Here is a 72,089-nt window from a genome sequence, read left to right as displayed (position 1 = left end):
GGGGCCCACAAAGATTTACTTGAATAATAAATTTCACGCTGCAAGTGCAAAGGTATACTAAATGATAGTCTACACTGTGGATAGCATTGGTCACAATTTGAACCTCACTTTTTCTTAATTGGAAACCTGAATTTCTTTTTTAGAGACAAAAATGGCAACACCACTGGAAGAATCATCTGATTCTGATAATTTTGTTGCTGAAGAATTCATAACTATCGATAGCACTTTTTTTCCCTCAAAGTACATATTGTCCAGTATGCAACAGTTAATTCTTTGAGTGCAGCCTGTTCAGACCACGCATCATCGCAGGGTGAGCACACGCTAAACACCAGACATACCACTAACTCAGTACACCATAAATATTCACTATGAGCCTTTATTAAGGCAAAATTCAGTAGTCAAAAGACATTATCCCCAGTGCGGCCTATCCGGATCACGCATTAACGCAGGTTACATATATGCTCAGTCCCAAAGTTACTACTAACTCAGTGCACCATAATTCATCACCACATAGCCATATTGCGGCAGAATTGAACTGATTCTTCATTCATTAAGTATATCACCCATCACACCCTACACAATATCCCTTTAGTATGCTTCCTTCAATTTTTTTTATATCACTTATAGATTTAGTTGAATAATAAAATGCACGCTGCATACATGTTCGATCTTCCACTTCCACTATAAATGCATATGGTGCACTCCACCCTAAGATTTACACTGCGGACAGCAGGGTTTAAAACTTGAATTCACCTTTGCATCTACACTATATACAGTAGGAAATTCAACCTTGATTTATTTAATGCAGAGACAATTATACTGTATGTATTCAGATTTTGTGAAACAAATTCAAAAAAAGCATTGTTCTATAACTGTACTGACTACTAGTTTCCATGTACACTGTGCACAGCAGGGTTCACAACTTGAATTTACCTTTTCATCTACACTACAGACAACATTAAACTCAGCCTCGATTTATTTAAAGCAGAGAAAAAATAGTGTAGTTGCGCTGCTAGTATGCGCAAGCACCTTCAATCGTTGCATTCTGTAAACTATGATAACAAAGAATGTAGAAAATTGCACCAAAATGTACTTCCACCACCGGCAATACTAAGCACCTCTGGGATATCACCTTCAACATCCCCACTGGACATACATCCCCATTTTGAGAAAGTTAGAATACACTACGTGAAATGCAATTGTTTAATTTGTTATGTGGGGCAATCAGTAGACCTAGTTTGCAGAGCAATAGATAACCATTGATGCTAGTTCCCCCCCTCAAAGTTTATATAGTCCAGTATGCAACAGTGAATGATTACAGTACAGCCCGTTCAGACCACGCATCATCGCAGGGTGAGCACACGATAAACACCAGACGTACCACTAACTCAGTACGCTGTAAATAATCACCATGTGCCCTTGTTAAGGCAAAATTCAATACTCAAAACACATTTTTACCAGAACGGTCTGCCTGGACCACTCATCATCGCAGGCTCCACACAAACGGCCCCTACCTCAGTGCACCACAACTCATGAACCCTTTACGATAGAATCTTCTGTGTATTATTTCACCTACAATGCTCCTACCTTTGTACAGTAGAAGTCATAAACATTTTATGATTGAATATCTGTATATGATATCATGATTACTATTATACTTGTTACCAACAACAGTGTAATAAAATGGAGTTGAGCACAAGTGCCCGTACCCACTTCAACTATCTATCTGTGTCTGTGTATTTATTGTTTGTAAAATGCTGCTCATCCACCCTACCACATTATATTGTGCTATAAATAGCATATGCAACCATCTTACCTGTGACAGTAAGTGTGGGCTATTCCTCCTTTTTTTTAAACATTTTTTAGCATATTTATATAGCGCAAAATCAACCAAAAACTATATCAGCAAATTACATGAGCACCGTATTTACAATAAATTTTCAGGCATGCGTACATTACATCATTACTCTACAATAGCACGATGTGGATGCAATTCCGAGCCTCGAACACTGATTTCCAGCACCAAGTTCTACAGTGTACCTGATTAACCACATAGTATATATATTAGCTGCCCTTCATGTACCAAAAACTACAACTGAAACCGTAACAGCCCTGTATTACTACAGCTACAACACTCCACTGAATGTACAACAAACATTCATAATCGCAGAAATGTGTCATGTCCACCATCTTTTATGTGTGCAACTATGAACGAATATAGAAGTCAGTGATACCCCGTACCTTCCATGTTGGCCAAGTTGTGGAACTTTACAGATATGATGACACATTTGCTTTTAAGACCCGGGTGACGTCAGCACTACAAAACGGACACCCGAATCACTTGATTTCTCATATAACTCACGACAGGACTAACCCTGGGCGAAGAACTACGCTCCGTTCGCGGAGCTTGCGGAGTTTCGGCAACTCCGCGTACTACGGAGAACGCGAAGCTGACGATTACTCCGCGATCCGGTGCGTAGCGTAGTTCTCGCGCGCTGAATAACATTATCGCGTGCGCGGCAATGGCTTACCTTGGTTCTGCGTTCGCTTTTACCTGGTCGCGTGTGCCACCATGTTTGGAAACACTCTCGCACAATCCCGTGCGACTGTGCGAACGCGATAACGTCATTTGGATGCGCGATAGCGTCATAAGGATGCGCGAGGATGCTTGTTGGTAAGATCGAGTTGCCGAACACGCAGAAACTGCATTCTTGCACAGAATAACTCGCGAGCATGTTAAAACTATAATAAATTACCATTTTGGTTAGCAAGAAAATGAAAAAAAAACTTAAAGTTGTACCTTTGGCTGTATTTTTTGGGGCGAAGGAGCCCTCTTTTTGTTTCTACTCTTGTTTTGAAGAGTAAGGAGGAAGGAGGAAGGGCCCTTGAGTTTACAACTTCCTGTTCCTGTCCACCAGGCTCCTCCCAGTGCTTTGTCCATGTGGTGCTCACTTTCCTTTGGATTTTGAGCTGGAAGGATCACTTTCTGTGTGTGTTGGCTGCGTTACTGTTTGTGTAATGTATGAGTGAGTATGATGTAGACTTGTGTTTGTTTGATTTGAGTTTTTTTAACTACAGTATTCAATCCTGGCATTAAATTATTGATGGAGGCCTGTACTTTTATGAGGTCCCAACTTGTATTTTTTTTTTATTTCATCCAGGCTACATAGAGAGGTACCCATGGGTCCAATCATGTTTCTGTAGTCTGTGTTTAAATTTTTATTCCACTTTGTAAACAAACATCATGGATGGCATTGGATAATGTTCATTATGCAATAGCAATGTCTGTTGTGGAATTTCTGTTTGTGGAATTTAAAATGTTTTTATTTTTTAAGCCAATAGCTGAGCCTAGTACTCCATGTAGTTAGTGTGTAGGCATGCTTGAGTTCATTGTATTAACTGTCTGTGGTTGGCCTGGCCATGTGTTGGCGGCCATTTTATGTTTCCAGCCACTTTGCTCTTGCCATAGGCCTCCAACCTTGTGGCCTACTCTGCCAGTAGGCCAGAGGTACTACTCATAGGGTCAGGAAAGTTAATCAACTGTTTTTGTGGTGTACCCTTAATTTGAAAATCATGGATGGCTTGGATTGATGTAGAAAATCTTATTTTTATGTGTGGGGTATTTCAGGTTTTGGGTGTGTTTAAATACTCTGTCAATTTCTGCCATTAGGTAACCCTAGGAATACAGCTTGGGTAGTTTTGGTAACTTCGCACAGTGTGAGAACGTGACCTTACATTTTTTGTCTTGTTCGCGCACTCAATGTACTTGCTCGGGAACGCGAAAACGACGTTTTATTCCATTCGCGCTGCCGAACACGCCGAAAATGTTTAATGTGTTTCTTGTGCTACAAAAAGTCCTCATTTATGTTGTCATTTGGTTGTAGTTTTCTCTTTTTGGAGCATGGACCACTTCCATTTTCTGTCCTCTATGTAATGATTTCTTGTTTATGGGTGGGGTGACCAATTTGGGCGGTGGTGGTGTGTCCATTTTGTGAAGCAAAGCATTGTCCCTTTGCCATAGGCATTATTGTCTGTCTTCTCTTTCTTTTCATGTTGTTGTTGGTGGCCAGGCCATGTGGTGGCGGCCATTTTGTGTATGCTTCCTTTGTGATTTTGCCATGTTGTTGTTGGTGGCCAGGCCATGTGGTGGAGGCCATTTTGTGTATACATTAAAATTTTCCATGTTGTTGTTGGTGGCCAGGCCCTATGGTGGCGGCCATTTTGTGTATGCTTCCTTTGTGATTTTGCCATGTTGTTGTTGGTGGCCAGGCCATGTGGTGGAGGCCATTTTGTGTATACATCCTTTGTGAATTTTCCATGTTGTTGTTGGTGGCCAGGCCCTATGGTGGCGGCCATTTTGTGTGTCCTTCCTTTGTGCTTTTGCCATAGGCATCCAAGGTTTTTGACTATTCTGGCAGTGGGGCAGAGTTACTACTACTCATAGCCATAGGTGCATTAAAGTTAATCAACTCTTGACACGCGACATTACATTTTTTGTCTTGTTCGCGCGCTCAATGTACTTGCTCGGGAACGCGATAACGACGTTTTATTCCATTCGCGCTGCTGAACACGCCGATTTTGCATTCTCGCGAACAATATGTCCCGAGTTGCATAAAAGTTTCTCGAAAATGTTGCATGTGTTTCTTGTGCACCCAAAAAAACTGAAGTTGTCATTTGGTTGTAGTTTTTGGAGCCTGGAACAATTCCTGTGTCTGTCTTCTGGTTTGTGGGTGGGCTGACCACGTGGGCAGCGGTGCAGCTACTTTGTGAAGCAAAACAAAGCATTGTTCCTTTCCCATAGGCATTTATTGTCTGTCTTCTCTTTTCTCTTTCTTTTCATGTTGCTGGGGGTGGCAAGGCCATGTGGTGGCGGCCATTTTGTAGGTACTTCCTTTGTGCATTTATCATGGGCCTCCCAGCTTTTGGTCTGATCTGACAGTAGGCCAGAGTCCCAGAGGTAGTAGTTAGCGGGGGTGCTGCCTTTATGTAGCTGTTTTCATTCGGTGTATGCAATTAACATCATTAGGGCATGTGTGTATGGCATTGCATTCCAAAATGTGTTGTCTGGGCAGGGGTTTTGTATGTGTTTTTGCGGTGTAGGTTTACAACCTCTGTCTTAGTCATGGGGTATTTTTATTCCTTGCATTAACCTGTCATGTGCAGCAGGCATCCTCCTTTTTCTGTCCATATTGGTATATATAGGCCTGCTTGACTTTATTGGTTCTTTCTGGACTTCATGTGGCTTGGAGCTGTGGTGCTGGACTGGTAGTATTAGTCTTCTGTTTTGTCTTTTATACATTGGCCTGTGTGTCTTTCAATTGTTCATGTTGCCTTACTGCTTGTTTGACTGATGTTGTTCTGCCTTCTTTGCTTGTAGGTGCACAAAAAAAGACTGAGGAGGTGCTGGTTGTTTTTTCATCCATCGCCCGTTCTACTGCCAGACGGACGTCCTTCAGTTGTACGCCACGTGTGGTGTGTGACTCATCTGACCAGACATCTCTGCAATTTGTGCTGCTGTGAGCTGACATCAGAAGAAGATGGGCCCTAAGAAAGCTACCAGGTCCTCCACCACCAAGAAAGTTGCTGAGAAGAAGGAACAGAAGAAGGAAGTGTCACTTAAGTCTGGTATGGACCCCAAAACCTTTTTTGGGACCCCAAAAGGTACGCCTGCAGCAGCGGTGTCTGGGGTGCAAGCTGGGACCAGCACATCCGCATTAGTGGGGGCAAGCCACCAACCCAGGGCCAAGCACATGATGAGGGTCAAAGAGGTAGCCAGCCTAATGTTTGCAAGCAGTGATACTGAGCCTGAACTAAACTTATCGCTGTCTCAAAGTAGTACACAATCCACGCAAGATGGAAATGCTCAACAACCACCGCCAGCAGTAGATGTTCAACAACCACAACCACCGCCCGCAATAGGAGTTGTTCACCCACAACCACTTCCTGCAACAGTTGTTGAACAACCACAACCACCGCCCGCACAGTTGTTGAACAACCACAACCACCGCCCGCAATTGGAGTTGTTCAACAACAACAACCAAATCCCACAATAGTAGTTGTTGAAGAACCACAGCCCGCAATAGTACTTCCTCAAGAACAACAACCACCATCTCCGCACGCAATAGTAGAAGTTGTTCCTCCCGAAGTTGGGGCAGTTCAGGAAGTAGAGCCTCATTCCGAGCAAGAAGAAGAGGAAGCCACTTCTGGAGGTGATCTATTGTCTTTCAATTCACCAAGGGAAAGGAGGGTTAGTGCATCGAGTTCTTCGCCAAGCATCCCTTCCGATGACCTTGATACGGATTGGCAGCCACAACTATCTGAGCATTCAAAGGAGAGACATCCCAAGAAGACCAGGCTAGGAAAAAGGAAGTTTCCAGCAAGGCTTGAACTTATGGAGGCCGATGTAGGTGAGCAGGATACTGCTGGTGATAAAGACGGGTCTGACACTGTCATCATCACGAGCGTTATTCCTGGTGCAGAGGATGTAGACCAACATTTTCACCCTATCCAGAAATGCTGCGATTAGTGATGAGCAGGTAGCACGCATAATTCCTACACACTCAACACCCAAAGTAACACCAGCCCCCATTTTTTCATCAGCGAAGGCCCGGCAGCATCCGACATCCAGCAGAAGCGCCACTTCAACAGAAGGAGGTAGTGGCAGTACTAGGACTGAGCTGTCACATAGTGAAATTCAGCAATCCTCCAGTCCATCCGGCATTGGAAGTGGGTCCTCCTCTTCCTATGGCAGGAGACAAAAGTTTACCTCCCCAGTGTGGGACTTCTTTACGGTTCACCCAGTTCAGGAGAACATTGCTGTATGCACCATTTGTCATGTCAATGTTAGTCGTGGTAAGATTGGTACAAACTATGGTACTGGAGGCCAAACAACCCATTTGAAAAAAACACACTTAATCAGGTGGGAGAACCACCTTGCAAGCTTAAAACATGTGAGCACTGGTGTTGGTGGGGATACAGTGCTACAAGGTCCACTCATGGTTGACCAGGATTTAGAAGAAGAGGGAGACGATGACCTTCTATCTAGGAGTGGTACACAAATGAGCCCTGTCGCCAGCACTGGAGTGGTAAAGTCCACATCCTCCGCATCAGCAACTTCTCAGTGGCACCAGAGTCAGCTGGAGACACCAAGGAGTGCAAAGTCTGCGATGCAAGGTGGTCCGTCTAGCATAACTGAAAGAAATACAAAGCAGCGTACCATTACTAGCATGTTTAGGCAGGAGGGAAAGTATGAGCGGAACCACCCAATAGCACGTTTGTACAATGCGAAACTTGCGAAAATGTTGGCACTGGACCTTCTCCCATTTTCATTTGTTGAGGCTGTTGGATTTCGGGAATTAGTGGCAACCCTCTGCCCAAAATGGAACGTTCCCAGTCGCTACTATTTTGCCCGAGTTGCTGTTCCAGCACTACACCACGACGTGCTGGAATTGATTGGGAAAGCCTTACAACAGAGTGTTGTCCATTGTATCCACCTGACAACAGACATGTGGAGCAGTTGCGATGCTACAGATTTCATGTGCATCACCACACACTGGATCTCTTTTGCAGGTGTTAAAGACAAGTTAACTTCAGGCCTCCTTGACGTTGCTGGGATTTTTCTATGATACGCGCAGACATGCAACTGTAGCCATGTTTGCTATGGAGAAAAGTCATACTGCTGAAAACATTTTGTCTGAGTTTAACACCAAGGTCTTTGAATGGCTGAAACCAAGGGGCCTTAAGATTGATTTTGTTGCCACCGACAATGGCAGTAATGTAGTGAAGGCAATGAGAGAAAGACATTATTTCAGGGTACCCTGTTTGGCACACTGCATTAACTTAGTCGTGCAAGACTTTCTGAAAACTGAAGCCAAAGTCAGCAACATACTGACCATCTGCAGAAGAATATGCACGCACTTTAACCATTCTTTTAAAGGACGGAAGCTGCTACGGGTCATTCAGCATGAGCATAAATTGCCAGTCAAAGCACTGATCCAGGAGGTCCCAACATGTTGGAACTCAACTTATTTCATGCTTGAGCGTCTCTTTGAGCAGTACATACCACTGAATGCTTATGTCATGTCAAGAAGATTAGGGGATCCTACTGTTGATCTTAAAGCCCTGACCATTGAGATGTGGCAGTGGGACCTCATTAAATGCATCACAGAGATGCTACTACCCTTTGAGGTCTTCACACGTGCAGTTAGCAGGGAGGACTGTACTATGGGCCAAGCCATCCCATTGTTGTACATGCTTGAGCAACAGGTGAAGGAGGTCTGTCAAACATACGAAGGTGACGAACAAAAAGTTGATGCATATACCTTGGCCAAGGGCATAGCCAACCGCTTATCTCTAAACGCAAGGCTTCAAATGATTGTGTCAGGTGAACATTACATAACTGCAACAATGTTGGATCCACGGTACAAATTATTTGTCAGCAGCAGCGCAGTAATTCCTTTTTCAGATGAGGATGTTGCCAAGTACAAAACTTCCATAGCTGCGGAAGCTAATGATTTAGAAACTGAACGGCTGTTACTTAAAGGCCTGCCAGTGCCAGCCCAGGCCAGTCCAAGTACTCCTGACGCAAGTTCTTCACAGCATGAGAGCAGTGCGTCTGCTTTCCAGCAGGCACCAACAGTACCAAAAGCAGCACCTACACGATCTGATTCAGCAGACCCAACCAAAAGCATAACTGCTTTTTTTCTACAGAAAGGGATGGGTAAGTCCGTTGATGTTGCAAAGGGGAAAGAGGACCAGCAAAGCCGAGCCCCAATGAACACTGAGCGGATGGTTCAGGCCTATCTGGATGACACAACAGAGGTGTTCATGGAGCAAAGCCCATTGGTCTATTGGTATGAAAGAAGGAGACAGTGGCCAGTGCTGAGCAGGCTGGCGATAAAGTATCTGGCTTGTCCTGTAGCCAGTGTCTCTTCTGAGCGGGTTTTCAGTGCTGCTGGTGCCATTGTGACATCGAAAAGGACTAGTCTCTCCCCCAAAAGCGTGGAGAGGCTGACAATGATAAAAATGAATCAACGCTTCATACCACCAGACTATAAAGTACGTGAATCAGAGCAGGATGAAGAAAGCGAGTCTGAAGACCTCCTCACTACTGGGTTACATGACCTACTTCTGTCCGAACGCACAGAGTTTGAGGACGAGCTCCTCTTCCCTGACAACTAGGCTTTTAAATTGTTACTTTCTCCCTTCCTTTATTTGTGTTATTTTCTTATTAACAATGGCTTTCTGGTGCTAAACTGCAAATAAAAACCACAACCAAATCCATCCCCACCACTGATTCTTTTTATGTACCTACTGGAGTTGCACGCCTGTGCATTTATTTTCACTGTATCTTTTTATTTACCTACTGGAGTTGCACGCCTGTGCATTTGTTGACTGCAGCACTCCTCAGAGTCTTGCTCCATCTTCTTGCCTCCCACTCAAGTCAATACAATTCCATCTTGCCAGCCATACATTGGATGTTGTATGTAGATGGAGTATAGTAAAATAATGTAGCCTCTAACAGTCCCTCCATAACAAGTGAACCGTACAGTCGTGACTACAGCCATCCTCTATATCATTTGAAATCTGCAACTCATCACTGTCTTACTCTTAAGGCTACCACCTCTGTCTGCAGGCATTCATAGACGACTCTTCAGTGTCAATACTTGAGCAGGCATCCACAACTGAAGTCAACTTGTTGTGACTCGTCATTATTTTTAAAAGGCTTGGCAGCATCTGTGATCAATCATCTGATAGTGAAAGACCAGAGCAAGACAGGTATATTAAATGAATGATGCAATGCATTGCATAGGATGTTTAGCTGACTCTGAGCAAATGTGCATGGAATTGAAGTATACTAGTAAGTTCAGACTCACGTGATGGGCAATTTTTCCATGTTATTTAATAATATAAATTATTTACGCACTTGTGATCCTACTACTACAGGTGCAGTCAGGACTTAATTTATCGTTCGTAGTCACTCACTACAGAGTAGACTGAGTTGCTGGTGCTGTTGGACTAGACGTGCCACACCTGATAATGATGGTGACACCACACATATCATTGCACGCTGTCAGGCAGTTGGATCTGAGCTGATTGATGTACGATGTTTCTTGGAGTGGAATACAAGGTAAATACAAATAAGAGGCACAGCACAGTAGACCCAGGCTACTTCATGTGTGTGCAATGTGCAGTGGTACAGTACAATAGTGGTATGATTGGTGACTGAGAATGACGCATTGATTTTGTTGATTAATTTTGAAAATGCTAGGTTGCTTTTTTAATTTTATGCCCCTTTCTCTGGCTCAGTCAAATTGTTAGGTAAATGCAGTTTGTGTTACTGGCGACCCTGTGTCGTGGGACTGTTCTGTGCTGGCTCCTATCTTTTCTTGTACTTCTAGATTAATAATGATGTGCAACTAGTAGACTTATACATAACATATTGTATCGAAGCCGCCTCAGTCTGAAAGTCCTCTCTTTACGACTACTCCGCTTGTATTATTTTTTTGATCTTCACTGTATTTCAAATACACTTTGTTTAGGTCATTCACATTCTTTTGTATTTGCCTTTTCTTTTTCAATCCACACAGGCTGGACGTTTTTTACCCACTGCTATTATACTATGAGCGTCTACTCACCATTACCACTAATCATCATCAACAAGCAATTGGATGGCGGGAAACAAAGAATGATATTCAGCGTATCCTGTTTCTACGTTTATTCCTTACATTCATTGGCTAGTGGATCAAATTCAACATCATAAATCATCGTCTTCATTGTTTTGCTTTTGTTGTCTACATGCGTACTGTTTTTATTTCTCAAACCTTTCCCAAAACCCCCGTACCCATCCATTCAACAAACCCTAACCCTCTTCCCCCGGGCTGCGTGGTTTCATTGAGGTGTGATGTTTGTTACATTAAATATACACCAACAATTTGATCACGCGCTTGCTGGGGCAGATGTGGTGAAAGCAACAATAGTGTCATTTCAACAAGGCATGGCCGGGATCTTCTTCTGCTTCCCAACTCAAGCTCTGTGTATAATGCCAATTAATTTACCATTACCATCAAACAACGAATACGTAATGAATTGGCGTCATTGTTTGTGTTTAAGTTTACAGCATTATGATTTAGAAAAGTTTGACGTTGACGTGAGTACTACAACTACAGTTGAACTTCTTATCTTCTCTTGCACTTACTTTCCAGTCCCCAAAACCATTGTTTTGTTTCAGTTTAGCAGTTGCTAAATTGTATTGGGTCAGTCGTGTAATGTACTGTACTTAATACTTAGACTACCCCCACATTGTCTATCACGAAAATGACTGCCTCTTTCTTTTTGTTTCAAAATGCTACTGGCAGGGTCTGTCTACTACTACTATCACAGAAGTTCAGAACAACAGATTCTTATCCATTGTCTTGGGAAACAAATGCAGCCCACTTCATCATCAGCAATCACAGGTAAGATAAGTTTGCTGTGAGTTATAACGCAAGAAAGACTGGTAGTTCTTCTAATACTACAAATATGACTCGGTGAGGGTTTACCGCATCTATCTGTCTGCATGTTAAAGATGTGGCCAATATATTTTTTTATTCGAAAGCACTGTCCCCTGACCTGCATGGCCAATTAAACGTTGTGATGTTGCACAACGTACATTATTTGGTGAAACAGTCCCCCCTCCACCCCCCCAACAAACACGAATGAACTTCAAATGTTTTCTTTTGAAAATAACTTTGTCTCATTTTTATTTTAACATAACATAAAGAAAGATGATAGAAAAATAAAATATATATCAAATCTTACCCCACAGCTGTCCCTACCCTCCCCTAACCCCAACCAAATTTCAAAGTTAAATGTAAACCCCAACACCCAAATCCGACCCACCAACAAAAGGATTTAAAAAGGGGCAAACAAACAGGGTCCATCTCAAAGCCGGCGGGCTTTCAGGTGTTTGTCCACAATGACCTTGACACGCTCCTCTATTCCATCCTCAAGCTTCTTCCGCTCCTCCTCAAGCCTCGCTACCCGGCGGAGAATCTTTTGTTGCAATTTCCGGCACCTACATTTGCACGCATGTTGTGGGGGGGCCGCCGATGATGTAACAATTTGGCGGCGGGCGGCTGCCTGACCACGGCGACGTACTCCTGCAGGCTTGGGGGCCGGGGCATTGGCCGCCTCCTCCTCCTCTTCCTCGGCCTGAGCCACCAGCCGGCAGTAGGCCTCTACGATGGCCTGCAGTTTCCGCTGCCGGGCCCGGACTGCCAACTCCTTCCTTGTTGGTTTTGAAGAAGTAACTATAAAGAAAGAAACAGAATTGTTGTAATCCAAAATCCCCGCAAATCAAGAACACAAAATTGATTCAACACATAGTGGCACAGTAGCACTAGCAAGCAAGCTGAGTACAAAAAATTGTGTTGCATCTATCTTGAACATTCTACGGCCTATATAATTAATTTGTTGGACTTTTTGGCACGGCATTATGCCTGCCCTAGTAGCATGGGTGTACTTCAACGGTCACACACATTAGAACGAACACCTGACTTTTTCATATCTCGTTTTATATTATATACTCTGATTCCGGGAAGGCGGGAACAGTCTCAAACTAACATTAATTATCAGGGGGCAGCTAGTAGTACATGTCTAGTAGAGACTATCATTCTTTATATCGCGCAACAAATCTTATTTGGTTTGTGTTTCACCAGCAACGACCCATGCATCCAGTCGTCCCCTCCTTCCCTTGCCTTTGGGTTTGACCAAAACACCGCTGCTGCTGAGACTATCCAATAACCACCGATATTGGGTGTGTCTCCCAACCACGCTGGCAGCTGTGTTTTCCCCTTTCCATGCTTCAACAACAACCCATGCATCCGACTGCTATCAGCCACCTGCATTACTGTAGTGGTAATGCTAAGCATGGTAATGACAAGTAAAGGTAACATCATATATTGTCCAGTACAGTACAGTGAGGAAGTTTTCCCCTCCCACCAAGTAATGCGGATCACTATTGAATGTAACTTACCTTCGCCCACCGCTGTTGGCTCCCCCCCACTGCTGCTGGTGCTGGTGTAGGTGCCTCTGGTCCTCCTGTCCCCGCCGGGATCGCTGACGCTGCGCCGCTGTCCCCGTCGGCACTGGTGGATGGTACGGGTTCTGCACCTATAAAAATAAGTAAACCTTTTTAGATGGATGCACAGCCCCCATCGTACTTGTTCACCAAGAATGGAGTTTTTCAAAACAGTTAAGTACAACGTACGTAATCAGTAGGAGTCCACATTGCATAGTACAGCAGAGTCACTACACATATTAGCATTCATTGTTATGGTATGGTACCCAAGCTCATCTCATCTGTACTGCTACTCTAGTCCTTGGAAATTTGAAGTGAACTATGTAACCTTTGTACATCAATGTATCCAGTTTTGCGCATGCTACCTCGCAGCTTGTTGCGCAGTACGAGAAGACGCCTTTGAGGCAACATGATTGTTCAATGCATACACCTGAAGAGGTTGGAAAATAAAAGGGCCCGTATTTAAGTTTTCTATGTGGATTGTGGAATAGAGTTTGCTTACAGGTTACAACTTCTTTTTAGCATGGCTGCATAAATTGGCCTAAATGTATTTCATACTGTCTAACGTGCACCACTTTTGTCATTAATTTTCGGCAGATGAGAAGATTTCCTTCTACGAAGCTGACATTTCCAGAGCTTACCAAAAAGAGGCATATGTAACCAGTATACGTTCAATGGTGAGGGGTCTCCGACATTTCCCACATTTCCCTATCGTGCACTAGTAGCTGTACAAATGTTGATTACTTTATTCTGCCTTTTTTAACGTATTTCACGGAACAACTTAAAAACATTGATGTTACTTACTTACTTCTAACAAAATAAAGCTTTTGAAGTACCACTTTGACTCTGAAGTTTATTTTCAGTGTCTGTTGTCTTGTAGACTCACACGAGTGAGTGAGCAAAAGGGGGTTTCTTAGGTCATGGTTTGTGTAATAAAAGCATTGGGCATCTTGGTATTGGGGTTCAGGAGTGTGATAATTGAATAATTGACCAATGACTGAGCCCATATAGGTTGTCGTTCAGTGAATTGTGGGTTCCTCAGAGTTCTGTGACTGAGGTGTAAGTAAGGTCCAACCTGCCTATCAGCTTCAACATCCAATTTTCTGGTGCATACATAGTCATGTAATATGTATATGACTCCATAGAAGATAGAATACCCACAAGACTAGTAGTGGTATACTAACGTTTACGGATCACTGACATAACCTCGACAGACCGAATATCGACTGGACAAAATATCGATGACTCATTATCGACAACAAAATTATCGATTGACTATACTTAAACAACAAACCTCAAAAATATCGAATCCACAATATCGACTACTAAAAACAACGACTACAACAATATCGACTAACAACATTATCGATTTCTAAAACATCGATTATTACATATTTATATAAAAACAGTCAAAATATCGAATACAAAAATATAGATAGCAAATTGATCGATTTAAAAAAAATATCGCCATTAATACATCCTAGAATAAATGACTTTATTATTTATAAATTGAGTCATACTAATCATAATTATTCAGATATTGTTAATATAAATAGATAACATATATTATATATTTTCCTAACATTTACAACACACAATAAATACAAACATACATTTTATAATACATAAACAATGTTTCGAACCACTACACATTTCTTACAGCTAATTATATATATTCCTCCACTTTACAAATATCAAGATAACATTACCTATACTAAATAAGGCCTTACACATTAAATAAACGTTAATTTGCGTCACCCATATAAGGAAAGCAATTAGCATAACAGATAAAAAAATTCAAATCCACAAATAAAAACAGACTATCAATTGAAACAACCAATCCTATTTCTGAAACAATTAAACTAATACTATATAAATGAGATCACAGCAAACTAAAATGCAGGATACATCTCCTAACTAAAGGAAGACGAAACTCTGCAGGATTTCAGAAAGAAAACTGATTGACTTCAACAGAAAGAGAGCTACACATATCTAAAGTAAGTACTACTACATTATTAGTCAGCGAACATGTAACTCTCAAACCTCACACCTATGTTTAAAAGCCAAATACCTCAAATATATGTATTTTTTTTTACCACTCATCCTACAGACAAAAAGAAAATACAGAAGACCTACACAACACCTGGACATCAAAAGTTACATATAAATAAGTAAGTATATATTAGAAATGTAAATTCGACATTTAATAGATAGGTTACTAAATAGAAAGTAGCTAAAAACGTCTATCAAAATATCATAAATAGTAATAAAATATTTGTACACATTTTCTCAACTTCCACAGGTACAAAAAGATATACACAGAAAATTAACAGTTTGAAGAACATCAACACATGGAAATAACGACTTGAAATCATCAAAAGATTTACAGGTAAAATAAAAATGTACTAAACTGTATAATGTGATTAGAACATTATTTTTTCTAAAAATGTAATGACATTCTCTTTTAATTACCTCCTAGCACTACAATACAATCATGACTGAAGGAGCTAAATTCATTTATTCACAAAAAGGGAAAATGCTTCTTTGTTACATGGGATATGTCTACACTCAAGAGAAACAAAAAGATTTGAAAGTGTTTTGGAAGTGTACGAAATATTATGCCAACAAATGTTATGGTAGAGCTATAACTCAGGAAACTACTGTTACTTATACTAAAGAACATAATCACCCACCCAATGTAACAGAAATAGAGATTAGACAAATGCTAGATTCCCTTAAAGAAGCTAGTACTAGAACTGATCAACCAACAACTGCTATTCTGAAACACCATTTAAGTGTACTTCCCCAACATGCTTCTAGCCAATTACCATCTATCGAATCCCTTAAAAGAACTGTAGCTAGACAAAAAAGAGCAACATGCACTACTCCTCCCACACCAAAAACTTTAGAAGAAGTCCAAATTCCCCCTGAACTCTCTGTAACTCACAATAAAGAAAATGTTATACTCTATGACAACAAATCTAAAGATAAAAGAATTATACTGTTTGCCACAGCAAACAACATGACTAAACTTACCCAATGCCAAACTTGGATGATGGACGGTACTTTTTCTGTATGCCCCAAACCTTTTTATCAATTATACACCATCCATGGTCATTTCCAAAATGCAAATATTCCATTCCTTTATGCCCTTCTACCAAACAAACAGCAAGCTACATATCAAGAAATACTAACTGAAGTCATTCAACATACTAACAACTATTTCCCACAAAAAATTATCATTGACTTTGAAAAAGCAATGATAAACAGCATCCTTAAAACATACCCACACACAGCAATACAAGGTTGCTATTACCACTTTAATCAATGTATCTGGCGACATCTACAAAAACCAACCTTGAGTATCCAATACGCCACTGATAGCACATTTGCTTATCAAATCAAAAAACTCATCGCCCTAGCCTATGTTCCACTAACAGATGTAACTGAGCACTATAACTTATTAATAGACAGCCCCTACTATAAAAGAAACGAAGATAAACTAAGCCCTATGCTTGACTACTTCGAAGACACATGGGTAGGAAGGCTACACAGATCAGGCCATAGAAGACAACCCAAATACCAAATAGCTTGGTGGAATGTCTACCTTAGCACACTAAATAAGGAAGCAAAAACAAACAATGCAGTTGAAGGATGGCACAATGCCTTCCAAGCAACTACAGGCCGAGGAACGCCTACCCTTCACAAATTAATACAATCCTTACAAAAAGAACAGAGTTACCAGGAGCTCCGAATGGAGCAATCAGTAACTTTGATCGGACCTAAACTCACCAAAGAAACTAAAAAAATGTATAACACACTCCAAAGTCAAGTTACCCTCTATCCAACTAGCAAAGGACTAGAATATCTATTAATGATAGCAAAAACAATTCTTTAAAACATTACATAACTATACACATTAAATTAAGCATTTGTTTCCTAAAATCCTTGATTATAACATGTAACAATTTGCAATTAAATTATCAAATACATAATATTAACATATATAAAATGTATTTAGATAATGTATTTACAAAATGTTACATACAACGTAAGTAAAGCAACATTTAAAACAGTTTCCCCACCCATTAAATGTTCAGAAAATACTTACATTTCTGTTGCAGCTTCAAACGTAATCCAATTCCAAGCAATCCATACGACACCATTGCAAAAACCCATACAATCCATGGAAGCCCAAAAAAAAATGCAAAAATACAAGCAAATCCATAGCGACTCCTTTCCACTTTAATAGACACGAGATACGTTAGAAAACCCGAAAAACAGTAATGCAGAAAAAAAAACGCTCCAGGAAAACTTGAAATCCCAAAAATGTTTGTGCAAAAAAAAGAGTATATAATACTCGTCACACAGCTCTGATCAAAAAAGAAGGAAGTCCTCCAAAACAGCGAAACGCGACGATAACCTAGAAAAAATAAAATACAAACCCACCCACACAAAAACACCCACACATATATAAATACACATATTTGTACACCAAACATATTATCTTAGTAACATTTAAACATATTACCTCACCTCACACGCCTACAACAAAAACGCGGTAAAAATCAAATATCGTACACTCTACCTAACACCGAACACACAATCTTCTCTTAATAACTCTATCTACATAAACCTAAACACAACACACATACACTAACAATAACTTCATTAACTTGTAAAAAACAATTAAAACAAACTTACCCTCTCTAACGCGAAGCAGCATCCAACCGCGATCTGTTGAAGCACCAAATAAGCCTAAGTAACATTACGCGGTTAAAAAGTAGTCCCTGTATACAGCAAAATCCTCTTTAATTTCTATATTCCAACATTTAAAAAAATACACAGAGTATTATATTAAGTGTAAATAATTATTTAAATTGTATAAAATTATTTCATAAATATTCATTACTTTGAAATAATTATTCAACTGTTATGTGATACTTATAATAATATTTGATAATTTATAAATACATTTAGAAAAGAATGTATATGTAAAAAAAATTGCATATATAACTTTGTTACAAATAAGTTGTTATTAAAAATTGGAAATATTATTTTAAACATTATGTATGTATATAAAAAAAAAATTGTGTTTATCTATGTAAAAATTATTATTATAAATATGTTCAATATTCATAATAATAATTTTAAAAAAATAACATGACTTGGTAAAAAACAAAAATGTTACTGTTACAAAAAAATGTACATATTTTTTTATGACAATATATTCAATGTGTATGTGAATAAAATTTGTGTTATTAAATAAAAAGTACATATTACCAATTTGTTTCTTTAACTATTTAAATTTGAATATATGTAAAAAAACATAAAATTATGTTAATATCATTTATGTGTTAAAAACATATATATGTACTTCATATATTTTTTGGGATAATAAAAACTGTGTATTAAAAATGTTCAATACAAATAAAAAAATTAATCTCTACTTACAATTAATTTTTTATATGTTAATAAACTGTTTTTCATTTATTGCATTTAACCCTGTGTATGTTTCCTTCTTTATTATTGTATATACATATTAATTGCATATGAAATATTCTATTTAAAAATGCCTTATAAATTTTAATATTTTTAAAAATGTATTAATATTTTAAGTACTACAATAACAATAATTATAATGAGAAAAGAAAAGTTCTATGTAATGTAAAAACGTTATTATATTATCCTACCAATAATAAGTATTTATTTAAAAATTGTTTTCTTATTTCCACTGCACCAATTATAAACTCACAAAACCATACTACACATTAAAACCATACAAATTACTATTCCCATTTCACCAATTGTAAAGTCATGGAAGGTGCTGGACACTGAACCCATACTAATTACTATTCCCACTCCAGTGGGTGCAAGAGTAGGGAAAGTAAATACTTCATATATTAATAAATTAATGAAAAAATCATATCTATATAATATTTTTTATAAATGATTAACAATTAAATATAACATAATAATTAATATTTTAAAATTACTAATTAACTATCATTATTTATCTTACTTTCCTATTAATAATAATTTACAACTAATTACCAATAATTTATGAGATAATTTAAAAATGAATTACATTTTTTTTTCTATTTAATACAATTAACTAAAACATGTATTAACTTTTAAGACATACTTTTACAACGCGTACCTTTACAACGAAACTTTAACAAAGCAAATACCATTACACCACATTAATTTACAACAAATATTTTTACAAAATAAATACCTTTACAACGCATAACATTACAACATAACTATTTATAATTATATAATATTGTGTTTAATGTATATTAATAGAAATTGTTTTTTTTAAATGTATTAAAAATTAACTAATGTAATAAAAATTTAAATTTACCTTATTTGTACCCTGTACCCCTCTAACCTAAAACCCCAAACTGACCCTGAACCCTAAAAACACCCCTTTACCCACAAACTGAAAACTGACCCAGAACCCAAAAAATACCCCTTTAGCCACAAACTCAAAACTGACCCTGAACGCTAAAAATACCCATTTAGCGACAAACTGAAAACTGACCCAGACCCCTAAAAATACCCCTTTACCCACAAACTGAAAACTGACCCTGACCCCTAAAAATACCCCTTTACCCAAAAACTGAAAACTGACCCTGACCCCTAAAAATACCCCTTTACCCACAAACAGAAAACTGACCCTGAAACCTAAAAATACCCCTTTACCCAAAAACTGAAAACTGACCCTGAACCCAAAAAATAACCCTTTATCCACAAACTGAAAACTGACCCTGAAACCAAAAAATACCCCTTTACCAAAATACTGAAAACTGACCCTGAACCCTAAAAATACCCCTTTACCCACAAACTGAAAACTGACCCTGACCCCAAAAAATACCCCTTTACCCACAAACAGACAACTGACCCTGATCCCTAAAAATACCCCTTTACCCACTAACTGAAAACTGACCCTGACCCCTAAAAATACCCCTTTACCCACAAACAGAAAACTGACCCTGAAACCTAAAAATACCCCTTTACCCAAAAACTGAAAACTGACCCTGAACCCAAAAAAATAACCCTTTATCCACAAACTGAAAACTGACCCTGAAACCAAAAAATACCCCTTTACCAAAATACTGAAAACTGACCCTGAACCCTAAAAATACCCCTTTACCCACAAACTGAAAACTGACCCTGACCCCAAAAAATACCCCTTTACCCACAAACAGAAAACTGACCCTGAAACCTAAAAATACCCCTTTACCCAAAAACTGAAAACTGACCCTGAACCATAAAAATACCCCTTTACCCACAAACTGAAAACTGACCCTGAACCCTAAAAATACCCCTTTACCAAAACACTGAAAACTGACCCTGCACACAACATATACCCCTTAATCCCCAAACTGAAAACTAACCCTGAACACTAAAACGACCCCTTTACCCAAATACTGAAAACTGACCAAGAACACTAACAATACCCCTTTACCCAAAAATCCAAAGCTATAACATTTTTTATATATTTATATACTTACCAACACTTCCGTTGTAATAGTATACAATGCAAAAATACCTGCCTAGTTAAAACATGTAATGTAAATACATGCCTTGCTATGCTTTTGGCGTTGTAAAAGTTTCATTGTAAAGGTAGTGCATTTTAAACATTGTGTGCTAAACGTTTTATACATTATTTAAATATTAACATTTCCTTATGTATTTATATATTACTTCCCAATCTATTCCCCTCTAAAAAAACAACCCACTCCAGAAAAGGAAAAATTTCATGTAACATAATTAAGAATTCAACAATTAGATTACATTATTTATCAAATATATTTTAAATAATGAACATTAATTTTTTAATGAGCAATTAATTAAATATTACTACCAATTAATAAAATTACATATTTAATTGATGATCATTTAATTACTAACCACCCTATTTCCCTATAAACTCACAACCCCCTACATAACATAAATTACTTTAAATAACATAAATAGCAATTACTCAATTAAATTACATTATTTACCAATTATAATTTATATAAATAAAATACTTTATTTAATTAACAATTATTATAATATGACGACCAATTACAATTGTTTACTTTTGTAAATAATAATAATAACATTACTTACCACCCGATTCCCCTATAAACCCACAACTCGCGACATGACATTAATTTAATAATATTACATAATTAGCTATTATTCAATAACATTAATTACCAATTAAATTTATTATAAGTAAAATATATGATTTACTGAACAATTATTTAATGTTAAATACCAATTAATTAATTAACATATTTAATTAATTATAATTAAATTACTTCCCACCCTATTCCCCTATAAACCCACAACCCGCTACATGACATAAAACATTACATTTTAAATTATGAACAATTATTCAATTTATTTAAATAAATTACCAATTAAATTATATATAATTAACATATTTTATTTAATTAACAATTATTTAATTATTAATACCAATTAATTAATTAACATATTTAATTAATTATAATTAAATTACTTCCCACCCTATTCCCCTATAAAGCCACAACCCGCTACATGACATAAAACATTACATTTTACATTATGAACAATTATTCCATTTATTTAAATAAATTACCAATTAAATTAGATATAATTAACATATTTTATTTAATTAACAATTCTTTAATTATTAATACCAATTAATTAATTAACATATTTAATTAATTATAATTAAATTACTTCCCGCCCTATTACCCTATAAACCCACAACCCGCTACATGACATAAATTATTTAAATAAGCATTATTATCAAATAATCGATTAAATTAAAATATTTACCAATTAAATATTATATATTTAATTAAATTGTAATTTAACAATTAATTAAATATTCATACCAATTAATATATTTACATATTTAATTAATTATATTTAAAATACTTCCCACCCTATTCCCCTAAAAACCCACTACCCGCTCCTAGAAATTATTATAGTAATTTAATACTTTTTAAAAATTATTATTTATTTTTTCAATTAATTCTATATAAATAAATAAATAATAATAATATATTTTAACAAAATATGTATTTATTAAACATTAAAACAGTGTACATTTAACTATTAGATATTATTTATATCCATATTAAGAGTCGATATCATGACAGTCGATATCATGACAGTCGATAACACAACTTTCGATATTTTTAAACTACTAAACAAATCGATATTTTTTACTAACGATATTACTTACTCGATATTTTATCTATCGATATTTTTTTACATACATAACAATCGATAAAAATTACATCGATATTACTTACCTCGATATTAATGCCATCTCGATATTCTGTAGTCGATATTATGTCCATTCGAAATAAATAACTCGATATTAAGACTGTACACCAACGTTTACAAAATACTAGACAAACATCTGGATGCATACTTGGTTGGTGTCAATTGCCAAAGCAGAGACATTACAGAGGAAAAAACCTAAGACAGGAGTGGACCCTGTGCCTACAGCTATTCTAATTTTTTGTTATCACATATTTATGGAAAAGATTAATACCTTTACTAAAGAGTCAAAATTTCTTTAGGAAGTAAATGTAATTAATCGGTTGAAAAAAAAAAAGCTCCGTTACAAAGTTAGGGAAATATCATTGTTCCAAAAGAAAGCAATGTTGGACTTACTGGGGACAGCAGCAGGATCCTCAGTAGAGGAGCTCTGTGCCTGTGGTGGTTCACCCGCCGACTCGGTCCCAGCATTCTGCTTGCCCCTGGGTTCTGTGGTTCATGTAAGAAATAATAAACAAAGAGAAAAACATTGAGTGCTGTGAAACATAGACATCATTGCAAAAACCACTGCTAGAACATTAAAAGAAACAAACATTGATCTACCAAATGACTACTGCCTTGCAGGATTCACTGACTGTATACTTCTAAAAAACAAATCAAATGTTCCATAAACATTCTGATTGCAGATTACTAAGTAACACAGAGGCAGTAACACATGAACAACACAACCGATTCAAGAGATTCAAGAATGGGGTAATCAATTATCTGTGAGTAGTCATTTCTTTTTCATTTTTGCCAGCAAAATGCATAGATCACAAGGAGGAGACATGCAGAAATTTTGTGCATACACGAAATTGTACGTTCGTTGCATCATATTTTAGTCTGCTACTGACTGAATGCTACTGCTGCCAAGCCTACCACTCATTAAACAAACTACATCAGTTCTATGGAGGGCTGAGGCAGGGGTGGCTCTAGGCTCATGGTGGTCCTCCTGGGCAGGGAGCGTAGGTAGGGGGCCCCGGAAGAGGAAGTCGGGGCGGAGGACGGAGGACAGTGAAGAGGGGGAGTCAGGGTGTTTGGAAGTGGAACAGAGCCGGAGGCAACAAATCCCTGCCAGGGGCCGCCACGCAAATATGTATCCATCCTCAGAGGATTATTAAATTAAGGATATATATTGGTGCGGTGGCCCCTGAAGTTTGGTGGCCCTGTACAGTTGCACAGCTTGCACATGCCTAAAGCCGGCCCTGGCTGAGGTAAGAAGAACAAAGTAACTTTAGCATTCATTGCCAGAGGAGGATTCATGCAGAAGAGAAGGCCGTGAAAAAAATGCTACATGCAAACTACGTACAATTATCCATCCACCGCTACTTCACTGACGGACAAAGGAAGGACAAGACTCTATTAATAGTATTAACTAACTTCAGTTCTCTACAATAAAGAAAATCTCACATCAATAAACAGCAACAGCTAGCGCCAAGTTGAAACAACACGCAAGAGTCAGTGAAGAAGAACAGTGTCATACAATTACAGTAGATATACCGGAATACATCGGAAATGTAACTAGGAGCAACAGTCATCGCGTTACTTATTCAGCCAATATTTACAAAGATACAATAACAATATTTATACTACTATATATATATATAAATATATATATATATATATATATATATATATATATATATATATTCACTGAAAAAACCATAGGTTATAGACCATATATAGTTAGGAATTAGCATTTAAAAAACCTTATTTTACTCACACAAAACCATTGAAATTCCATATATAGTTAGTAGTACTGACTATATATCGCGCACCCGCAATCAACTGCTGATCATGTCACATATTACATCATTCATGACATGGTCAGTGACATGACTGATGACATCACTGATGACATCTCAAATGACATCACTGATGACATCACTGATGACATCTCAAATGACATCACTGATGACATCACTGATGACATCTCAAATGACATCACTGATGACAACATCCAGTGACTGTGTATTTCTGTAAAGTTAAAATATGTCTTACATATTGAAGAATGAGTGGATGTAGAAGTGTCTGGATGAAGGATTTAGTAGGTGCATTCCTGACTGTATGAGTGAGTGGTTAAATGTGTCTCACTGAGTGCATGGGTTAGTGACGAACTGTCTTAATTTGTGCATCATTATGTTTGTTGTTCTGTAAACTGCTGCATGTGTTGATCAGTAGCTATATGAGTAAGTATATGGGTTATTGATTGGTTGCTCAAGTATTTGTATGGGAGACTGAGTGTGTGTGTGGGTGGCTGGGAGATGTATTACTCTGTGCATAGATGTGTGAGCAGTTGATTCACTAGATGTATGGGTTCAAAAGTGCATGTGGAAACAGCTGTATGGGTGGTTGACTGTGTGCATGAGTGCATTGGTGAGTGAATGGATATCTCAGTGCTACATGTCAAAGTAAGTATATATGTAAAACACAGTACATGTGAGAATTGGCATATATAAATAACTGTGCATAAGAGTCAGTGAATGTGTGAGTGGCTGTATGGATCAAAGTGAACTTGTATCAGGGATTGTAAAAGAGAGTAAACATGTGTTAGTATATGTTTGAATAAGTAAGGTGTGTATAACTGTATAGTTGAGGAAATTGAGGTGTGATTGATTCTTTGCATGACTGACTAGGTGTGTAAGTAACTCCATGGATGAGTGACAGTCTGTGAGTGTCTGTTTACACTGAGTGTATCTAAGGTTATATTAGAGTCTGAAGAGGTTCATCGTATTATCACATGAATGATGTCATCAGTGATGTGATCAGTAATGTCAAATGAGATGTCATCAGTGATGTCATTTGAGATGTCATCAATGATGTCATCAGTGATGTCATCAGTGATGTCATTTGAGATGTCATCAGTGATGTCATCAGTGATGTCATTTGAGATGTCATCAGTGATGTCATCAGTGATGTCATTTGAGATGTCATCAGTGATGTCATCAGTGATGTCACTGACCATGTCATGAATGATGTAATATGTGACATGATCAGCAGTGGATTGCGGGTGCGCGATATATAGTTAGTACTACTAACTATATATGGAATTTCAATGGTTTTGTGTGAGTAAAATAAGGTTTTTTAAATGCTAATTCCTAACTATATATGGTCTATAACCTATGGTTTTTTCAGTGAATTTTCAAGGTTTTGTAAATGCTAATTCCTAACTATATATGGTCTATAACCTATGGTTTTTTCAGTGAATTTCAATGGTTTTTTAATAGCAAATATCATAAGCTGTCGATTGTCAAGTACGTGGTAAGAAAAAACATTTTCGTGTTTATGCACACTGATCTGCTTTCAATGCTGCCCCCCTCATTTCTATTAGGAGTACTCTCTCTTTCCAGATAGTGAAGGTTAGTTAACGCAGGCCTTTGCCCCCGTTGTAATCCGTCGTGCCTGCTTCTCTATCCATTTGATTGATTGTTATCCAAGCATTTGCAAACAAGCACAGAATCGCCATACTCTGTTTAGTCTTTGCAGATAGTGAAGGATAGGTAAATGCAGACTTTTGTCCCCATTGTAATCCGTCATACCTATTTTTCTCCCCATTGATTGATTGATTGAATCGAGCATTGAATTGTTCGAAGTTGGTTCTCTTAAGGATCTTCTCTGCCTGCAAACGGGGAAGAATAGGAATATTCTCTCTCCCTTTGCAGATAGTGAAGGGTAGGTAACGCAAACCTTTAACACATCGTGCCTATTTCGTTCCTCATTGATTGATTGTTTGCCCGAACATTGACTGTTTGGGAATTGGTTCTTTTTGGAGGTATTCCCTGTTTGCAAATAAACGTAGGAAAATCTTTGCAAGTAGTGAAAGGGTAGGTAATGCCGACCTTTGTCCCCCGTTGTAATCTGTCATCCCTATCTACTCCCCACTGATTGATGCACCTGTTTCACCCGGACCATTTACTAGAGATAGGTCATCTGGCCCGACCAGAGAGCACCCCTAGTGAAAAGGACATATGCAATAATAACGAAGTGATCACTGTATCCTGTTAACAGAAACTTTAGCATGAAACAACCTGGAAAGAAAGGAATAGGAAAACGAAAATCAGTCGGCCACTGATGAACTTTTTATTAAATAACAAACAAAGAAACGATAACAATACGTAATGATAAAACCTATTATTGTCCTAGAAACAAGAAACGTTAGAAGTAAGCCCGTAATAAGAAACCTGAAAACAGTAAGAGAAACCAAGTGTGACATTGCAAAGGCCACAAGGCAACGAGGCTTCATCGCCCCTCACTGCCCCAAAACGTGTCTGTCCCACCGCCTGCCACGGCCAAATAACGGCAAACTGGGAAAGATACAAGTCAGCAGACATCCGCCCCATTCTGGAAACTTCCAAAGTGCAACAGGTTTCCGGCTACGCCCAGCCGGAAGCAACACATATAAGGCGGGTCCTGCTGCCAACCGTCGGCAGAAGATCATCACGTAGGGTGTAGCCGGAGGAAAGGCCGAGGCCAATGGCACCCATCCAGGGGGATTGCTACGACCACCCTGGAGAGTTGCAAGGGGGGGAATGTCTGTGTCCTCGACCCTCCCCTCTCTCTCCCAGTCCGGCCACCATCAACCAGAGGCCGAGGCCGACGGGATCCGGCCGCGGTGGCGGTAACCCTGGAGAATTGCAGGTTAGACCCTCTCTCTCCCAGTCTGGGCCAGCATCCATGGAGGGCCTGGGAGTGGAGAGGCCAGTGCACGAAAGGCCCAGGAGAGACACCACACGCCAAGGCCTGCCCCACCGGATGAGCCAAGGAACCCGTTCATGGGGCCAGAGCAAAGGGCGTCCGGCCGCCATCCACCGGAGGTCCGGCCCAAAGACGGACGGGACATTTCTTCTTTCTTTTATAATAGCTGCGACAACACTGGGGGGGATGTCTTGCACATGCCTCCGACCCCCCCCCCTCGTCCTCATCGCCTGGTCCGGCCATAACAAATGTCAAGCGAGACGCCGTGGGGTGCACTGGGAGGGAGAGACGGTGCGAACAGGCCTCTCCCGCCTCCCCAGGTGGAGGCTTCCCACCTGCACCCTCAGCGCTCCAGGCGCCCGAAAAAGGGTTCTTCCACTGTGGCCATGCTGCAACATCTCGCCCGGCAGGGTGGAGCCCGTCCGCTCATTTGACCCCGCGATCGCCGGTAGCTACCGAACTCTCAAAATGGCGGTCGACCTGGCAAGAGCGGGCCCAGCATAAAGAAATGGCCCGGTCACTGGTTGACTCCACCACCGTAGTCCTCCACGACCTTGAAGATTCTAGAGGAGCCGCGGGAGTCCCCGACCCCCGCAGACACCCCCGATGGGGAATGACTGCCATGATCGCCCGTGGAGTGACGAAACTGTAGCCGCGGGACGTCGGCGCTCCCATGCTGGCGCCAGCCTCAGTTTGAATGACTAGAATCCTGCAGACCTCAGTTCCGGTGAAAGCACAGTGTGACCCGGTAGGAAAAATTGTTGCACCCCCTCCCCTTTTTGACTGATGGTTCAAACCACCGATCCTTTCCTTTGCTCTTTTAACGGAACTTTGGACTGCCTCCCCCCCCCCCGCGGCGCCCCACGCCGTTATTTGGTGGGCGGCAACTTACTGGACATCACCTTTGTGCAATCCAGATTTCAGCGCGTTCTGCTGCCTTGGAACTATTCGCACAACAGACCGCTACTGACGACCCACCCCCCGGGACGCCCCACGCCGGATACCCAAATCAGTGCGGCACCCAGGCAACATCTTCTGAATTTTCATAATTTGAAAGAACTAGTAACATGTCCTCATCAGGAATTTCCTCTTCAATCATCTCATCAGGAATCTCCTCATGAAAAGTCTGCAATGATGATTCTTGTAACTCTATGGTCTCCAAACATTCGATAAATTTGCCATCAAGAGATTGATCAAAAAAATCATTCAAGTCATCTCCTCCTTGTGAGAATATTTCATTATTGGTGCTGTCAATTTCAATAAATGTAGTGGATAATTCAAAAGAAATTACCACGGTCTCTTCATTGTTTAAATGTTTTTACTGTTTTTGTTTAGTTGTATATATTTATAAGTTATTAAAGTTTTATATTCCTACTACTTTGTTGGAGTGCTATATATTTTTAATGTGACACATAATTGTAAAAACTTTGATGTACAAAGAGTCATCCCTGGAATCTTCCGCTTCAGGCTCGGTCCCCTCCCCAATCACAATACAGGATGGTTTTCAGATAGTAGGAACGCGTGTGGTGTGACGGATCTCATCGGGTGTGGGCCTTGATCTACTATAACTCCTTTGAAGAGGGGTGATTCTTTACAGCTGGGGCCATAAACTACATCTGCAGGGCTAGCTGATAGCCTGGGACCGGCCTGGACAATCGGACACAGAGGAAGAGGAGTGTCAGAGGGTGCGGTAGTGAATAGGGCGAAAGGGAGGTGTCGGGCGGGCACAGGGTGTGATTCTCAGGGAAGAGCAGCGCAGATGGGGGGAGGTTTATTGCCCATGCATAAGACAGAGAGCGGGGGTGACCAGTGCCTGGGGAAGATGCTTGCGAGGGTGGGGAGCCATGCTACGCATCGACAGCGTGCAGAGAGTGGGTCTGGTCAAGGCATCTAAAATGGCTGCCGTGCACGACAAAAGTGTGGCATTTGAAAAAAGGCAAGATGGCGCAATGTTTTTCAACACTTCCTCATTTCCTTCGAATCGAACGTTAACAGACGTTGGGGCATATTACCAAAGTTAAGCGATATTTATCCCTAACGATGCTTAGCAACAAATTTTTTACCGCTAAGCATCGTCAGAAATTATCGCAGATAAACCTTGCTATTATCAAGGTTTATCGCAAATGCGATAAAAAACGGCCGCAATGCATTAATATCGCTGAAAAGTCAGCGATATTCATGCATTACCGAGCTAATGCTCTTAGCCATGTTATCCACCTCCCATTGGATGACATGGCTAAGAACTGCTCAGGACAGGTGTTACTTTTTGGAGATATTCGCGCTTAGCGCGAATATCTCCAAAAGTTGGTAATAGGAGATAGCGATGTTAGCGACTATTTCCAGTCGCTAACATCTTGGCATGCCCACTTTGCATGTCATTAGTGATAAATATCACTGACATGCAAAGTGGAGCCCAAGATGGTCGCTATCTCCTACTAGCGGTCGCTAACTGGTGTTAGCGACAGCTACGTAATACGGAGATAATTTTATCTCCGCTTTCTTGGCTTTTAAAGCCAAAAAAGCGGAGATAAACCCCCTTGATAATATGCCCCGTTATCTCTCCCACACTACCGGTCCCCCTGGGCTTAAACGCCGAGATGGTAGGGACTGCATCCCGTGGAGATAGGCCGAGACGTCACTCAGCAGAAAAACAAGTCTATAAACATACAATAAGTTAAAAGTCAATCATTCTTCTTTCCTTGTAGTACGCTCCCCAGTCCACTTCCCGTTACGCTAACCGGGCGCACCCCACCAAAAAAACAATTTTTTTTTTTGCCCCTCCAAAAAGAACCAATTTTTGCACTCTATACTATAAGTCTTTTTTTATACTACAATCACTTCGCTACAACCTCATAAATTAAAAATTAAAATGAATAATGTCTCAAACAATTTTTTGATTTCTAAATATAAATTTATTCTTCTGAATTTTCATAATTTGAAAGAACTAGTAACATGTCCTCATCAGGAATTTCCTCTTCAATCATCTCATCAGAAATCTCCTCATGAAAAGTCTGCAATGATGATTCTTGTAACTCTATGGTCTCCAAACATTCGATAAATTCGCCGTCAAGAGATTGATCAAAAAAATCATTCAAGTCATCTCCTCCTTGTGAGAATATTTCATTATTGGTGCTGTCAATTTCAATAAATGTAGTGGATAATTCAAAAGAAATTGCCACGGTCTCTTCATTGTGATCCTTTTTATTTTGAAATTTCTTGCTGTAAATTGCAGAAAAAAATAATCACTTTCATTTATCGTTTTTAGTAATACATAATATAAAACTAACTTTATCAAGTATTTAGTATAACAGAAGGACTGAAAATGAATAACAGAAAACATTTTTCAAATTATCTTAAAGTGTACAACACAGTTCCCCTTACAAATTAACAACTCACCTTTTTGAAAGTAGAAGTGTTAGTACTGTGTAAATCAAACACCAGAAATTGAGCACCAAAAATTCCTCACAAATGTACCTCAGACAGTAGTATCACAAAATGGCTGTGGTTTCCTCTCATTTTAGATATATACATAACCAATTAACTTTCATCACACACAAATACAAAACCAAAGTAACATTTTAATTGGTTCTAAATTTCAACACTTTCAAATGTGTTTTCCCCATGCAATTTTCCATAGGACATTTAGATACGTCTACAGCCTGAATGGCTGAACGGAATTACACCAAACTTGGCAAAATGGTACATGAAACCTAAGAGGTCAGTGAGGATCTACTATGCCCCCTTATGGTCATTTGCCCCTTTGCTTTGGCCTCCTCTTGTCTCTCGATCCTACCGAGAGACAAGATGGCGGCCGCTACGGACTGTTTGGAATGTTTACAGACGCCGGAGAACCAATCAGCTTCGCAAAGCTACGTAAGGCGAAAAGTACGCGAAGCGGAGCGCTGTTACAGATATATATCTTTTTTTGAACGTTAATTTCTCAAAATCCACTGGAGCACATATATTGAGACCTAGCAAAGGCACATCGGGCTACCAGTCCCTACAATTTTGCCAAGTTTCGTGCAAATCCATTCAGCCGTTCGATTATTATTTTTTTTTTTTTTGCCCCGCGGGGCCCTTTTAAACCCTCCACATCAAACCTAGGGGGTCAGGGAGGATCTACTATGCCCCCTTATGGTCATTTGCCCCTTCGCTTTGGCCTCCTCTTGTCTCTCGATCCTACCGAGAGACAAGATGGCGGCCGCTACGGACTGTTTGGAATGTTTACAGACGCCGGAGAACCAATCAGCTTCGCTTCACAAAGCTCAGTAACGCGAAAAGTACGCGAACTGGAGCGCTGCCTGGTCCGCTGTTACAGATATATATCTTTTTTTGAACGTTAATTTCTCAAAATCCACTGGAGCACATATATTGAGACCTAGCAAAGGCACATCGGGCTACCAGTCCCTACAATTTTGCCAAGTTTCGTGCAATTCCATTCAGCCGTTCGGGCTAAAAGTGAGGCCAACCGCCCTATGGAAAACTCAATGTTAAAAACACGTTTTGGGACCCCCCTTTTTTCTCGCCCCCCCCCTTGACGAAACCCCCCCAATTCCGCCCACAAACGCCAAAGTTATTAGACATAGAATTTTCAAAAATCCCATAGAGAAAAAATCCTAACTAACTATATATACCTACTGGCGACCGCCAGTAGGTAATATACACACACACTTTTTTTTTGGGTAGCCACTCACCAAGACCCACAACCTCGACACCAAGCAGGTCCAACAGGTCCTGCTCCCGGTCCAAAATGTCGGCCCAGCGGTGGGACAGCTGATGGTGGGTACGCCGGATACCGGAGCAGCGGAAGACTGCCCGGCGCACCTTCGCCCACCGCCGGGGACGCTCTTCAATACGGTAGCCGGAGCCGGGCCTGCCGACTGCTGCCAAGGTCAAGGGGAGGTGGCGCTGGATAAAAAAGACCAGGGCAGCCACCTCCTCCTCCCCAAAAAGTTGGCGGGCCGTCACGCCTGCGGGGCACATTCTGCCGCAAGGCAGCCGGGTTTTTTGGGCACAGCCGCCTTGCCCTTTGAGCCGCCGATGCTGCTGGCACCCTTCACCATGGTTTTGGGTGGAGGGGAGAAGAAAAGTTGAAGACAAAAAGGTAGGGGAAGGAAGAAGCAAGGTAAAAGAAGGAAGTAATATAAAATAAGAGAAAAGTTGCAAAAAAGTTGTAAAAGTAGAAATAAAATGAAAAATATAAACCTAGGCACAGAGAGAGATAGGTAATAACTAAAGAAAGTTTGAAAAAGTGGGTGAAAAGACCAGGATTGAAGAGATAGGAGGTAGATGCTAAAGTAGGTCACAAACCATAGCCAGAGTGTGAAATCCAAGATGGCTCTGCCCGTCGCGACCGCCTGGGTAGGTTCGCGCGATATTTGACGCGATCACGCACTTTTGTAGTGCGAACGAGAAGATGAGTTCCCGAACATGTCTTACACAACGCGAACACGTTACTTGTGACCCGGAACAGGAAATAAGGGAACGCAAGTGGGCGGGACAAACCTCTTGGGTAACTTAGCGAGCTAGCTATCTCGAGCATGCAGGCAGCGCCCCGAACACACGCACCGCGCTCCCGAAGACGAAAAACGGTGCGCGAACGGGTCTAGCAAGCAACTACGCATGTCCGCGGAGCTACGCGTAGGTGGCGGAGTGCAAGTGCGTCTTCGCGTAGCTCCGCGGAGTGCGGCTCAGCGAACTACGCCCAGGGTTAGACAGGACCACGCCCATAGTTCCATAATCATGGTTGAGAACCTCGCGCAGCACAGCCATACATAAGGCCAGCCCACTCCACTTACGCTTCCAGAAAAACACAGCAACGAAACATTGCCCAGATTTCCATTGTAGTGATTTCTTAGGTCTAGTTGTCAGAACGGCACACACACACTCCCTCATGGCTGGTATACAGCCACAACGCACCCATCCAGCGCATCCGTCACTACACATGTGACCGTACCTATAAAAAAGACGGGGCACACGTGCTGTATGTCATTTTAGAGTTGCTCCCATGGCAAGCGCCGTGATGGCCTGTCCTGGTGGTTCGGAGGCCTCACGTAGCCCCAAACCACCAACAGGGGGCCCACCATCACAAGCGTGGCCTCTTTGGTTACTGAGTTAGTGGTACCGGAAGGACTAAGCGGGTGAATAACCTGCGATGATGATGATGGGAGCACAAGTATGTTCTTAGCCATAGTGCTATCAAGACTCAGCACCATATGTGAGGCTTCTTAGTGGCAGAGCGGGACTGCATGATGTAGAAGATATCCTGTCCACAAAAAGGTGAGCAATGAGGCCTAGTTGCGCATCGGAGGGAGTCAATAGGGTACAGCAGACTGGATACAAAAAAGCGACGCCGCGATTTAGGTGTACGCAGTCCTATATAGCGTATCTTATTGCATGCATGTATATTTTTTTCCTATAGCAGGAACGTTTTTATAATCGGTCAAACATCCGGAATATAAACTATTCAAATAGTAGTTTTAAATGTGCGTGGGAAGGTGTGTGAAAGGGCGATGTTATTCAACTCCACATTAAGATAGTAACAAATAGGAAAGCATAACATCTTTCTTTTACTATCTTTTATATGTAGAGCTTCAGGGTACATTATGTCCCGGCAAGTGGTGCAAAACACACCGGTGACAGAAAGGTGAGCTGCGAATATTCTTTGCAGTCACTCTCTCACTTCCTCTCTCCTTTGATAAAAAAGTCACACAATGTTAACTTCCTTTCTATCTTGCAGGTTGTGTTTCATAAATTGGCGTCCCCCCCAATACCTCTAAAGCTCAACGTTAGAGGATTCTGCGATGATGCGTGGCCATCGTAACAACTTCTGAGAAGGCTGCTTCGACACGTAGTGCACCCTCTTTGAATAAGGCCAATGGCACAAGGTGAGCAAAGAAGCTTGTTTCCGAAACAACGACAAATCATCTGTGAAAGGAGAGAGTGGGTAGTGTGCAGCAGCCTCACTGCGTAGGAATGTACATTAACCTCCAGGCAGTGGGAATAGATAGGTTACAACAGTTTGAGGGGCAGATGCATGACCTCTTTGCACCACTTTTGTGTCACTTTTAACATGGGAAAAGTGGCGCAAGGAGCTTCAAAATCTGCCTGACTTCCCAAGAAAAACACTCACCTCCGGACTCTGCGAGTCAATGGGGTGCAACAGTCTAGATACTCAATATTGAGAACTCACCGCTATGCAGTGGGAATGCATGGGATATACTACTTTGGAAAAAAACAGCACACAGACACCTCCTTACAGTGGATCTTGTTGTAATATAGTATCCTGAGTGTACAAATAAATAAACCAAAAATATACGTGTGCAGTTGTATGTACTATGCTATTGCTAACTCTATATACTATCTTTCAGATCACTAAACTGGAGGGTGCACTAAGAACCAGCACATGCTTGGACACACAACGGAAGCAAAAGGTGAGCTACGAGTATTTTCTCCAGTATTAACTGCTCCATCTATAACTTTCTCTCTCTCTCACTTTTATTGTTGTTTTTTCTCTCTTTCTCTCTCTCACTCTCTCTCAGATCATTTATCTTTCTCTTTTAAAGTTATGGACGCTGCTGTCCACTCTGACGTGTAGAACCAAAGGTGAGTTCAAGTTGTGAACTCTGTTGGTCACAATGTTTACACAAGGTAAGCTGAGCGGCCTAGATATACAATCCTTCGCTTAAATGCATTAGAAGTAAAATAGCTTATTTACAAGCCCCTTGCGCCACTTTTGCGTCACTTTCAACATGTGAAAAGTAACACAAAAGTGGCGCAACAGTCTTGTAAATAAGCCCTAAAGAATATTGTCCTGCATAATGACTTAATCTCTCACCTTATTCTGTCTCATCTCTGAATCATTTTAAAGACCTGTTGATCCATAGTGTAAATCTGACGCAGTAGACACTTCCATACAGACACCTCTTGAACGCGGGCCTATAAGACAAGTTAAATGTATCAGGCACACTGCAGATGTAAAAATAAGGAAATATTGCCAAATGTTACCTTGAATTGTAATGTTTGACCTCATTTAGTCACATCGATCTAATTTTAAACACTTATTTTTCTTTTTCTTTTGCAGATTACCTACCGTACTTCTATTGGAGTCCATATCACATTTTGTTTATTATATTGATTTGTTAAAGTTATGTTTCTAGTTATTTATTATTACCTACTGGCGGTCGCCAGTAGGTATATATAGTTAGGATTTTTTCTCTATGGGTTTTTTGAAAATTCTATGTCTAATAAGTTTGGCGTTTGTGGACGGAATTGGCTGAAATTTTCAGGAAAATGGCACATTTTGTTTCTGAGCAGCCCTTGAAAATTTGGGGGGGGTTCGTCAAGGGGGGGCCGAGAAAAAAGGGGGGTCCCAAAACGCGTTTTTCCCATGTTAATTTCGATAGGGCGGTTGGCCTCACTTTTAGCCCGAACGGCTGAATGGATTTGCACGAAACTTGGCAAAATTGTAGGGACTGGTAGCCCGATGTGCCTTTTGTAGGTCTCAATATATGTGCTCCAGTGGATTTTGAGAAATTAACGTTTAAAAAAAGATATATATCTGTAACAGCGGACCGGGCAGCGCTCTGGTTCGCGGACTTTTCGCGCAACGGAGCTTTGTGAAGCGAAGCTGATTGGTTCTCCGGCGTCTGTCAACATTCCAAACAGTCCGTAGCGGCTGCCATCTTGTCTCTCGGTAGGATCGAGAGACAAGAGGAGGCCAAAGCGAAGGGGCAAATGACCATAAGGGGGCATAGTACATTGTCGCTCACCCCCTAGGTTTGATGTGGAGGTTTTAAAAGGGCCCCGCGGGGCAAAAAAAAATAAAAATAATAATAATCGAACAGCTGAATGGATTTGCACGAAACTTGGCAAAATTGTAGGGACTGGTAGCCCGATGTGCCTTTGTTAGATCTCAATATATGTGCTCCAGTGGATTTTGAGAAATTAACGTTCAAAAAAAGGTATATATCTGTAACAGCGCACCGCTTCGCGTACTTTTCGCGTTACGGAGCTTTGCGAAGCGAAGCTGATTGGCTCTCCGGTGTCTGTAAACATTCCAAACAGTCCGTAGCGGCCGCCATCTTGTCTCTCGGTAGGATCGAACAGCTGAATGGATTTGCACGAAACTTGGCAAAATTGTAGGGACTGGTAGCCCGATGTGCCTTTGCTAGGTCTCAATATATGTGCTTCAGTGCATTTTGAGAAATTAACGTTCAGAAACAAGATATATATCTGTAACAGCGCTCCGCTTCGCGGAGATAAAATTATATGTGTATTACCTAGCTGTTGCTAACACCAGTTAGCGACGGCTAGTAGAAGATAGCGACCATCTTGGGCCCCACTTTGCATGTGAGTGATATTTATCACTAATGACATGCAAAGTGGGCATGCCAAGATGTTAGCGACTGGAAACAGTCGCTAACATCGCTATCTCCTATTATCAACTTTTGGAAATATTCGAGATAAGGGCGAATATCTCTAAAAGCTACCACCTGCCCTGAGCAGTTCTTAGCCATGTTATCCAATGGGAGGTGGATAACATGGCTAAGAGCATTAGCTCGGTAATGCATGAATATCGCTGAGTTTTCAGCGATATTAATGCATTGCGGTCGTTTTTTATCGTATTTCCGATAAACCTTGATAATAGCAAGGTTTATCTGCGATAATTTCTGACGGTAAAAAAATCGTTGCTAAGCATCGTTAGGGATAAATATCGCTTAACTTTGGTAATATGCCCCAACGTCTGTTAACGTTCGATTCGAAGGAAATCAGGAAGTGTTGAAAAACATTGTCTGCGCCATCTTGTCTTTTTTCAAATGCCACACTTTTGTCGTGCACGGCAGCCATTTTAGATGCCTTGACCAGACCCACTCTGTGCACGCTGTCGATCCTTAGCATGGCTCCCCACCCTCGCAAACATCTCCCCCAGGCAGTGGTCACCCCCGCTCTCTGTCTTATGCATGGGTAATAAACCTCCCCCATCTGCGCTGCTGTTCCCTGAGAATCACACCCTGTGCCCGCCCGACACCTCCCTTTCGCCCTATTCACTACCGCACCCTCTGACACTCCTTTTCCTCTGTGTCCGATTGTCCAGGCTGGTCCTAGGGTATCAGCTAGCCCTGCAGATGTAGTTTATGGCCACAGCTGTAAAGAATCACCCCTCTTCAAAGGAGTTATAGTAGATCAGAGCCTGAAGCGGAAGATTCCAGGGATGACTGTTTGTACATCAAAGTTTTTACAATTATGTGTCACATTAAAAATATATAGCACTCCGACAAAGTAGTAAGATTATAAAACTTTAATAATTTATAAATATATACAAGAAAACAAAAATAGTAATAACATATAAACATTTTTAGGGAAAAACAACGAAGTAGCGGTCGGCTGTGCGAATAGTCCCAACGCAGCACAACGTCCAGATTTCCGGAGTGGGGCGTCGCGGGGGGTGGGTCATCAGTAGCAAACTGTTGTGCAAATAGTTCCAAGGCAGCAGAACGCGCCGAAATCTAGATGACACGAAAGTGATGTCTAGTAAGTTGCCACCCAGCAAATAACGGCATGGGGCGTCGCGGGGGGTGGGTCATCAGTAGCAAACTGTTGCGCGAATAGTTCCAAGGCAGCAGAACGATGGCACCAAGGTGATGTCCAGTAAGTTGCCGCACTGGTTTTGGTATCCTACAATGCTGCTCCGAATAACGGCGTGGAGCGCCCCGGGGGAGGCGGCGTGAACGGGCCTCTCCAGGTGGAGTGTCATCTGTTGTAGTGGGGCGCCCCTTTACCGTTTCAGTTGCCATTCCGTCCGTTTTTGGTCCACTGTGTCAAAAGCCGCAATTCAGCTGAGTTGCGCCCACTCTTGCGGTGCAGCGATAGGCGGCTGTCACAGGACTCTCAAAATGGCGGCAGGCTGTTTCCTTTTTGGGCCTGGTCCACTGAAATGGCCCTGGGACACCTTGGAAATCGGACGCTTGTCTGCTAGGTCTTGGACCTCATTCTCGAAAGCGTCCCCTCCGCCTTGAGAATTCATCAAAAGTTTTGGGGGCTCCGACTCCTGCAGGCTTCTGGTGGGGAGCGGCTGCCATGATTGCTCGCGGAATGACCACGACTGAGCTACGAGATGGTGGTGCTTTCATGCTGACGCCAGCTTCAGTCTGAAACATCCAGAAACAAGGTGGGGCTTTCATCGTTTGGGAAAAAAAAAAAGTTTTCATCCTATGAAAAGTGTTGTTTTTAGGTCACATGATCAAGCCTTCCATCATTAGGAAACCAAAAGTAAAATGAACCAATGAAAAGTTTTATAAACAAGTCACATGACCTGTTATGCGGCATAGGGTGTAAAATTAGGAGAAAATACGTTGGCACGTGAGGCGGCGTCAGTAGCGGACCGATGTGCGAATAGGCCGAAGGCAACACAACGCGCCAAGATCTGGATGGCACCGAGGTGGTGTCCAGCAAGTTGCAGCACTGGTGTGGCCATCCTACAATGCTGAAAGTCGGCGTGGGGCGCCCCGTTGGCCTGTGAGTTTGCGTCAGTAGCGGACCGATGTGCGAATAGGCCGAAGGCAACACAACGCGCCAAGATCTGGATGGCACCGAGGTGGTGTCCAGCAAGTTGCAGCACTGGTGTGGCCATCCTACAATGCTGAAAGTCGGCGTGGGGCGCCCCGTTGGCCTGTGAGTTTGCGTCAGTAGCGGACCGATGTGCGAATAGGCCGAAGGCAGCACAACGCGCCAAGATCCGGATGGCACCGAGGTGGTGTCTAGTAAGTTGTCGCACTGGTGTGGCCATCCAACAATGCTGAAAGTCGGCGTGGGGCGCCCCGTTGGCCTGTGAGTTTGCGTCAGTAGCGGACCGATGTGCGAATAGGCCGAAGGCAGCACAACGTGCCAAGATCTGGATGGCACCGAGGTGGTGTCTAGTAAGTTGCCGCACTGGTGTGGCCATCCTACAATGCTGAAAGTCGGCGTGGGGCGCCCCGTTGGCCTGTGAGTTTGCGTCAGTAGCGGACCGATGTGCGAATAGGTCGAAGGCAGCACAACGCGCCAAGATCCGGATGGCACCGAGGTGGTGTCTAGTAAGTTGTCGCACTTCTGTGGCCATCCTACAATGTTGAAAGTCGGCGTGGGGCGCCCCGTTGGCCTGTGAGATGGCGTCAGTAGCGGACCGATGTGCGAATGGGGCCAAAGGCAGCGCAACAATATTTTCTGATTTGAAGACACCACAAGGCGCTGAGATGCCAAGATCCGGATGGCACCGAGGTGGTGTCTAGCAAGTTGTGGCACTGGTGTGGCCATCGTACAATGGTAAAAGTCGGCGTGGGGCGCCCTGTTGGCCTGTGAGATGGTGTCAGTAGCGGACTGATGTGTGAATGGGGCCAAAGGCAGCGCAACAATATTTTCTACTATATTTTCGGAGTAGAAGACACCACAAGGCGCTGAGATGCCAAGATCCGGATGGCACCGAGGTGATGTGTAAGTTGCGGACGGATGTGCGAATGGGGCCAAAGGCAGCTCAACAATATTTTCTGAAGAGAATACACCACAAGGCGCTGAGATGCCAAGATCCGGATGGCACCGAGGTGATGTCTAAGTTGCGGACCGATGTGCGAATGGGGCCAAAGGTAGCGTAACAAGATTTTCTGTATGGAAGATACCACTAGGCGTTGAGATGCCAAGATTCGGATGGCACCGAGGTGATGTCTAGGAAGTTGTGCCACTGGTGTGGCCATCGTACAATGGTAAAAGTCGGCGTGGGGCGCCCTATTGGCCTGTGAGATGGTGTCAGTAGCGGACTGATGTGCGAATGGGGCCAAAGGCAGCGCAACAATATTTTCTGACTGACACCACAAGGCGCTGAGATGCCAAGATCCGGATGGCATCGAGGTGATGTCTAAGTTGCGGACTGATGTGCGAATGGGGCCAAAGGCAGCGTAACAATATTTTCTGTATGGAAGATACCACTAGGCGTTGAGATGCCAAGATTCGGATGGCACCGAGGTGATGTCTAGCAAGTTGGTGTGGTCATCCTACAATGCTGAAACTCGGCGTGGGTCACCCCATTAGCCTGTGAGATGGCGTCAGTAGCGGACCGATGTGCGAATAGGCCGAAGGCAGCACAACGCGCCAAGATCCGGATGTCACCGTGGTGGTTTCATAGTTGAGAGGCACTTCATCTGCAGTGGGGCGCCGAGATCCGGATGGCACCGAGGTGATGTCTAGCAAGTTGCTGTACTTGTGTGGTCATCCTACAATGCTGAAACTCGGCGTGGGTCGCCCCATTAGCCTGTGAGATAGCTGTTCTTTGGATTTGGGCCTGGTCCACTAAAATGGCCCTGGGACACCTAAGAACTCGAACGCTCGATTTTTTTTTCCTTTCCTGTACATGCAAAAAAAGGTAAATGCCCGGTATGTTACACGCTTCATCTGCCACGATGAACTCTCCAGAGGAACCGAAAAAATATATAGTTGTTGGTGTGGTCATCCTACAATGCTGAAACTCGGCGTGGGTCACCCCATTAGCCTGTGAGATGGCGTCAGTAGCGGACCGATGTGCGAATAGGCCGAAGGCAGCACAACGCGCCAAGATCCGGATGTCACCGTGGTGGTTTCATAGTTGAGAGGCACTTCATCTGCAGTGGGGCGCCGACATCCGGATGGCACCGAGGTGATGTCTAGCAAGTTGCTGTACTTGTGTGGTCATCCTACAATGCTGAAACTCGGCGTGGGTCGCCCCATTAGCCTGTGAGATAGCTGTTCTTTGGATTTGGGCCTGGTCCACTAAAATGGCCCTGGGACACCTAAGAACTCGAACGCTCGATTTTTTTTCCCTTTCCTGTACATGCAATAAAAGGTAAATGCCCGGTATGTTACACGCTTCATCTGCCACGATGAACTCTCCAGAGGAACCGAAAAAATATATAGTTGTGGTAACTATACCATGCATCGTCATATGGAGAGGTGGCACCAATTAATTATAGTGCTGCATAAAAGAGAGATTTGGAGGAGAACCCCTGACCTGCTAGTACATTCATCAAAGAAGTGGCACTGAGAGCTTCAGAGGCAAGGGAAACGGTCCCAAATATTTAGAAGAACTTTGGAAAGATTAAAATGACATGTTTAGATTGTGGTAAATTAATTTCATGTGGGCAGATGAGTGTTACTCTAATAAATACAGCATATGAACATCATCATAGTCGATGGTTGGTAGAGACATTTTGACTATATCCTGGACCTGCCCGTCCTCGCCCAAAATGGCGCCGGAATAAATGGGACTCGTAACTCCTTGTTGTGTACTGGTTGCAGAACCTTGAAATCACAAGATACGTATGCAGTTTTGAAGCACATGGCGGGCGGGGACGAGAATTGATTGAGTATTTCGACATCCCTATTGATATTAAGTTCTGATGTGTTATTGATTACTGTACTATTGAAAGTTCGAATTAACGTCACGCATGGTACTTGCCCGCAAATGTATATCTAGATAATTTTATTGTAACTGGCTCTGTCGTATTTTAATTATAAAATGTACGTCCACCGATTCCGTAACTGTTAGACACCTTAGTTTTTGCAACCTAATGGCCCGCCCGTTACGTTCCTCTACAGTGTAAATGTCTATTCATCATATACGATTACAGTTTGCTCCGTGGCAGGCCCACGTGGTTATAGGCTCGTATTTGTATAATGAAATTTTCACAATAAAGGTTTTTAAAAGAAAACATGGTAGTAGTGTATACATTGGTAAAGTTTTTAATAATAGTCACTGTTTTAGAATCATTAAAAGGCAAGTGAAATAAAGCAGACCAATTACATGAAGGGTAAAAGGTATAATACGAAGGAACGCAGTAAAGATAAATGGTCAAGGGCTGTTGTGTTTTCTATTCCTGCAACATAAAGTGATCGATAAGAATCTCATATTCAGGCGTATCGGCGACTAAGACAGCAGGTCGACCCTCTTTTGCTCAACGGCTCCGTCATGGGACGAAGAAACGCTCTTTTTCTCGAAAAAAGAATATATTTTACTTGCAGGACAGTTGTAAAATTTCCGGGAAAGTACATTAGCTTGGAACATTATAACATATATTTAAGAGAAAATAATGTTCGGAAGTAATTAAAAGCGTAATTTTTAGGTGATATGACCAAGGCTTTCATCATTAGAATAAGAAAAGTAAAATGAACCAATGAAAAGTTTTATTAACAAGTCACATGACTTGTTATGCTTACGTTACGCGCTGCGCGCCCCGGATGACTTCTGGATGCGCTAACGCGGCGCGTCATATGACGCATTACGCGACAACGCAGGTCCAGAATATAGTCAAAATGTCTCCACCAACCAGCGGTCGAAACACAACCCCTTTCAGCAGGCTAAATAGTTCTGTTAAATGACAACAGAAAGGACAGGCAACAAGAACCATCAGTCAAAGAGGGGAGGGCTAGTTCTTCTCTACCGGGTTACATTGGGGCGCTACCGGAACTGATCAAATTGGTAGTCTACAGTGTTTCTGGATGTTTCAGACTGAAGCTGGGGTTAGCATGAGAGCAGCACCATTTCGTAGCTCCGTTGTGGCCATTCCGCAACCAATCATGGCAGCCGCTCTTTATCGTTATTTTGGGCGGGGTGGGTGGCGGAGCCGAGCTGTTTTGCAGCCATCATTGTGTGGAGTTCAGTTCATCTCACTAGTTTTGTATTTGTCATGAGGGGTTGTTCCTAATGTTTCTATTTTAGCGAGGTCAAAAAGAGATCCCATTAGTGGCCTACTGATTTTGCTCGATTCCTTTTCTTTTTTTTTACACGATTTTTCGTTATCTGCAAAGACTAAACAGAGTATTGCGACTCTGTGTTTGTTTGTAAATAGAGAATGAACCAAAGAGAACTAATTCTAAAACAGTAAATACTTGGATAACAATCAATCAAATGGAGAGAGAAGCAGGCACGACGGATTACAACGGGGGCAAAGGCCTGCGTTAACTACCTTTCACTATCTGCAAAGAGAGAGTACTCCTAATAGAAATGAGGGGGGGGGGCACCATTCAAAGCAGATCAGTGTGCATAAACACGAAAATGTTTTCACTTACCACGTACTTGACATTCGACAGCTTATGATATTTGCTATTAAAAAACCATTGAAATTCACTGAAAAAACCATAGGTTATAGACCATATATAGTTAGGAATTAGCATTTACAAAACCTTGAAAATTCACTGAAAAAACCATAGGTTATAGACCATATATAGTTAGGAATTAGCATTTAAAAAACCTTATTTTACTCACACAAAACCATTGAAATTCCATATATAGTTAGTTGCACTAACTATATATCGCGCACCCGCAATCCACTGCTGATCATGTCACATATTACATCATTCATGACATGGTCAGTGACATCACTGATGACATCACTGATGACATCTCAAATGACATCACTGATGACATCACTGATGACATCTCATTTGACATCAATGACCACATCACTGATGATATCATTCATGTGACAATACAATGCATCTCCTCACATTTTAATATAACCTCTGTTTCACCCAGTGTTAAATACAGAGTATAATTTTTGAAACCATTGACACACCAATACTAGTTACTACATACGTACTCACTGATTCCTACGTCTACACACACATTCACTCATTCACCCATACAATCATTCATACATACAATCACTCATCTTTACAACACTATCATATGCACTCATACACCTATACAGACACTCACACTCTGCCACTCATCCATGGAGTTACTCACACACCTAGTCAGTCCTGTAAAGAATCAATCACACTTCCATTTTCTTGTCTATACAGTTAAACATAGAGCACCTTACATTTTCAAACATATAGTAACACATACTTACTTTCTTATACAATCATTGATACAAGTACACATTGATCTGCACAGAGTCACACACCTCCCAGCCAGCCACACACACACTCAGTCTCCCATACAAATACTTGGACAATCAATCAATAACCCATATAGTTAATCATATAGCTACTGATCAACACATGCAGTAGTTTACAGAACAACAGACATAATGATGCACAAATTAAGACAGTTTAGTCACTAACCCATGCACTCAGTGAGACACATTTAATCACTCACTCATACATTCAGTCATGCACCTACTAAATCCTTCGTCCAGACAGTTATACATCTACTCATTCTTCAATATCTAAAACATATTTAAACTTTACAGAAACACACAGTCACTGGATGATGTCATCAGTGATGTCACTGACCATGTCATGAATGATGTAATATGTGACATGATCAGCAGTGGATTGCGGGTGCGCGATATATAGTTAGTGCAACTAACTATATATGGAATTTCAATGGTTTTGTGTGAGTAAAATAAGGTTTTTTAAATGCTAATTCCTAACTATATATGGTCTATAACCTATGGTTTTTTCAGTGAATATAGTTATATTTAAGTTACGTTTCCAGTTATTTATTGTTGTTTTAATAATAAGTTAATTAAAAAAAGAATATACGTCTTCTTTTTTTGGGGGGTGGCCGTCCCCACTTTGAAGTATAATTCTGAGGCTAACTCTTTACCAGATCTTTACCAGAGTCTATAGCTACGACTAACGGTTCCTATGCTCCAGCACAGTAACTTTTTCTATTAGCAACAAAGTGTGGTGAACTTCTAACCTCTGTGCTCACGCAAGTGTTCCATGAGCTGTTACTATGGTAACAGGCAGAACACCGTTTGGGGTTAGGGTTGAAAGGTACAAGCTGTACAGAAACCGTTATATTTACCCTGGTTCCTCTACATTACATCAATGACCCCCCTCAAGACCCAGGAACCACCACCCCCGGGTATTTGTGTATTGTGGGAAGCAGACTGCGTGGCCCTCCACCTGGACCCCTCGAGGGCCCTGGAGACCGCCATACCCCAGGGCCGACTCCTGCAGTGTCCTGGAGTGCCTACCCCCGGGACACTGCTGTTTGATATGAGAGAGCGGGTGTCTTGAGGCTCCTGCTCACCCTTAGCAAACTTAGTTTGCATTTTGAAAGACACAGCAGTGAAATCTGTTTTCACTTTCAAAATCCAAACCAGATTGCTTTTCCACATGCAAGTTAGCATCTCCCCATGTGGAAAAGCAATGCCAGGCTCCCGAAGAACGCGGGGAGTCGGCGGGACCGTGGGGGTATTGGGGCTCCCCCCACGGTCCCCAACATTTTTTATGAGACCCAGGGGGCAGAGTCCCCGAGAAAATTAGAAATTACTGATAGGGGCTATTTTTTACAGTAAAATTAAAAGTTGCGCACTCAGCGCAGCGCTCAGTGCAGCCCCCTGGTGTGCACGTGCTGGATGCACACCAGGGGGACCCTACACCAGAACTCAAATCTGCAATAGCTATACTGCTAGAGCAGGCAGTCTGTAAGGACTGGATCACAGAACAAGAAGGGAATTTCCATTCGGCAAGCTAATCCTAATTTTCCATATTTCTACCCTATCCCGAAGGTTTACAAACCTACCAGACCACCCCAGGCAGATATATTGTGTCGGGTATTTATTGGGTCCATTTTGGAACCATTATAGCTGTTTTACAACTTCTTTTTCAAGCCATTAGTTCAGAACATGAAGGCATACCTGAAAGACACAACAGATGTCCTGAACCTCATCAAGGATATGGCCTTTGAGCCCACCAGAGAATTTTTGGGTGGGTTGGACATTGAGTCCCTCTATACTGAAATCCCCCAGATGGAAACATGGAGGGTGGTAGAGGAGGTTCTGTAAGCACAAGATTGGCCATTGCACCACAGGCCATTTATACTACACATAACAGAGATTGCACTTTAAAAAGTATTGAGGCGTTTCAAGGGACATACTATTTACAGACCCATGGTTCTTCTGGGTGGAGTGTTTTGCCCCTAGTTTGGCAGGCCTTTATGTAGCCTCTTTTGAACAGCAATTCATCTTTGATCCTGAAAGACGATGGAATAACAATATAAAACTATGGAGACGGTTCATTGATGACGAGTTGCTCATTTGGGAGGGGGATGAATCATCGATCACAGAGTTCTTACTATGGCTAAACAACCAGAACCCAGTTCAACATTTTACATCTACTGTTACTAAGAAAATTCTCTCTTTTTTAGACAGGGAGATTGTCCTGAAGGGTGGGAAACTCACCCCACAAGTCTTTCGTAAACCACCAGACAGGAATGGACTTCTCCTATTTGAGAGTTTTCACCCAAAATTACTGAGGGAAATCCTACCAGTGGGACAGTTCCTCCGCCTTCGGAGAAACTGCTCTGACATGGGTGATTTCAAATCAAAATCGAACACACTAGCATGAAAACTGCAAAAGAGGAAGTACCCGTACAAAATTATCAAAAATGTTTAGAAACGAGCAATGAATTGTGATAGGGTGGCCCTTCTAGAGAGCATAGAGAAACCGCAGGTTACCAACATCGTGTGCATTACAACCTTCAATACCACTTCCAACAACATCAAGCGCATTATACTAAAAATTTAAATTCAAACAGTATGCACCTGAGCAAACTTCTCTTCTCTTTTAAAAGAAGCTTGAATATTAGGGACCATACAGTCCATACTAGACCAAGACCAGATACAAGGAGGGGTCAACAAATACCATGGAATCTTCCCCCAGTCACAGGTTATACAAAGTGTGGATCATGCGACGTCTGCAACCTCACTGAGAATACTAAAAGCATTGATGTGGGTTTGGGTTACCCTTGGGAACAGTGCAGTAACACAAACTGCAACTCAGAAAAAGGTTATTTACCTTATCAAAAGCCCATGGGGTCTGCTATATGTGAGTATGACAACATGAAAGATTAGAATCATGGAGCACAGGAGCAATATCAGGTGCCAGAGTATCATGACACGATTCACCACACACTATGCAGAGAAAAGATACTCAGTAGATGACCTATTCTGGAATGTACTGGACACACCATACATCTCCAGTAACGCACAACAACCCTAAAAAAATCCTATTCTTGAGGGAACAGTAGTGGGTTTACAGGATCCGTAGTCATGAAATTGGACAAAATTATGACATTCCCTGGATTACCCATAGTGGACTCTGATCAGTGCCTCAGAAACATTTCATTTCATGGGTACCTCCACCGACTACTGATAAACAAGTTCTGACCTATAATACATCCCTTTGATAAACACATCCTCCAATAGACGTCAGCCGTTTGACTTAGTATATTCAAGGGAATAACAGTGTTTACAGCTACAGAACCACCCCCCCATGCAGTTGCAGTTCCAATTGCAGTAGATGGGGTTCATTGCCACCTCCATTCAGGGGGAGAGCACATAATATATGCACAAAGTACAACTAAACCATTCTGACGTTCCTCTCTTCTTTCGCTATTAGCGCCTTTATCAACACAAATACAGATGAGGTAGAGTTTGTTAAACGTTATTGTTAATGTTAATGTTAATTGCATTTGTAAAGCGCTGCTGTTACCAAAAAGGTGTCCTGGCGCTATTAAGGTACCCTCCCACTGTAAGGAGGGAGTGGGGCTGGCTCATTAGTCTGGATGGCAAGATCCATACCAACAGAAAGGTCTTAACACTCCCATTTCATGTGGCAATCATCTGCATTCTAGCCTACAACTTGCCAGTTCTGCACCCCGTAACCATGACTGTGATCATGTGATGGGAAACGAAGATGCTATGAAAGGAGATTTTGACCCTCCTCTGGCAAACATCAGCATTCTAGCCTCCTACACGGTAGTTCTGCACCATGTGACCACTACTGTGATTACGTGACGGGAAGCAGAAACGCCGTGAAAGGAGATTCCGACCATCATTTTGGAAACTGCATGGTGCACGGAAAGACATAGAGACAGAGGCAGGCTCACTCTGATGAAGTAAGAGGGAATCACCAGGGGGCTAAAGCCAAAATGAAGGCAATGAATAGGCTCCATTTTAGATCGAAGCTTTGTCACTTTGACCAGGGTTATCACTTGATATTAGATTTTGCAGGGTGTGATGAGGTACAGTCAGATCTATGTATGTCTCCTGTAATGCTGGGAGTTAACAAAAAATGTGTGAATATTGAATAGGAAGAAATTAGATAGTTGACCATATATATATATATATATATTTATATTTATATATATATATATATATATATAAATATATATATATATATATTCACTGAAAAAACCATAGGTTTTACACACGTTATAGTTAGGAAGTAGCATTTACAAAACCTATGAAATTCACTGAAAAAAACATAGGTTTGACACCAGTTATAGTTAGCTGGAAATTTTACTGATATAAAACCAATGAAATTCCACGTTATAGTTAGTTGGACTCACTATAACTTGCGCGTGTAATGCACTGCTGATGACGTCACATATTACATCACTCATGACATCACTGATGACACCATCCAGTGAATGTGTGTCTTTCTGAAAAATAAATATGTGTTATATATGTATATATTATTGAATATCTTAGTGAATACATATATTACTGAGTAATGCTTAAATATTTAAATATATGTATTAGTGTTTCACTTTGTGTATAAGTGGCTGCATGGGTTGATGAGTAGGTACATCTGTATGTATATAGGTTATTAGATGTTTTTCTTAGTATCAGTATAAGTGTTTGCATGGTTTGGTGGGGGTATTACTTACTACATAGATGCAAGAATGACTGAGTCTCTGTTTGTATGTGTTTTGAAGACAGCATTTGTGCAGGACTGTATGGGTGGATTCGTGTGCATATGTCTGTGTTAGTGAGTGAATGACTGTCTTATTAGTGTCTTTATCAGTAACTACATGTTTTAATGTAGTATATGTGAATATTGATGTATATAAGTGACTATATGTGAGAGTGAGGGATTGTAAAAGTTCCTGTTTAAATTAGTATGTGTTTCTAGAAGTGATTTTTTAAGAGAGTAAGTATGTGTATGTTTCCTTAGAAGTAAAGTGGTAGTGTGTGTATATTTGTTTATGCAAATAAATGTATGTTCAATAGTTTATTTGCATATGTGAGTATGTGTGTGAATAACTTTTGGATGACTGTCGGTGTGTAACAGGATGTGTAGGTGTATCACTACATATGATTAGTGAATATATGTATGAGTGACTATATAGAACTGTTGGTGAATTAGTGCATGTGTATATAGATGGTGGAATTATTGAATTGGTTGTTGTAACTGGTATGGGTATCTCCATTTTTTTGAACATTTTAGTTTCTATTTTTGAATATGCGTTTCAAGGGTTAGATTACAGTGAAAGGAGGTCTGTCACTGTGTCACAAGGATGGTGTCATCAGTGATGTCATGAGTGATGTAATATGTGACGTCATCAGCAGTGCATTACACGCGCAAGTTATAGTGAGTCCAACTAACTATAACGTGGAATTTCATTGGTTTTATATCAGTAAAATTTCCAGCTAACTATAACTGGTGTCAAACCTATGTTTTTTTCAGTGAATTTCATAGGTTTTGTAAATGCTACTTCCTAACTATAACGTGTGTAAAACTTATGGTTTTTTCAGTGAATTTCATAGGTTTTTAAAATCCTAATTCAGAAATATCTCGTGTATACATCCTATACTTTTGTCAATAAAGTCTGGCAATATTTTTTTCGGAAACAAGCCGTTTTCTTCACTGTTCAAGTTGCATAGAGACTCCTTGTAAAGCGATACAGAATTAGAAAGTCCGAACCATGCCTTTTTTTCAATGCATTAAAATTTGTCTGTAAATACAAATAGCCTTTCTAAACTTTCGTGCAGGACCCGGTGTGCGCACTCTCGGCAACAGTTCTCCAGTGACTGTATGTTTCTGTAAAGTTAAAATATGTCTTACATATTGAAGAATGAGTGGATGTATAAGTATCTGGATGAAGGATTTAGTAGGTGCGTGACTGACTGTATGAGTGAGTGAATAAATGTGTCTCACTGAGTGGATGGGTTAGTGACTAAACTGTCTTAATTTGTGCATCATTATGACTGTTGTTCTGTAAACTGCTGCATGTGTTGATCAGTAGCTATATGAGTAACTATATGGGTTATTGATTGATTGCTCAAGTATTTGTATGGGAGACTGAGTGTGTGTGTGGCTGGCTGGGAGGTGTGTGACTCTGTACAGATCAATGTGTACTTGTATCAATGATTGTATAAGAGAGTAAGTATGTGTTAGTATATGTTTGAAAATTTAAGGTGCTCTATGTTTAACTGTATAGATTAGAAAATGGAGGTGTGATTGATTCTTTGCATGACTGACTAGGTGTGTGAGTAACTCCATGGATGAGTGGCAGAGTGTAAGTGTCTGTATAGGTGTATGAGTGCATATGATACTGTTGTAAAGATGAGTGATTGTATGTATGAATGATTGTATGGGTGAATGAGTGAATGTGTGTGTAGACGTAGGAATCAGTGAGTGCGTATGTAGTAACTAGTATTGGTGTGTCAATGGTTTCAAAAATTATACTCTGTATTTAACACTGGTTGTAACAGAGGTTATATTAAAATGTGAGGAGATGCATTGTATTGTCACATGAATGATATCATCAGTGATGTGGTCATTGATGTCAAATGAGATGTCATCAGTGATGTCATCAGTGATGTCATTTGAGATGTCATCAGTGATGTCATCAGTGATGTCACTGACCATGTCATGAATGATGTAATATGTGACATCATCAGCAGTGGATTGCGGGTGCGCGATATATAGTTAGTGCAAGTAACTATATATGGAATTTCAATGGTTTTGTGTGAGTAAAATAAGGTTTTGTAAATGCTAATTCCTAACTATATATGGTCTATAACCTATGGTTTTTTCAGTGAATTTCAATGGTTTTTTAATAGCAAATATCAAAAGCTTTAAAATGTCAAGTACGTGGTAGGTAAAAACATTTTCGTGTTTATGCACGCTGATGTGCTTTGAACGCTGCCCCCCCTCTTTTCTTTTAGGAGTATACTCTCTTTGCAGATAGTGAAGGGTAGGTAACGCAGGCCTTTGCCCCCGTTGTAATCCGTCGTGCCTGCTTCCCTCTCCATTTGATTGATTGTTATCCAAGCATTTCCTGTTTTGGAATTGGTTCTCTTTGGTTCATTCTCTATTTATAAACAAGCACAGAGTCGCAATACTCTGTTTAGTCTTTGCAGATACTGAAAAATCGTTAGAAAAAACAAAAGGAATCAAGCAAAATCAGTAGACCACTGATGGGATCTCTTTTTCACCTCGCTAAAATAGAAACATTAAGAACAACCCCTCATGAGAAATATGAAACTAGTGAGAGGAACCGAGCTCGACGCCATGATGACTGCAAGACAGCTCGGCTCCGCCGCCCACCCCGCCCAAAATAATGACAAACCCTATACAAATATTATAAATATATACAACACACCAGCAAAGTAACAGGGTAAAACGTTTGATTAAATAACTATTTACATGGCAGCCTGCTGCAACATCGATCCAAATGCATGCCGCCTCTCCCGGTATTTCTCCCCAACTACTCTGCGGCCTACGAAATGGAGAGGCCGAGGCGTTGACTAGGCGGGGCCTCCGGCCGCAACCACAGCGCCAACGTTCGCTGGTGACGGAGGGGAGCCTTGCCGGTGAGACCACTGATCTGAAGAACCGCTGCCTGCGGTGCCCCCTGAGCCGCTTGACGGAGACCCCCAAGAGGCGATGTGGTGGCGCGGACTCGGAGGAGACGCTTGACTCCTGCCCCCTCCCCAAGTGTTGATGCCCTGGTGTGGCCTGAGATCGCCCCCGACATAAGCGGCCGGCTCCCGGGGTCAGGCGGAACTTTTAGCCTTTTGGTGACTCTTCCATTCTGGACCTTGTCCCACAATCCGTTTGACCTGAAGACACGTCCTGCGGTGCCCTGGTCCGACCATCACATATACCTGCACCAGGAGACGGCGTGGGGTGCACTGGAAGGGAGAGGCGGCGCGAACGAGCCTCCCCCACCTCCCCAGGTCGAGGTTTCTCAACTGCAGCCCAGCGCTTCACTTGGCCAGCTGAATTGTGCCCGCTCTTGCGCCAGGAGACGGCGTGGGGTGCACTGGAAGGGAGAGGCGGCGCGAACGAGCCTCCCCCACCTCCCCAGGTGGAGGTTTCTCAGCTGCACCCCAGCGCTTCACTCCACATAGGCGGCCGGCTCCCGGGGTCCGGCGGAACTTTTAGCCTTTTGGTGACTCTTCCATTCTGGACCTTGCCCCACAATCCGTTTGACCTGAAGACACGTCCTGCCGTGCCCTGGTCCGACCATCACATATACCTGCGACAGGAGACGGCGTGGGGTGCACTGGAAGGGAGAGGCGGCGCGAACGAGCCTCCCCCACCTCCCCAGGTGGAGGTTTCTGAGCTGCACCCCAGCGTTTCACTCGGCCAGCTGAATTGCGCCCGCTCTTGCGGCACAGTGCCTCGCTCGGCCAGCTGAGTCTCACCCGCTCTTGTGGCACAGTACCTCGCTCGGCCAGCTGAGTTGCGCCTGCTCTTGCTATTACATCATCTCACCCGCCATCCGGCTGAATTGCACCCACTCTTGCGGTACAGCGACAGGCGGCTGCCACGGAGCTCACGAAATGGCGGTCGGCTCCACAGACTTGGGCCTGGCCTGCAAGGATGGCTCTGGACAACCCTGGAACTCGGACGCTTGACTGCTAGGGCATGGGCCCCATTCCCAAAAGCGTCCCCTCAGCCTTGAAGATACTACAAGAGTCACCGGGGCCCCCGACTCCCGCAGACTTCCAGTGGGGAGCGACTGCCATGATTGCTCCCGGAATGGCCACGACGTAGCCACGGGGTGCTCTCATGCTGACGCCAGCTTCAGTCTGAAACATCCAGAAACACTGTAGTATCGCGATGTCGCGTAATGCGTCATATGACGTGCCGCGTTAGCGCATCCAGTGCGCGAAGCGAGGCGTGAAGCGCAGCTTCCCGGAAGCGATCCGGGTGCGCGGTGCGAAGCGCGTAAAGTAAGCATAACAGGTCATGTGACTTGTTAATAAAACTTTTCATTGGTTCATTTCACTTTTGGTTCCCTAATGATGTAAGGCTAGGTCATGTGACCTAAAAGTAACACTTTTCATTGGTTTAGAACTAAACCACACCTCCTCAGGTGGTGGTTGAGCAAGAGGTGCCCCCCCTCCCCACCTTCATGTTGCCTGATTCGGCCAGCTCAATCGATCGAGCATGACACTCTGTTGTGATCTGAAGAACCGCTGCCTGCGGTGCCTCACAGAACCGTTTAATGGAGGCCCCCGAGGGGCGGTGTGGTGGCGCGGACTGGGAGGGGGCGCTTATCTCCTGCCCCGTCCCCAAGTCTCGCTTGGCCAGCTGAGTTCCGATCACTCTTGCGGCCTACGACATGGAGAGACCGAGGCGTTGACTAGGCGGGACCTACGGCCGCAACCACAGCGCCAACGATCGCTGCTGACGGAGGGGAGCCTTGCCGGTGAGAGCCACTGATCTGAAGAACCGCTGCCTGCGGTGCCCCCATGAGCCGCTAGACGGAGGCCCACGAGGGGCGGTGTGGTGTGGTGGCGTGGACTGAGAAGGGTCGCTTGGCTCCTGCGCCCTCCCCAAGTCTCGCTCGGCCAGCTGAGTTTCGCCCACTCTTGCGGCCTACGACATGGAGAGGCCGGGGCGTTATGGATCAGAATGAGCAAATTGATCTCAGTCTTGTTGCCCTGGTGTGGCCTGAGATCGCCCCCGACATAAGCGGCCGGCTCCCGGGGTCCGGCGGAACTTTTAGCCTTTTGGTGACTCTTGTCTTCAGGTCAAACCGATTGTGTCACAATCCGTTTGACCTGAAGACACGTCCTGTGGTGCCCTCGCAATGCGGCCTGGTCCCTGAATATGTGCAGGGGGACGGTATTGATTGGATCAAGATGGCGGCTTCACACAAAGCTGACTCAAGTGTTGCTGCTGGTGCTATACAGACAAAAACTGGTTTTCAGTTTGTACATTCTTTAGGCTTTTTCTTCATAAATGTAACAATATGAGACTCACTAGGAGAACGGCCGTTTATCTTTCCTTTCAAAATGCTGCCAACAATATTTTCTGAATGGAAGACACCATCTGAGATCGCCCCCGACATAGGCGGCCAGCCCCCGGGGTCCGGCGGGATTTTTAGCCTTTTGGTGACTCTTGTCTTCTGGACCTTGTCCCACAATCCGTTTGACCTGAAGACACGTCCTGTGGTGCCCTTGCAATGCGGCCTGGTCCCTGAATGTGTGCAGGGGGATGGTATTGATTGGATCAAGATGGCGGCTTCACACAAAGCTGACTCAAGTGTTGCTGCTGATGCTATGCAGACAAAAACTGGTTTTCAGTTTGTACATTCTTCAGGCTTTTTCTTCATAAATGTAACAATGTGAGACTCACTAGGAGAACGGCCGTTTATCTTTCCTTTCAAAATGCTGCCAACAATATTTTCTGAATGGAAGACACCATCTGAGATCGCCCCCGACATAGGCGGCCGGCCCCCGGGGTCCGGCGGGACTTTTAGCCTTTTGGTGACTCTTGTCTTCTGGACCTTGTCCCACAATCCGTTTGACCTGAAGACACATCCTGCGGTGCCCTCGCAATGCGGCCTGGTCCCTGAATGTGTGCAGGGGGATGGTATTGATTGCATCAAGATGGCGGCTTCACACAAAGCTGACTCAAGTGTTGCTGCTGAAGCTATGCAGACAAAAACTGGTTTTCAGTTTGTACATTCTTCAGGTTTTTTCTTCATAAATGTAACAATGTGAGACTCACTAGGAGAACGGCCGTTTATCTTTCCTTTCAAAATGCTGCCAACAATATTTTCTGAATGGAAGACACCATCTGAGATCGCCCCCGACATAGGCGGCCGGCTCCCGGGGTCCGGCGGGACATTTAGCCTTTTGGTGACTCTTGTCTTCTGGACCTTGTCCCACAATCCGTTTGACCTGAAGACACGTCCTGTGGTGCCCTCGCAATGCGGCCTGGTCCCTGAATGTGTGCAGGGGGATGGTATTGATTGCATCAAGATGGCGGCTTCACACAAAGCTGACTCAAGTGTTGCTGCTGAAGCTATGCAGACAAAAACTGGTTTTCAGTTTGTACATTCTTCAGGCTTTTTCTTCATAAATGTAACAATGTGAGACTCACTAAGAGAACGGCCGTTCATCTTTCCTTTCAAAATGCTGCCAACAATATTTTCTGAATGGAAGACACCATCTTGTAGCATAAAGGGCTGCGTCAAGGGTGGTATTGCACAGAATGTCTTGTTTTCTAGTGCTCGTAATGACGAAGCCAGAACTGCCGAAAGGGATTCTGGACCTGCCGCTACTTATTGGACACATTGAACTATACTCTGGTCCTGCCTGACCTCGACCAAAATGGCGCCAGTATGGGAGCGAATTGCAACTCCTTATGACGTTCTAGTTACTTAGCCTTGACGTTATGGGGGATGTATGCGTTCTTTATGCACATTGCGGGCGGGGAAGGGTACTGACTAGGAATACGGACAACCCTATTGATGTCGATTTTTCATTATTGATTATTGTATTAATAAAGTTTCGAAGTAATGTTACCCATGATACTCACCCATGGTATGCGTATTGACGATCTTATTGTAACTGATCCTGTTATACTTTCAATTAAAAATATCAACCTTCACTGATCCTGCAACCGTTTGTCACGTTTAGTTTTTTCAATTAAATGGCTCGCTTGTTACATACCCCTATACCCCTGGCTTTTGAAAGACACCATCTTGTAGAATAAAGGGCTGCGTCAAGGATGGTATTGCCCAGAATGTCTTGTTTTCTAGTGCTCGTAATAACGAAGCCAGAACTGCCTTGGTATATTCCAATATATGCCAAAGACAGAAATGGAATTAGTCCAATCAACATTGTGCACAAATTGAGAAAGCAAGGAGACATGTTAATAAATCTGTTTCTGCTTTCCTCAGAGATTATAGCATGGGTTCTATTTACCACAACAACTTGCGTTACCACATGCAAGACATCTATAGGACAGATGGTGTTCATTTCACGGATGAGGGAAACAGAATCTTCCTCTGCAACATCAGACTCTGCATCGGTACTTACTTATAAATGCAGAAAAAACTCAATTAACACAAGGGCTCTTTTCAGAGCCACCTTATATCAAAGCACTCAAACTTCTGATTTATCTCCATTTTCACACTCTTGTAAATAGGTGTGCGCGACCGAGTGCGCGCACCACGCAACTTGGTTAAACCTCACCCTGGAATAGTCCTGAACCTTCCCCTACTTAGTTACCGTATGAACCTACTCGTAGATGCACGTCATTCATGGTTGCATTGCTCGTCGTGTATAGGTGCCATGCTCAGACCCCCCTTTTTCCCCATTCCATCGGTCGTTCGAACATCATTCAAGTCGTACAAAAACATCTCTCCTATCGAGTCAACGCGTGCAACGTATATCCAGTCGAGTTATACACATCCGGTCATACACGCGTGCGTTCACATCACCCAAGTCGTCATGTCCTCAGGGGCAGTCCCCATGAATGATGTATCATTTGTCCCCACAAAACCATGTCGTGTTGCTTAGGTCTTCTCCATTCTTTAGTCGATGTTCCGATGTGACCTGCAGAAAGAAGGGGAAAAAGAAGGGGGTGGGGGCAGCGTTTTAAGGCACATCCGCGCGCATAAACCCAAAAGGCTTTTACTTACCACGTATCCGGCCTATCTCCGCCGGGTGCAGTCCCTTCCATCTCGTCGGTTTAAGCCCAGAGGGACTGGTAGTGCGGGAGGCATAATCATTGATGGACTGCACATTGCATAGATCGCCCACGTGTGGTGTTGCGGATCTTGTGTAGGGGGGGTGTCGAAACAAAAGGGCAGTCAGTGTAAAGTGGGGTGAACTCGTGTTCTCCTTCGAGGAGGAGGGGTGGTCTACAGTGGTATTGGGTCTGGTTTAGGGGCATCTGAAACAATTTCCCTGAGATAGGGGGCATACAAAGTAAAACAGAACATCGGGACCTTTATCGATTGCCTTACGTTGCACAAAAGTAAAAAAGAACACACGCAACAAACTTGGACCATTCACATGTTCAATATTTCTGGATACTTTGCTTTTTAACCTTTCAGTAATCGACGTGCTTTATTTTGCCTGTATTTTACGTAGCTCGGAAACGATGGCTGTGTATTCGAACTGACCAATCCAAGAGCTACGACTATATTTGTTTCTCACAAAATCTTTATTAAAAAAATGTGGCGTATGCAGATGACATCCTAATCACAACCACAAAACCATCTCCGTCAATAAAAGCGCTCATGGACACAATAGGAGAGTACGAGGAAGCCTCAGGTTACAAACTCAACAAAGATAAATCGGAGTGCAAGCCAATGAACGTCCACACCACAAGAGAGGTCCTCGGGGATTCCGGACTGGCATGGCAGACGAAACCACTAAAATACCTAGGACTGCACTTTGGAAGAGACCTCACATCAACGCTCCAGCACAATGAGGACCTCACGCTGAAAAAAATAAAAGAAAGACTAGAACTATGGTCGCCAAAATACATAAGCTGGTGGGGGAGGATAGAAACCATCAAAATGATGATAAAGCCGGCGATAAACTACACGCTAACAATGCTACCACTCCCGATGACAGAAGCCTTCCACAAGAGACTAGACACACTTATCAACATCTTCCTAAGGAAAAACAAAAAACCCAGAATAAGCCTACATAAACTGAGACTAACAAAGGACCTTGGGGGCCTCAATCTGGCAAACTTCAAAAGCCTGGATAGACGACACCCAAACATACAAACCAGTCTGGCTAGAGGTAGAGAAAGACATTCTGGGAGGCCTCAAGCCAATAGCTCTTCTAACAGCAAACAGACACCCCCAAAGGTCCAACCCAATATTGAAACACACGAGGGAAGCGCTGATGAAAATAGACAGACGCATGATGCAGAAGTTGAAAGGCACAGCATGGGAATCTATCTGGTTCAATACAAAAGTAACTTACCACGGAGCGACAATGCACAACGACATATGGATCGAGAAAGGAATCAGTCTCCCCAAACAGATGGAAACCAAACAGGAACCGTTGACATTCCAAAACTTACAGCAGCTACACGACCTCCCGAACCAAGAGCTGTACAACTTCCTCAAGATCAAGACAGCTATAACGAAAGCTAACCTACACAGAGAGGAACCAAGCATCATCAAATACATGCAGACCCTCAACTCAGCAGGCCACCAAACTGCAAAGATCTACAAGCTCCTGCGCCCCTCTACACTGTCGCAAAACAAGAAAATAACCAACACATGGGAAACACTCCTAGGCAGGCAACTAAATGAAAAAGAACGGGCAAAAATGTGGAGCTCAGCGACAACAAACAAAGTCACCCCACAACTAGCGCAAACCAAATTTTGGCTCCTCCACAGGGCCTACTGGACACCGTCCAAGCTCCACAAGGTCGGCATTGCAGAGTCGGGCAACTGCTGGAACTGCCAGAAAGAAGAAGCCACCCTCGAGCACCTCATCTTCAAATGCGTGAAAGTCAAAAGGTTCTGGACACAGATCAACACCTTCATAAACGACATTCTCAAAGCAGACCTAACAATCAGCTTCGCAAGCCTAGCAACAGAACACCTGACCGCGAACCTAAACAGCAGAGAAGAGAGAGACCTACTGGACCTGCTCCTCACAGCGGCCCTTAAAATAATCCTGACAAACTCGAAGAACACTGCCAAAGCAAACTTTAAAACGTGGATTAATTGGGTCACCTTCCTGAGAGGAGCAGACAACATCACAGGCAGTTTCTCTAAGGAGCACAACGCTAAAGTACACATGTGGGGCCCACTCGATGAACACCTGAGAAAGACCCAGTAAAGACACAAAGACAAGTAGACTCCCGACGAGTATCGGAGGAAGCCCCCCCCCTTCTTTCTTCTCTCCTTCATTCTCCTTCACCCCCCCCCCTCTTAACACTGGGGGAAAACAAACGAAAAGAGCGCGCTTTCACAAATGGACTGTAGTTATAAAAAAACCGCCAATGTATATTCCACTTATATATTTGTATGTTCTCTTTTTATAACAATAAAAACTTTTAAAATAAAAAAAAAAATGTTTACGTACAAATGCAGGCCTACAACCACGTGGGCCAGCCACGGAGAACACTGGAACTGTACATGAGGGCATATTTATTTGAGGAAAACATAACTGAGTCGGTGGTTGTTTTATTTCATCAAGGTACAATAAGTGCAATAAAATCATATCGAAAATTCATTGTGGGCAAGTACCATAAGTGTTGAAAAATCAACCTTTCAATAATACTGTAATCAATGGCGCATCAGAACTTAATATCAAATCATTGTCCGAATGTTCAATCAATACTCATCCCCTCCCGCCATGTGCTTAAAAAAAAACTGCATACATATCTCATGATATCAAGTCTGAGCATCCGGAACACAACGGGGAGTTGCGAGTTTCGTTTGTACCGGCGCCATTTTGGGTGGGGTCAGGCGGGTCCAAGTATAGTCAAAATGTCTCCACCAACTCGGGGTTGGACCAGAACCTCTTTCTGCAGTCCAGAAGTTTCGTTAAGGGGCAACAGAAGGGACTGGTGACATGAACCATCAATCAAAGAAAAGGGAGGGGGCAACAATCTTTCCTACCGAGTCATACTGGTGTTCCACCGGAACTGATCAAATCAGTAGTCTGCAGGATTTTTGGTCATTCAGACTGAGGCCGGCGCCAGCATGAGAGCGCCAACGTCTCGTGGCTACCCTTTGGTCGTTCTGCGGGCAATCATGGCAGTCATTCTCCATCGGGGGCCCGCGGGAGTCGGGGGCCCCTGTGGTTCTCGTAGAATCTTCAAAGCTGAGGAGAACGCTTCTGGATGGGGGACTCATTTTCTAATTGACAAGCGACCAGGCCATCTTTGCACGCTAGGCCCAATCTCTCAATTCGGCTGGTTCGGGTGAAACGTCGCTGCATCACAACAGTGGACGAGACCCCGCTGGGCGAGTGGAGCGCCGCTGCACTGCAAGAGTGGACGAACCCTTTGCCGGGTGCGTGGACTGTCACTGCACCGCAAGAGTGGACGAACCCGTTGCCGGGTGCGTGGAGCATTGGGGATGCAGCTGAGGGGCCTCCACCTGGGGAGGCGGGAGAGGCTCGTCCGCGCCGCCTCTCCCTCCCAGTGCACCCCACAGCGTCTTGCTGACATTTGTTATGGCCGGACCAGGCGATGAAAGAAGAGGGGTGGGGGGGTCGGAGGCATGAGCAAGACATCCCCCCCCCGTGGCCTGCAAGGCGTCAGAGGAGGAAGGGAATGGGGCTACCAGTACATTCCCGGGCCGGGCCCTTCGCCCCACGACTTCTCCGGTCAATGGCGTCCAGCCGTTCTTCGCCACGGCCACAGGAGCGGGTCCCCCGGTCAGCCAACCGCGGGCTCGTCGTGTGGAACGCTAATGGCAATCTTAGCGTTGGAGACGACCCCCTACCCGGAGGGGGAAGGGGGGGTCGTCCGCGCCTCCGGACATCCTGGGGGCAGGCCTTGGCACGTGGTGTCGCCTCTGGACTATTCGCGTAATGGTCTTCCACCCCAGGCCGCCACCGACGGCTTTTGTATACTATCTGACGCCCAAAAACCTACTAGAAAGTAGCCCATAGTAGCCCAACATTGCTACTTTTGGGGAAGGAGGGATAGGAACGGCGTCAAGCAGACGGCGAAATGCATTGTGGGTTTGTTGTTGCAGCCGTTTGCTATGTAAATAGTTGTTTAATATATTTTTGTTCAAATAAAAACGTTTTAACCTGTCACTTTGCTATAGTGTTGTATATTTCTAATATTTGCCTAGGGTTTGTCGTTAATTGGGCGGGGTGGGGCGGTGGAGCCGAGCTGTCTCGCAGTCATCATGGCGTTGAGTTCGGTTTTACTAGTTTCATATTTCCTGAGGGGTTGTTCCTAATGCTTCCATTTCAGTGAGGTCGAAAAGAGATCCCATCAGTGGCCTACTGATTTTACTTGATTCCTTTTGTTTTTCCTAACGATTTTTATGTTCTTTTATTTGCTAGCACGATACAGCGGCTAATCCGCATTCTTCTTTATATATGTCCTTTTTATTAGGGGTGTCCTCCGGTGGAGCCAGGTGGTCTACGTCTAATAAATGGTCTGGGCTGAACCAACTACTGAGCAATGCGAGGGTGAACACAAATGAACGCCGCTTATGTACATATACATTGCAGAAAAAACTCAATTAACACAAGGGCTCTTTTCAGAGCACCTTATTTCAAAGCACTGAAACTTCTGATTTATCTCCATTTTCACACTCTTTTGTCAATATATGTGCGCGCCCAAGTGCGCGCACCCCGCAACTTTTTTCAAAAAAAAATATATATATATTTTCGCCTTTAAGGACCTTACTGCACACCCTGAGAAAACCTACGCAGCAAAACAATCTCTACCTTCTCCCCTTTCCATGTTCCAACGCTTTGAAATGAACAATATATTTACTCGCAGTGACAAAATGGCGGTCAACACTTCCTGATTTCCTTCGAATCGAACGTTAACAGACGTCACGCAGCAAAAAAAAAAATCCGCTCGCGCGCAGCCGCTTGAGTGCGCGCACCCGTCCGCGCTTACAGATATACAATTGACTTTAACTTTAATTTTCTCATCAACTACTGAACGGATTTACACCATTCCAAAAAAAGCGTAATCTGCGAGCCGGACTCTACAGTTTTGCCAAATTTCTTATAAATCCATTCAGCCGTTCGACCTGTAGCCGTGTCTAAACGTCCTATGGAAAATAACATGGAGAAAACACGTTTTGGGACCCCCCTTTTATCTCAGCCCACACTTCACCAATCCCCCCCAAACTTTCAGGGAAGGATCGCAGCGGACCGAGCCATCTTCTTTGAGAAATTCGCAAAGATTCATCCACCAGGGCCAAAGTTAATCCAAATAGAATGTTGAGGATTTCCTATGGAAACTAGGTCCTAACTATAACTACTTACTGGCGACCGCCAGTAGGTAATATATATATATATAGATATATATATCTATATATATATCTATATATATATATATTTATATGTGTTTGTCTTGAACACCTCATGCATTTTCCCATAATTCTAAATCAGTGTGTAACCACAGGGGGCCTCCTTCACTACGACGCCCTTTCGAGCACATACTGCTGTGAAACTTGGTAATATTGCCGGGTTTGATTTAATTTTTACTGTGAAAAACGATGTACCCTGTGGGGTGTTATGGTGTGGTGTTGAATTCAGAGTATTGATTTGTGATTTAAGGAATTCTAAACTTACTAAGTTGATTAAACGTATTGTGGAGACATTATCCAGACATACGGTAATCAAATGAGAATGTGATTTACAGTACGCACTGATTTAGTTTAAAGTGGCAGAGTAGTATGTTTCTATGACATCACACACATATATTAATGATTTCTTGTACAAATTTCTTTCACTTTGTTATATTTTCCTTACTTGCAGATTATATTCAAAGTGTGAGTACAAGACCCATACGTGAGTATAGGGCTAGTCCTAGATCCTCTTATGTAGAAAGGAGGGCAGGACTAGAGGGATCTATCAGTCCTGAAGAAAGCCGGGGAAGACACAATACTGGGGGTGGGTGTAGTTTGCAAGTGGCGGTACGCGTAGCTAAGCACAGTGCACTTCGCACTATGCGAGCTACGCATAGCACTACGTGAACTGCATAGTAGCATGTTCGCACAGTGCAAGGTGTCGTTTTCACTGATTGCACAGTGCGGCCAAGCATCCGGCACTGTGCAATCATTGAAAACGGCATCTTGCTTAGTGCGAGCTGTACTTTTCTGCCGCTCGAGTAGATTTTTACTCGAGCTGTAGCTTTCTCAACACGGACTGGTAGTTTCTCATCGCGAGCGGGTGCGAGCATGCGCGACCACTTGCAATGAGAAACCTGACCTCCCCGCATTGAGAATCTCGCCGGGAGGTTTATTTTCCTTGCTCGCAATCGCGAACAAGGAAAAAGTCTCGCGAGGATGTAATTTTGCTTGCTCGCGGTCACCAACTTGATATTGAGGACTGCGAGCATGCAAAAAATGATCGCTGCACTACGCTATGCATGTTTCCACTGTGCTACGTGCAGTTCGCGTAGTGCAAAGTTGCGCAAACTTCGCAAACTACACAAGCGTAGCGTAGTGCTTTGCCCAGGGGTAAATGGTTCATTACCCTGTTCACCATCATCCTCTAGGTTGTTGGACCTTTTTTATCCTGGCCAGGGAGTCCGGGAATAAATGAGGGAATTGGGCTAGTTTGAGCATCTTTTTCTACACTTACCATTCACTTGGTCCCTACTTTTCTTTGTGTTTGTGTTGTCTCCCCCACCCTATTTCTCCACCTCATGTGTTGCGATGAGTGATGTTTTTCCACTCCCACTTCAAACGAGGAGGTTGAAGTAGGAGTTTCCCTTCCTCTCCCTCTCCCTCTTGACTGTGTGGAACACAATACTGGGTACCCTGGTCCCACCCTGTTTTATCATGTTGGGGACCATTGTTGAAGCCTGAAGGTCGCTGTGGTCCCTGCTGGCTCTCCGCTTCCTTTTGGTACTGCATTGTTTTAGGATATTGGGAGCTGTTGAACATCTTCTCACTCTGTCCAAAATCAATTCTAATCCACTTCTAGTAAGAACAAGCATTTTTTCTGCTCTTGTTTACTAGAAGTGGGGCAGAGCTTGCTATAGGTTGGCATTAGCAGTTTCGTCCATGTCAAGCCATAGCAAACAGCTATGTCCCAGGAGTGGGAAATGTGGGACATAGCTGGAGCCAGCCCTTCGGGTGACATTCCAAGGGGCAGGTGGGCTCCAGGATGAGGGCCTTACGTCTCCCTTCCTTTATTCTAATTTGCCCAGGTTAGGTGGTGCTTCCTAGAGCTGAGGGGGGTGGGGAATGCAGCCCTTGTGTTGGTTTTCATTAAAGCCCCAGGAAGGTGGTGGTACCAAGAGCTGCAGGGGGGTTGCACGGCCCCCGCATCAATTACAATTGAAGACTCATGGATGTGGCGACCTCCTGGGCTGCAGGTGATTTGCACGCCCCCCCTACATTTTCTAAACATTAACCCCAAAGAGGTAGCGGTCCACAGGGCTGAGGAGTCTGAGAGGTACCCCATGAACAAAATAAATTAGCCCCAGGGAGATCTTGTATTCCGGTGCAATGGAGGAGGCCAAACAGGCCTCCCCCACATTTTTTCACAAAGCATCTCTGAGGAAGTGATGGTCCCCATAGCATATTAAGCCCCAGGAGAAAGGGCCATGCCCCCTCCTTTCTCTGCATAATGCACTTAAGCCCTGGCACACCCTGGGAAGGATAATGAACCAAGAGAGGACGCCTGCACGTCATTCATTATGAGCCTGCATGTTGCTACTTGTAAGAGCATTTACTGCAGAAGAGGGACATGACTATCTTGAAGATCCAGTAGAAAATGTGAGTGGCATCCTATGTGAAATATAGGGCTTGAAGAAACTGGGCTATATGATTTATGTATTGTATTTCAATTTAAGTATGGTACTTTTATGGTTTTCATTAAACAAATAAAGTTGTTTGTTTGATTGATTGATTGATTGATTGATTGATTGATTGATTGATTGATTGACTAGGCTATGTAAATGACCCTTTTCCATACACATTTGAAAAAACATTGTCATTGTGACGCTGTGTTTCCCCTGAGGATTAATTATTTTATTGACTCATGGAGAGTTGTATCAGTGATATCCACATAGCGCACATGTTGATATGGAGATTGAGGCAACAAAAACCACAGGGATATAGCGGCAATAAATGTCAAAATCCAAGCAAAATTGAATAGTCCTCTCTTTATTAACATCAACATTTATGCAGTGGGAACATACGCTTGAATTTAAAAGCAATATGAGCTGCAACCCACAGGGTGAAGCAAGTCTGAGGAAGGCAAATGCCGAAACACGTCACTTGCAGAATAAATGTTGGCTATTTGATCCCATGAGTGAATTGTTTTCATTTGGGAATGTTTGTGTGTTTAGCGTCGGTCCACCCCCATGCAACAACAGCACCAATCACTAGGCTCGGCAGGGCATTTGGTAGGATTTTTCAGGGGATTATATTTATGTCTATATGTATTGGTGGTTGGTGGTGAATGGGAGTTCACATAGTTTTTTTTCTACTACATTCTTTGCTTCGAGTGCGGAATTTACAAAACAACTCTGCCATGCCACGTAGCAGAGTTTACTGGAGCCTGTGTAAACAGGGAAGTCTAGCCTCCCGGAGTCACAGTTCAAACTCTTTGAAAATGGCCAATCAGAGGTCTAACCCACCCACTACAGGCCAGTTCAGCAGCAAAGGTCAGCACAATGCCCACCCACATCCAATGGCATGTAAATGGAGGAGGGATTCTAGAAATCACACAGTCACACATGCTCATCCAATAGCTTGTGGGTGAGGGTGGTCCTGTTAGCAGGGTGAGGCAAGTGCTCGGCCTCTTGCACACTGATGGGACCCTCAATGTGCCTGCCCTGAATGGTGAAGAAGAAACCCTCTTGCATTTATTTCACCATAGTAGAGACATTCAGTGCCTGTTCATTAATGGGGGCAAGCACTGACAGCCATTATTGGAGTTAACCACATCTGGGCTGGACTGTGATTAGCAGCTTGAGGGAGGGATAGGGCTGCGTGCCGAACCACTTAGCTTGGGGAGGACTATCAGTCCTGCAGCCAGGCGGTGAGGATGGAGCCTGGCAGGTACTGCAGCAGAGCCACAAAGCTATGGCAGAAGGAGACCTGCTGAGACCAGGTTCAGTAAATGCATGCTTTATGTAACTATTCAGCACTTTCTCATGTTACAGACTCAAGAAATATAAAAGGGTGAACCAGGCCCTGTGGGAATGTGAACCCAGAGGTCGCATACCATTTTCTGAAGCAGGAACATTGACTCATGGACAAGCCTTCCCGAGCATAGGTTCTAAACCCATTTAGGAGTAATGAATTCTCCTCCACTGCCCCATAACACCAGGCGTAGTTGCTATTAACCTTTCTCTCGACTCATGGGTCCTTTTTTATGTTTGGGAGTGGGCAGAGCAGCTCCGCGTATAAGAGGAACTCCGTGAACTTCCCAAAGATGAGCAGAGTTTTGAGGGCTCTTCACAAAATTCTTCGTGATTCAGAAACAATGGCTGAACAGAATTACGTCATATTTGAGAAAAAGCATGTGCTCTGTGATTTGGTATAAAAAATGTATTCAGCTGTTTTTGCAAAATTAAGCTATAGCATATAGTGATGTTTGGACAAATTGCCGCAGTCGAGTATCGCAGGACTACAGAGGTATCGCAGATAAAAAGTATAGCGCAATCAAATTGGCCTAGAGTGCTTTTTCTCCTGTCTGCTCACTATAGACTCTGCACCTGTACCAGTCCTATCGTTATGAGCAATTTGATCAGCTAGCCACACCATCAACATAAATTTTGCAGCTGCTATTTTATCACTCAAATTTTCAGTCCAATTGTTCTGCTTTTTTAATTAAAAAAGGTATAAGGGTGTAGTTTAAAGGTAATTTGAGAGAAGAGAGGTGTGGACCAGGAGCCAATATTTAAACAGGTCCGGTACCCGTTGCTCCAAGGAGAACGTCTTTAACGAGTGGGGTACAGTTCCTAAGGGGATCGTGGAAGGGAAAGGGGGGAAAAGACACAACTTTTATCTTGTTGCCTTCACACACCCCGAGAGGTGTCATGCTTCATCATTAGGCCTTTCTCTTTGTCGTGCCGGATCTGCAATGCTCGATGGGCTTACCGTTTCCGGGGCTCTTTGTCGGAGATATTTTGAAGGAAGCCGTTGGGTGCGTATGCCTGTGGGGGCAATGGGGGTAGGTGTGCACAAGTTGAGTGATTTAAACTAGGTCAGGGTCGGTCCGAGTAGCAATAATTATAATGGTAAAGGTGTATCATGCCTAACTAAAATAAAGTGGATGCCCTACGGGGATGTAATGTTCCTAGCAGGCCGTCTCTAAAGTGGGATCGACATGTTGCGTGCCAATTGTTCCAGGGGAATCGGTGGGCACTTCATCAGGACCAAAGTGAATTAAAGTGCACAAAAAAGGGAAATTAGAAAAAGGAAAATAAGGTACCAAGACTTTTGGAAGTAGCCTGTAGTGGGGCCCTAGTAGTACTGTTTCTGGGCGGGGTTGACACCTGTGGAGAAATTAAGAAACAGGTTTGTAGGACGCGGAGAGGCTTGAAAAGGAGCAATGGGGATGGGGTAGGGGAGGTTAGAAGGGAGGAGGTAAAGTCTTAGTTAAAAGACTTGGTTAAAAACCTTGCAGTATCGACATACCAAAGAATACAATAGACTGGTATGGTCACTATGGAGTATAGAAGGGACATGGGTTGTTAAGAAGGGGAGTAGTTATGCCTACTGAAAGATGGTAGATCACCGGTTGCTGGCCCCAAATGAGGGTAGTTCCATTGGCAGCAAATCTCAGTGAATAGTGGGATTCTACAAGTATTCAGAGTATACAGCAAACAGGTGCCATAAGAATAAAGCCATAATGCTGAATTGCGGTGTTGGGAACATATGTAAGAGGGCAGAATTCATCTATTCTGTAATGTTAGTACATGCAGCATGGTCTATTAGTAACAAACGCCTACGCCCTTTGAAAAAGGTTATTCTTAGCCACAAGCGCAAGCATACTCGTAGAGGAAGCTGTGGCGATGCCTTCTATGAGTAGTGATTGATGGTACACGTTATAGCAAGTGGTGTGGATAACGTATACATAAAATCATAAAATGACAAATAGGATGGATTACCGGTCATGGGTTAAATGAAGAGAGCATTGTTGGATATGACAATACCCCAAAACCGGCGGCACGCGTTGCGGCAAGTGGCATAATCACAGAATACTAAGAATATTAAAATTGCCCTTTTGGTTGCCAGTAATTATTATGGGTAATGTCATATCCCCTAAAAAACTGGGGCACAGGTTACAGCTGATAGCGTGATTACTATGTACATAGAGTGGTGAAATAGTACATTTGGAAGATGCCGATAATAGGTTGGTTGTCTGGGATAATATTGGTAATGTCCGTTCCCCTTACACGGTGGTCACTTGGCAACATAAACACATTACAGAGAGCCCCCATTGTTAAAACACTCACCCGTAAAACAGTGACTACGGCCTGACGGGGTTGTTAGGAAGCACGTAGCTGCTCCACTCCTTCGGAGAAAAGGAGACATGCGTTAAAGCCGTAGCAGCATTGTGGAAACATCCAAATAATCCTATAGGGCTTACCATTCATGTGAAAAAAAGAGGCAAAACTCACTCGTGGGTGGCGGCAACTTAGCCAGTACGCCTAACCTCGCTCCGTTTCCCCGTGATTGTTCATGGCTGGAAGCCGGGTATAAGAGCCCTAGTTCCGGTGGAAACACCGTACCGCCGGAGAATAAAATCTATATATACAGGGCCAACTTCTTCAGGACAAAATTTCATATGGGGTCACACCTCTCATTGGACAATGTAATGCATTTTGTCCCGCTCTCTTATTTTCATGTTGTTTAATAGATTTAGAGGATAAATAGAATGATACTATGTATAGGCAGTAGAAATATTTTTCAATTAATACCCAGGATTAAATAGGATCTAGGATAATCCAAAGTGGATGATTAGGAAATGTATTGGTTTATGATAAATGCTGAAATGTATAGTTTAAAACACAGCTGATTTCCTTTTCCTTTCTTATATGTATAGATATAACTTTGTCCACTGAGAGGAGTGATCCATATGAAACGTTGTCCTGAAGAAGGTGGCCCTGTTTAATTTTAACCACTGAAACGTGTTGACGCCTGTGTTAAGGAATCCAAAAAAAGCCAAGGGACATTTAGATACAAGGGCTATTCCTTTACAAATAGTTCCATGTAAATCTCATCGGGCTATTGGATCAGACTGATGCTTAATCAGACAATCATAACTGTTTTCTTACTGGGGTTTTATATTTTATGCTTTGCTTAATGATTGTGTCTTTTGTTTTTTTATTATTGTGTTTGTATTACTGTCTTGCACCTCTGGACCACACACAGCGACATGTATAAATTGTGTAAAATGTTTTAATATATTGATTGTATGTACCTTTCGGGATTATTTCGGAAATTTAAAATTTTGAGAAAAAAGAGAATTTATATAAAGAAAACAGTGTAAGCATTACATTTTAGTTTGAGAGTATACTTGGGATTTGTGGCGGCTTGGTGCATGGTGAAATCTAAGAGTATAATGACAGTAAGGATGGTGTGATGACGTAAGATTTTCCTCCAGGGATTTCCCTATTGGCTCAAGACATTTGCCCTTAACAACAAAGGCAAAGAACTGCAGGAGACACTGAGGCATTGCACTGAAGCAGGCCAGTATCATTAAACTGCAACCCAGCTTTCTGAGGAGGATCGTTCAACGCCAAGGAGAAAAAACAATCAAGAAAATTACTAAGTCCGAAAATAAAAAACTTGCCAAGGCCTTACCACTCATCGTACCTGACCCTTGGCCTGAAACTTTGACTTCGTCCGGGTCAAGCATGACCAGATGGCCACGTTTGTTGCTTTTCAGTTTCTGGTACTGGAAAGCATGTTTTCAGGTGTAATCTTTAAAATTGAATATCTCATATTCCCTACATTGAATTGTTACTGTTTTGGCTTAATTTTAAAGATAACAAATATCCAGTATTTTATAAATTGAGGTTTGTTTTTCATTGGATGTTGTATCTTACTTATTTACTGTTTTGCTGATATTAAATGTTTTACACACCGGATTCAGGCCTGACTGCTCATCCGCCAAGCTACCAAGAGGTGAGCAATGATTAAATCATTGAGACTTGACTAGATCATATTTTTGATTGAGGTGTTATTACTAGCTGTAGGTACCTAAACTGCACCAACTAATAAACTCCTTTCCAACGCTGACTCCCTGGCTGTTTTGTAGATGCGCCTCAAAGACACAAACCAGGGTAAAGTTAACCAAAAATGAGGCTGCAGTTTCTGTGGATTCCTGCAAGACCCAGTGAGACCTCCATTTTGTCTGATGGGACTTTCAGGAGTCCCTGCGTGGCCCCCTGTGCCACAACATGAACTTTACTGTGTCCCGCTGAACCTTGGAGTGCCATTTGTGTGTCAGTGATGCTATAGAACAGCGGGTCTGTGTTAAAGAATTGACCAAAAAAAATAACACTTGTGGTGTGTGTATGTGGGAGGTTGCACAACCATGGGGGGATGGGCAGTCCTGTGGACAATGACCCCCCATAGGAAGTGGCTGCAGGGCCTGGCAGCAGGTCAACCAGCCATCAATCCCCTTTTGCACACATTTAAAAGCAATGCTCAGTGACGAGGTTAGATGAATATGATCAATCCCCTCCCAGAAAGCATCTCAATTTATATTAAAAGAAACCCAAAATATTTACTGAAAAAAACATAGGTTAAAGTTCAGCTAAATTCAAGGCTTATAATATAACACCATTATAATATAAAGAGAACGGTTTTAAAATTAATACATTACATGATAAATTATATCGTTTATGACATTACTGATTATATTTCAAATAAGATCATTAATGGTATCACCAAAACATCATTGTCATTTGTAGCATAGAGCTAGTGAGTGTACATGCACTGAAAATGGCCATTCTACTTTTTCAGTGGTTCATGTTTGCCTTACTGTGAAAGAAATCCCACAGTCAACCTTACTCCTAAAACTCAAGAAGGGAGAAATCTTCTTCTGTTGTGTAGAGCATTTATGCTCATTCAGATGTGTGACAAAACAACAAAATAGAGAGTATAGAGGCAGTGGATAGAATCCGCCTCCAGTACAAGGTTCATTAACACAGAGATTCTATCTTAGATATATTTATATATTCTATAATTACTCACCTTATGTGCACAGAGGTGAAGGATGTTACACCGGGAGATGTCCAGGAGGAACACTATGGGGTCGATTCCGATCCGGTAAAATGCGCTCCGAATCGTCGTACGGAGCATTTTTCCCCGTACGAATCGTACCCGTAAACGTCCCCGTACGTACGACGAAGTACGATCCGTACCAGGAGCCAAAGTCCGTACGAGTCGTACAGGACTCCGTACGACTAAAATATCCGTACGAGTCTCACTCGGAACCCGCCGTACACGACATCGCTACGGTTCGCGGCTGGTTTTTACGACCCAGCAAGTACGATTCGTGTCGGGTACGCACCGTACGACCCTTTTCCTACGGGAGCCGAAAACAGTCGTAAACGCAGAGTTCACGCCGAAACAGGTACAGAACGCCCCCTCCCAGGTACGGCACGTACCCCCCATGATCGCAGGGGTACGCGCCGTACCCCTGTGATCATGCGGGGTACGTGCCGTACACCCAGCGTACATGGGGTACGCACCGTACCCCATGTACGGTGGGTGTACGGCACGTACCCCATGTACGCTGGGTGTACGGCACGTACCCCGCATGATCACAGGGGTACGGCGCGTACCCCTGCGATCATGGGGGGTACGCGCCGTACGGTGTGTAGGTGATCGTGCGCTTTTCCGTACGAATCGACGTGTACCGTACGAATCGCGTCCTGGTCGGCCGATCGGGATCGGAATCGTCCGGTCGTACGGCGTCCGTACGAGTCGTACGGAAACGGCTCCGGATACGATTCGTACGGATGGGGATTTTACCGGATCGGAATCGACACCTATGTGTTTTTAAAATACCCCTCACACACTATGAATCCCATAGTGTCATGCTTCATCATGGGGGTCTTCCCATCCCTCTACGGGGCGGGGCGTGCTGCGACCGACTACGTGGGAGCACTTTATTTTGAGATAGGCTATGTGTGGTGTAGGTAATGGGAGAGGTAGAGAGTGTGGTGACTAGTGAAATAAACTTTAAAAATGTCCTGGCTAGTAGAAAAAATATATTTTATTCTCTTCTCCAGCTGGAAATATTAAGAAGGGGTTAAGTAGGGTGTCTTTAATATGCCCTCCCTGGTCGACATGTTTCGTAAGCAGACCCCCCTGCTTTACTCATCAGGACCATATGTGATCCCTACTACACTC

Source organism: Lissotriton helveticus, chromosome 8 (assembly GCF_964261635.1).
Source record: "Lissotriton helveticus chromosome 8, aLisHel1.1, whole genome shotgun sequence".
Classification (NCBI taxonomy): Eukaryota; Metazoa; Chordata; class Amphibia; order Caudata; family Salamandridae; genus Lissotriton; species Lissotriton helveticus.
This window is presented reverse-complemented; position numbering follows the sequence as displayed.